This window comes from Centruroides sculpturatus, unplaced genomic scaffold (genome assembly GCF_000671375.1).
Source record: "Centruroides sculpturatus isolate CEXI.00-Female unplaced genomic scaffold, Cexi_2.0 scaffold495, whole genome shotgun sequence".
Classification (NCBI taxonomy): domain Eukaryota; kingdom Metazoa; phylum Arthropoda; class Arachnida; order Scorpiones; family Buthidae; genus Centruroides; species Centruroides sculpturatus.
This window is the reverse complement of record NW_019384782.1, coordinates 1-70938: the sequence shown is the minus strand read 5'-3', so window position 1 is coordinate 70938 and position 70938 is coordinate 1. Positions and strand designations below refer to the sequence as shown.

Below are 70938 nucleotides of genomic sequence, written 5' to 3'. Positions count from 1 at the left end.
CATCTTTGCTTTTTAAAATCTTATAAAAGTTTACAATATTTTGTATTATATTTTATTTAAAAAACGAAAATTACCTTCTAAGTTATAAGTTTGATCTAAGTTCAATTTTTAATTTTTAACTCAATTCAAAGCATTTTTGTTGTTGTTGTTGTATGCAGTTTCTATCAAACTTTAATAATTTTTTTTCTATTTGTGAAAATTTATACGTAATTCAAAGGTAATTTTTATTATATATCTTGCACAGCATTATTAATATGATTTTGGATGATACAGAACTTTAAAATTACTTTAAAAAATGAAAAATAACTATATCATTTAATTTCAAGATATTTTGTATACCTTAAAAATAATTAATTCTATCCTGGGATCCCAGAAAACAGTTCACTTTTATCCCGGAATCCCAGGACAAGCAAAAGACCGGGAAATGAGAAACCCTAGTGTCAACATAATTCAGTAAACTGATTTTGCAACTTAACCAGTTTTTCAAGATTCTGAGATTTTCAAACCAATCTTTATTGAATTTATTTCAAACAATTCATATGCATTTCAAGTCAACTTTTAGATTTTTGGCTCCTCTGATAAATATATTGTTAAAATATAATTTACATTAAGGTTGTTTTACATGTTAAAAGATGGAATAAAAACACAAAATAACTGTACTTACATTGTCATAAAATAATTGTATACATTGTATACAATTGTAAAAACTTAAATTTTTCCAGATCTCATTGTATATTACAAATGGTGGCACCAATTTGTGTATTTGAGTAGGTAGTTCTATACATAATCAAAGGCATTATAACTTTTATTTTACATTATTAATTAATCACATCATCTTACAATTGGAAATCAACATCTTCACTCTATTACATTTACATCTATCTTTCCAATCCATTTGCAGATTATATCATATCATATGTTTGCAAAATTTGCATATCTTTATTTAGGTTTAATACATTTTCTTTATTTTTTAAACTACTTTTAATATAAACATGTTCTTTGAATTTTCTTCTATATATGTCTTTTTCATTACTAATGATTTGTACTAATTTTTATCTATTGACGATTTTCCTTTTTGTATGGTTTTACCGGACTGATTGTTTATTTCTTAATCTGATAGAAACTTCGTTTTTTTTAGTCTTTTTTTTTCTAATATTCTACTTGTTTCACATATATAATAATACATGTTCAGTCATATAATAATACATACAGTTCATTACATGTACATTGTAACTTGTAAATAACACCTGATTCCTTATATTGTTTGATGAAGTGATACTATTTCTAATAAAAATATTTATAATTTTTTATGAAAATTATATTAAATTTTTTAGTCTTAATTTCAAGAATATTTATGAAAAAAATAATGTATGGGAATTTTACACAGATTAGAAGTTAAAAATAGTATTGAAGAAATAACCTATTTTTTTTTAAATTGCTTAAACCATCTTTTAGTTACAATGTATACAATTGTTTTATGATGATATAAACTGTAACCTTATTGTAAATTATATTTTAACAGTAGGAGGAGCCAGAAAAAATCTCAAAGTTGGATGCAAATGCATATGAATTGTTTGAAATATATTCAATAAAGATTGAGTTGAATGCCTAGGAGTCTTGAAAAACTGGTTAAATTGCAAAATCAGTTTACTGAATTATGTTGACAAACATCTTATAATACCAGTGATTGCTTCATATCCAGTTAAAATCTATAAAANAAAAATGTAAAATTTATTTATACAATGACTTCAGAACAAATTTTTATAAGGCTCAAAAATTTCAGTTAAGGACAAAAACCTAATATTGATTGTGAAGAATTATTGTAAAATGCAACAAGGAGGAGAACATTGCAAAACAATGGGGATCAAATCAAGTCCCAAATATAACACAGCAATATCAATTGTCACTTTTAGATTTTAAAATAGCTGTATTAATTATAATAGATGCATACTTGTCAGATGGTATTAAAATCTTTTTTTATAACACAAGTACTATTAACCTGCCTATAACCCCTTAAATTTTATATACATCTTTCTGTATACCTATATATTAAAAGCAAAGTTTGTGTTACTGTTTCACATAAACAACATAATTTTAAAAATTAATTTGATTTACAATTTTTAAATTTCAAAACAACTTTTAAACAGTTTTTAAAAAACATTCTTTTCATTTTTAATTAATTTGAATGTAAGTAAAGGCCAGAGCTTCAATTATTTTATTATTATTAATAATTTTTATTTATTTAATTTTACATACATTTTTTTATAATCCTTAATTTCAATTTTTTAAATTAATTGCAACTTTTTTTTTGTGACATGACTATAGAAATTGTTTTAGTACTGATTCACACAAAAGATAATCAAATTTAAATTTTTAGTAATTTTATTAATTTTTGTTTTGTAAATTTGCCTTAATTATAAGTGAGCTAACATTGAACTATCATGCTATCGAGTTTCAGATTGAGACCGGTAGTTGGCAAAAATATTTAAGTGTTGGCAAAACGGATTAAAATGTAAACAAAATTATATTTTAATGAAAACAATATTATATAAAATTGTTTTTAATATTTAGTATGTTTACTTATAATAATTAAATGACTTTCTCATTATAATTATGTAGGTTTTTATGATGATTCACAGATGAGCTGTAATATGTTAAATTTTTAAATGGGATTCACGTGATTCTGAGCAAAAATACTTGTTTGCACTGTTTAATGTCGTTTTCAGTTTTAAAAATTTATTTTTTAAGATGGTCTGTCTAGATATTCATGGCTCAAGGACTCAATTGAATAAATTCAAAATTGGTTAACTTGTAATGATGATATTTGTTTGGCTCATTTGCCAAACCTCATTTAGTATTAAATGTGATGGAGTTAAATCATTTAGAAGGCATGACCATTGCAAGAAGTGTGGGGGGGGGGAAAAATGCTTTTTTCATTTATCTTCCCCTCCCTGTGGTCATCTCATTGGCCACTAAAGCAGTTTCTAAAGATGGCAACCCAACATGACACAGTGGGATAGTTCTTTGAGTAAAAGTGAATTAATTAGTTGTAATTTCTTTGAGAGTAGTGATTGTAATATTAACTTTATACAAAATAAGATTACAAATTTATTTTCTAATACACAATAAAGGTATGCATATTCACTTATAAATGGAGAAATTTCATGTTTCTTTTGAAAGATTGATTCTGGATTTCCCAATCATTTTCCATTCTTCAGCTTGATGTTTATTAATTAATGAATTTACCAGGCTCATAATGTAAATTGTTAATTTTTCTAAACTAAAATAAACTTTAGAAAGTACTGTATTCAGAAGAATCAGAATTGGGAGAAATAAATTTTGGTATCATCCCATCACTAATTTTCTACAGAACAGGAGTCTGAATCTCTAGCATTAATGTTTCTCAAAATTATACTGTTTTTTTATGCTGCAATTCTCAACAAACTTTAAGGTTTTTAATACTTCTATGAAACAATTACATTTGTCTAGATCATGCTATGCAAGTGAAATAGTTTCTTTAGCATACCTTATATCTCTGTATTGTTATTTGGTTGCTTGATTACACAATTTTTCAGTATATATATTCTGATTTTGATGTGATCTAAAATAGAATTATAAATGGTCTGGTATGTTTAAATTTCCATCTAGAATACAAACTATTCTGTACATAAATCTACTTGTTTCATGGAATGATACTTGTTTTTTTCTTTGATACTAGTTTATACTGTAAGTTTGAACTTCAAAAACATTGACATGAATATTATTCTCTTATTCTGATGATTTTATTTCTGTTAAAGACTACACTTCATCATCTAAACTTTGCTAAATTTGATTTTAAAATTATATGCTAAATCAGTTGCCAAATAATAATAATGAAATGTAAAACTAAAGCAATAGTGCCTCATACTTCAAATTTAATTCATTCAAAGACACCATTTGAAGTCCAAATCAGTTTTCCCTATTAGAAATAATGGATGGTGAATTAATTCATTTCCAGGTCCTAAACAATATTCATTTCAATAAACTTAAAACAGCAACCACATGCAAATGAAGGTAAGAACAACATAATTAAATACCCTAAATAATAAATTAAAACATGAAAACATTAAATAAAATATGTAAATACTGAATAATAAAATGAAAATTGCATTTACTGGTTGCACAATTTTGACTTCAGCATCTTAATTATGGTCACCCAATTCACCTAACATGTACTAATTTTGTGCTTTGTGATAAGTTCCTTTTTTACCTCCATTGTCAATATTACAACCTCTCTTAGACTGTGTTGATTTCACACACTTCTTGGATGCAATGGTTAATAAGTAAAAGTCATATTGAACAGAAAGTTTTTGGTATTTTTGACAGCTGTCTTTACTTACCATAGATGTGTGATATAGTTATAACAGTTGTGAAATTTAACATAGTGTGAGATTAAAATAAGCTTCTAAACAAAGAATACAAACTTTTTACCTCACATTTTGTTTGAATAAAATCAAGTTGAAATGTCTTCAGATATAAAGCATATCAATATCAAGCATATTATGCTTCGAATTTTGGAAAGGATACAATACAAACAGTAAAAAATAATTTGTAATTTGTACAGAAAAATGATTTTAAACTTTGAATATGTCAAATGTGGTTTAAAAAGTTCCATTCAAAAAATTTTAACCTAAAGGATACAAAACATAAGGGGCATTCAAAACCTGTTGACAAGGAAAAATTGCAGAAAGAAATTGTTAAAAATTGATGAATAACACATAATATATATAACCAAACACACCAAAAATAAAGCATAAAAAAGCACTGAAAAGACAACAGATGCCATTTTATGCAGTGAGAGCATTTTTTCACTGCATGTTAAGTTCAACTTAGAAGCATCATTCAAACTCTAGAGCAAATTTCTGTTGAATTTGGTGTTCAAACTCTGGAACATTCAAGGTTAATCATTTGAAGTACAAAGTACCACTGTACTAAATGTTTGTAATTTTTACTTATATTTAATCTTTTCAAGTTATGTTATATATGTGGAAGATGTAAAAGTGCATTTAAAATAAAAATTTTAATTAGAATTAAATGTGTAGTTGTGAAAAAGATGTATCTGTGATGAATATTAAACAAATCAGTGAACATGTTAATTTATAAACTAAGGTGTTAAAAAATTATTATTATTATATACATTTTAATATTTTAATTATAGGATCCACAAAAATGGACAAAAATGGCCATTATGAATATTGCATCTTCTGGAAAGTTTTCTAGTGATAGAACTATTGCTGAATATGCTCGTGAAATTTGGGGAGTTGAACCTTCTTGGGAGAAATTACCAGATCCTCATGAACCAGGACAAGAAGATTCTAAAAAGTATGATAAGCTTTTTTGTAGAAAAGTTTACTTCACAATTTATTTTCATTTAAGTTATTGATGATAGATATTAATTTATAAATGAAACTTTTGCACCAAAAATAAAGACAAAAAATTACTGTTTTCATTGATATTTCTAATTCAAATATGACTTCAACTGAACAGTAAGATTGCAGAATATACACTGAAATTACAACATGAAGAAGGAATTGGCAACTCTTATTACAAAAATTGGACATCTGAAACAGCTAATGCAAATGATAAAAATTCCATAGAAATGGAACATATGCTGCTAAGCTAATCTTTAAATAGGAATAGTAACATAATACTCTACAGTGCTCTGTTACTAGACTATTGTGAGAAGCCAGGGTTGTAGAGATGGATTTCCTGGCATTGAGATGGTTAATCCTGCTCACAGCATCACTGGATGGTTTTTTTTTTAGTTTAACTGGAGAGAGATTTGCAGCTCTGGCTATCTTCTTTGTCGAGTGTGGAGGGTTGTGGGATTAGTGATAAAGCATTAGGCTATTTGATAAAATATACTCCAAGACCAAGTAAACTAACAACAAGTTTAATAACTCGAATAACTACATACAAAGAATGAATACACAGACATATAGCTAGGTACATAGATAACCATATTATCAATATTCTTAAGGACAACCTTGTCCGACAAAAATCTAAGTTCCAATCTACTTATTTCTAATAGACCAAGAGAGAGAGCTTACATAAATCTATCAAGTATAATACCTCTTATAGTGGGTCAGGTAGGTAGCGATGTCTTTGAATAAGTTGACTTGTAGGTTGATTGGCGAGAAGGCTTTCGGACAAATCGTCCCAAAGATTGGGTGCAAGCCCATTATATCCCCATTGAGTGTGGGAATTTTGTCAGGTGATTCTCTGTCACTGTTGCACTCGGTGGGCCATTGTAAGATTTTGTCATGGGATGGTTGGGTGAAGGTTTATTTCCTTTTAGTTGTTTGATTCTTGTGTCATTGTTTGTGTGTCGTAATTCACACTCATCAACACTGAGCTGATATTGTTTATCCAAAAACTTTCTCATGTCAGAGAGGGGCTTGGGGTCTTGATGACCATATACAAAAGTTGCAATCGGATACACCCTTTGTTATGAGAAAATAAATTATGGTGGGCGTTGTATGTTTACCAATCCTATGGGATGTCTTATGATTTCTTCTCATGTTATAGTTAATCAAAAAATTAAGTCTGGAATCTCACACTATTTTCACATGCCAAGCTGAGGTATCTGTAGGACATACATGTAGCTGGTGCCAGTGAGTGGCAATGAATCATTCACGTGCATTTGGCTGCGTAAGCCTCCAAAAGATTGCTCTAAGAACTGGTAAACATGTGAGCATGGTGCAAAGATGCTGTGCACAATATGAGTAATCATTAGCTAATGCAAAGATTGGGTACTGGAACATACAGATGCACAACAATATTGGCAGATTGCTTGTTCACTTGAAACATGATTCAGAACTCTGTTACAACAGCATCGGCTTTACAGTGTACTTCGCACTAAACTACAGGCAATGTTGTATCAATCTAAACAATATAACAGCTTCCATAAAGCAAAATTACATTTAATTTATTGAAAGTATACCTTCATTAACAGATTGTGTCAATTATATAGCAATTCAAATAGTCAAATAGTGAACAGAATAAAATAGTGAATTCTTTCCAATGACTACATTTGTATTATTTCACTCTAGCATCTTCAGATTAAACATAAAATAAAATGGAACTTTAGAATCAAATCAAATACTTGCTTTGAAAACATAAAAAAAGTGTTTTAAGTATTAAGTTAAATATTTGATTTGAGTCTAATGTTTATATTTTATATCACAAATCTTCTAATCCAAATACCAGTATTTTGCATAAAATTGTACTTACTAAATATTTTAAAATTAAACGTTCGTTCTAAGAATGGAATCCGATTGTCCTTTTAACCTGAAGCAGACCTCGACTGAGGCCGAACATGTTTGTTTTCACGAACAGTTAAGAAGTACTGGGCAATAAATGTTTAGTAAGTACAATTTTATATTTTATATTTAATCTGAAGATACTACAGTAGTTGTTGAAATTAATTTATTATTTTATTTTTAATTTATATAAATTGTCAGCACTATCTATTAATGAAATTTCAGTGTCCACTTTTTCATGAAAAATATTCCTACATATATTAAATTTAAAAAAACTTTCTTAATACAGATTATGTAATAATATAAATATTATTATTAAGATTTAATGTTACAAATATTTGTTAGAGGTTTAATACTAAATATTTCTATAATAGATTATAATTTTCAGTGCTATAACACATTTAAACTATTTTATTATAAACAGTATATTTTGTCATTAAAAAAACTTTATATTGTCAAAGCCAATGATGTAATTGCTCTACCAATTATATCATCACTATAGTTAAAAACTATATGTTAAACAAACTAAACATAAATTTTTAAAATTTTAGGAAATGAAGATTTAAATGTCCATAACAGCATAACAGAATTGCCTGAAGAATAAGGAAGCTTTTCTGAGATTTTAAACCTTTTGGATTGACAGAGAATTGCTTCCATTAAATACAAAATCAAATTAATCTGGAACTGAAAGGAATTTAAAAAACTTGGTGTGTTATTTTCAGTTACACTGTTATTAATTGGTCTGTTGTTAGTTTGCACTTTTTATATAGAATTTAATTCAGATGTAATCAATCGTAAATAGTCATTAATGTAAGTTAATTATTAAACTAAATTATGTTCCTACCAAAGTGGATTTTATCCACAAAAATAAAATTTTGTATTAAGATCTGTTATTGTGATAATGTATATTAATTAAATTGTTAAACATATTCAGTAATTAATAATAATTCATTAATTATTGTTCTTTAATTTGTTTAAATATTTTTGATGTAATTTTTGTCTTTCCTGAGATTTATTTTTGTTAAACAAAAATATTAAGTGCCACAATAGAATGCTTTGTTAAATGTGATTGTGAACAGATATCTATTGGTTGTTGCATAAAGAAAATATAGTTCATATGTTATAAAAATATTTATGTATTGTTTGAACTCACAAATATTAAAATTCATCCTTAATAGTTGTTTCCATTGATAAAAGAATAAAATGGAAGTGAATTAATTACTTATAAAGTCTATTTTATATATAACATTTTAAATTTTATTTAGTTAATTTTGTATTCTGCTTTTAGACATTCTCAAAATGTATCAAAAATGTTGTTTCAAAGATTTCTTATATATGATTTATAATTAACTGAATATGTGATTTTAAATTATAGAAAACATTTGATCTTAAAGTTGAAAATTTATGAATAAAATTTGATTATGCTTACATTGGCAGTAAAATTTTTTAATTATCCTTTATGTATTTCAATGAAAAACAAAAAGGATTATGAATTTTTATTAAATAAAAATATATCACTTTATATATTAACTAACAAAATGCTTTATTCAATTTTTTTTTGCCAAATTGAGCAAAAAAATTCCTAAATAAATGTTGCAAATATTTAAATAAAAGAAATGAAGATTATTTTAAATAACTAATCAAATGATTATTTAAACTGAATTTTTTTTCTTTTAGTTTATATGCTGAATTTTGGCAGTGACTAATTTGCTTAAAATATGTTATTGGGTAAATAAATCTTATTTTCTATCTATTTGAAAATAAATAAAATTAACAGTTATAGTTTCAATGCATGTACAGTAAATATATTGTACATACTTTGCTCATGACTGCTCTACAGTATATATCTACCTCTTTTGGATTGCAGACAAAAGAGGTAGATATATACAGTAGAGCATGCAACCCACTGCAAGCTCCTTTGTAGCTTGCAGTGGGTTGCATGCATTTTTTCCTACAATGTTGCAGGCTTTAAGCCTGACAAATACTAAAATACTCCATAAAGTCCTGTACACCAGATACCAAATAATATAAGATGATGATGTACAAACTAGTAATATGTAGTTTGTAGCTCATCTTTTTGTTTACTGATCAAGTTTAGCTTGTTCTTTGTCAGATTTCAGCTTAGTGTTGAATAATGGCATGAGACAGGAAATGGGAAAATTTACATTGTCAAAGCACTGAGGACTGTGAATTAGGACCTGCAGGACTGCATGTAGCCCACAGGCTGTGGGTTGCTTATGACTGCAGTGGACCATTGATTTTTCAAAGCTCAATTAACTGAAATTGATTTTAGAGTACTAATTTCAGAAATTATAAAGATTTTATTTAATGACAATTGTCACTGATCTGTAGGCCTGCTATTGAGCTATATCATTGTGAACACTAGTGTTAGATTTTATTCATTACAGTACAGAAAACCATGACTAATGAATCAACTCTCCTAATGTGTCAAATGCTTCACTATGCCTACACATTAATGAAACCTGTTGACATGGTCAGAAATGCTACATGAAGTAGATTTTTTAACTCATGATGATCAAGTGGGCCAGGAATTTAGCAGCATTAAAATGAAAAAAGTATGTAGAACAAGGCAAAATAAGTGATTTCTTTTGTAAAGAGAACTGTAATAATTAATTTTCACATATTAAATAAGATAAATTACCTTATTTAATATATGTATTATGTTGAATTCAAAATTTGATCAGTACATTGTAGTGTGTGTAGTGATGACACTAGTGCTTGTTTTTAATAAATTAGACAATTTATTTCTTACCATTTGTATATACACTATTAAATTTCTATGCCTTAACCATTTTTTACTAATGTACTAGAATTAAAATTAATATTTCTAGTTTATTTAAGGTATTATCTTTTATTTTTTTTCCTGCCAAGTTTTATTGAGTGGGAAAATTTGGATAAACAATCATTTCAGATAATCAGTACTCTATGTACAGTATTGCTTTATCAGTCTATACATTTAATAGCTTGTGTATATGTAGATTGTCTTTTATAGTAAATATAGAAGTAAATCACATTATGTTGGCAATAACTATCTTTTATGAACATACTTGTTTTTATCAGATCACTGAAATAGTAACAAAGGGGCAGATTACAGACAACATGAAATAGTCAGGTGCTATTATTCCAAATTTGGATCAAAAAAGAGAAAATTGGGAGACAGGAAAGAATATCTGGTCTTAAAGTCAAACCAGGAAAAAGCAGTGACACTATGGAAATGGATTAATAATGTCAAAGAAGAATAAGGAGGGGAATACATACATGCATATATACAGTGGGTGATCGGTTAACGAACAAATCAGATAACGAACACTTTCGCGAAAGATTTTTATGTTCGGACAATGAACACATGATCGGATAACGAACACCCCACAGAACAAACACAAGAAGAAGCGATGTAAATTAATGAATACCGATTGGTCTTCCCTTGTCTTCGGGCAACAATTCAAAACTTTTTGGAGTGTGGGAGACGTCGACATCGACGCTCAAGCCGATATATACCGATCGGATATTATTCCTCCAAACTTTGAAACTCTTCCTTGTAATTTCAGCCTTTTATTTTTCTGATAAAACAATTATTTTATGTATTCGTGAGACTGTCGGGTAGGCACTCGTTAAATTTAGTATCAAATTTCTAGTCAAAAATAGATACAAATTTTATTTAGTATCAACTAAATAAAATTTGATGATAAAAATTGCCAAGTGCCTGAAAATAAATATAATAATAATTTGTGTTTGAATTACTACTAATAACTACTAGCACGGTTTCAAAGTACCAGTATAATGAATATAATTCATCACACACAACCTTTCGAAACTCCAGTGATACATGTTTACAAAACAGCAAACATTTTTGACCCTATCGGGGTCTTCTTCAGGCTACAGTTATGAGGAATTCAAATATGTGCAAAATGGAACAAGAAACTGTACAAATGTGATTCAAACTTTAGAACAGAAATGTTGATATTAATAATAGAATATTACACTCGTGCTGAAATGACAGTTAAGCACGTGTAAAATTAATCTTGCAAAGCTTTGAATATTGGTGAAATGCATATGAATCAAAGTCAGTTATGGGAGTGTGTTCCCTCATAACAAAATTTTCATGCATGAGAGATGCTGACTGCATCCTTAGAGTTGATGCACGTGTTATGTAATCCCGCTTTGTATATTTCAACAGTCCATGTTTCTGAGCTGATCAGTACAGTGCGATAGCCTGATCAGACGGGCATTTTGTAGATCAGCCGTGATTCCCGGTTCAATGGCAACAGTTGAAAGGGCAGTGGTGTGTTTTTTATTATCAATGTCGTATTTTTGCTCGCAAAGGCATTTATGAAGGGAGCATTTGGTTGAGCCCAAGTGGGACAGCATATACCCCCGGTGTGTGTTTCAAGTCAAGTGTGTCCTTTCCGTTGCAGAGTAAGTTGTAAACAGATCTTGGCCTATTGTAAGCTATCTTAGTTTTAGTGATGGAGGAAATTTCTCTGTATATTGTGTCAAGATGGTGGTTGTACTTTCTGATTTTTCTTGTGCAGATACATTTTGTAAACACATATCACTGGAGTTTCAAAAGGTTTTGTGATGAATTATATTTCCTCCAGTATTGCTAAGAAGTTCATTTGTTATATAATGAATAGTTGTAAATATAGTAGTTTGTAAAGTCAGAAGAATTAAAGAGGCAAGTGTATTTTTAAAAAGTTGCATTTTGTATTATAGTAAATCTTAAAACAAGGCTCAAATACTTCAAGGTTGATTAAGTCATCATTAAATTTGAAAATTAATATTAACTGTGCTTTAACAGTATCAGAATAAATACATAAATTTTATCAAAATGTAGATGATGTAAATTGCATGACAATCCAAGTCATCTACTTTAATGATAAATTTTTCAAATTGTTAATTCATGTTAAATAGATCCTATTAGAGATACTGTCAGTTTCAATTAATTTGTTGTTTAAAACCAGATATATATAAATGCATTTTAGTTTATACAAATTTTTACCTGTAACATGAAATCTTAGAAAGGATTAAAATTTAGTTCTCAGTTTTTTGCAACTTGTTTCTAGCTCAAGGAGAAGCATGAAATAATTTTATAAGCAAGTAACATGCATTCATATCACATCTGTATAAAATATGTAGTAAATGTAGACACAATTCTTTTTCTATTAAAAAAAAATTCAAATTATGATTAACTTCTCTGTGTAAAAAAGGTTTTATTTTAATGCTTACAACTGTGTGCACTTGGATTTACTGAGTAAGTGTGTAATGTAAAACATAGATGAAAATACAGTATTTAAATTATCTTATTTAAGTATTTTTGCTCAGTCTATTATCTCTGAATTTAATCTTTTTATTAACTTTCATCAAAAATTTTGAATTATTTTATGATTATTTCATATAGATATTTTAATATCAACATAGAAATAAATAAGTACAAATATATTTTTCTTTACAAATTGTCATTGTTTATGAAATGTAATTCATTCATTAAAAGACATAAAATCATTAAAGATATTTTTAATTATTATTTTTTAATTGTTAAATTTCCAATTATTTTGTTTTTAGAGCAATGTGGCATTAAAAAAATTTCTGGATTTTTTAGTGAAGACAATTGTTATATTTGTCCACATAATAATATTTTTTTGTGGTACCTTTGTAAAGTTAGATTTTTTTTAAATATTGGTTGTCAAGACTCAAAGCAGCTTACAGTTTTAGTACTATTTATCCATTTTCAAATTTGATTTAAAATTATTAATTAGACTGGGCATTTCTTTAGATAAATAATGATATATCAGTGATAATAAATTATTAATTAATTTATCTCTTCAATTCCATGAAGGCTAGGATATATTATTGTAATTATAAAAACGATCTGTAATCATATCAATTGAATATAATAAAAATACATTCAAAAACTGAATAAACTAAAATATATAAATTAGTAATTTACTGCTTAAAAACATTTTTGAACTTTCCAACTCAACATAAGTTTTTGAATAAAAGAGAGTACATACATAGAGTACTTTAATGGCAATTTGTCTAGTCTTGATTCCACCTTTACAATGGGTATCATTGTAAAGGCGGAATCAAGACTATGGTTGTGTATAAAATTTCTTTTGTAGATAAATCTAATGAGACTTACATATAAATAAAGATAAATAAGTCAATAATTCTTTCATATGATTTTCTAATAGTTATATAATGAAGTCAATCATCAAAAGTATACAAGATGTACTGTACATAGTAAAGATAAATGTATTAAAAGAAAAAATTTCTACTCTTTTTTGTAGTTGGTTTTTAGTGTTTTAGTATGTTTATCTTTACATATGAATAAATACATAAATAAAATTTATTATATTTTNATGATAATTAATTATTCTGATAAAGAAATAAAATTTAAAAAATATTTAATGAACCTACTGAAAAAGCTAGACTTGAGTGATTTCATGTAAGCCATATCTCATAAAATGTTAGAATATACACTCTGTCACAAAAAAATGTATGCACCCAGAAGAAATCGAGCCACAATCACGAAAGTCGGTAAGAATGTAGACTAGTAAGACATGCAAATGATAAAAAATTCAGAACAAAAGATCGTTTTATTAAGAAGTTATGGCATGAAAAACGTTACAAATCAGTAAGTAGTAAAGCCACCTCTGGCAGCTATACAAGCCGAAACACGGCGTGGCTTCGAATCAATTAGGTCACCTATGACCCCTTGCAGAAGATCATGCCATAATCTTTGCAACTGGGCAGTTAATTCACTTGTATCACAAGACTGCTGCATTTGCCTTCCCAACACGTCCCAGACGTGCTCTATTGGCGAGAGGTCTGGTGACCTGGCAGGCCATGGAAATACATCATATCCTTGAAGACATTGTTGGGAGAGTCTCGCAGTATGTAGACGAGCGTTGTCCTGCTGATAAATGGCACCTGGGCGACTTGATAGAATAGGCAGTACAACCGGCGTTAAAATGCTGTCCACGTAACTGCAAGCCTTCATGTTGCCTTGAAGGACGACTAGAGGTGATCGTGTGTCATAACAAATCACTCCCCACACTGTCACACCTTATGTAATCGCTTTATACCGCTCGAAAACAAATGCTGGATCGGGCCGCCTCCACACGCATGCTCGGTGGTCATCAGCACTGAGACTGAATCAGGATTCATCGCTGAAGACCACACGCCTCCAGTCGGTCACACTCCAACTTGCCCGAAGTCGGCAAAAATCCAATCGACACTGCCTATGATGTGGGGTCATCATCATCATCATCATCAATATTTATTAAGGTATACATTTCGGTTTGCTCCTTTGTTTATTACATACATCACCTCAGTGCGGGGTATTTACATTTATTCAAGTGTTGTGAAAATCATGGCTTCTAAAAAAACAGAAATGTGATTTCAATTGAAACAAAGCAAGAAGTCATCAGAAGGAGTGAAAGTTGACAAAAACTTCCTTGTCAAATGGGGAGAGGTTCAGGAGTTTACCAACACTTATTATCCAAACAGAGCTGAGGCCAACAGCATCTCTACAATGACACCCTTGACTGTCATTTCTGACAGGTGTTGAAAAAGAGAGAGAAACAGACCACCCTGGATATGATTTTCAAGAAGCCAGCTGCCAAAAGACAAAGGATGGAACAAGAGGAGTTGACCCTGCAAGCCCCAGTAGCCTCTCCTGAATCTCACTCCGATTAAAAAACAATAAAAAGAGACCTGCTGCAATGTGTAAAAAGTCTGTATCTGTATGAATGTGTGAATAAAGTGTTCCTCCACCTCCTCCTCACAACATGTGATTACCCGGCTGCTCCATTTTCATTTTTTTTTTTATGATTACAGTATGGTTATTTTATGCTGTGGAACGAATTATATGTTTTAACATGTATTTCTATGGAAAAATGTGTTTCGTATAACGGATTTTCCACTTAACGGACGTGCACTTGGAACAGATTAAGTACGTTATACGAGGCACCACTGTAATTTCTATTCTTGGATAATTCTAAACTCATTAAATCAGATGTTTTCATACACTATATATAAACAACTTCTTTTTAAACAATAATAGTGCTACGTGTAAATATCCAGGACAGTATTTTGTTTTTAGGAGCTGTCCATAAATGACCTTCACACTAAAAGAGAGGGAGGAGGTTATAACAAAGTGGACAAGGGGAAGGGAAGAGGATTGTGCTTCAGTGGATGCCCATTTTATTTCATTAAATTTTATACAGTTTATGCATTTTATTATATTTATTTCAAAATTTCTTGTATGAAGATTTTTTCAAAATACGTCTCTTGAGCTAGTAGCAAGGGTACAGCAGAGTTTTTATTTTTAAACATTATTAGCAAATCAACAATATATTGAAATGTCTGACTAATATTTAAATCAACTAATATTTAAAAAGTTGGTTCACCATATGGTGGAAAAATCTCTGTAGGTTGACTTTAATCCTAAGGAATTTGGATTATTTAATTCCTAGATGTTAGGAAGTTTGTGGATTTTTCTCTGTATTTGGTTTAGTAATTTACATACAAGTATTATCATACTACTGTACTGTACTGTACATACATATACAAGTATAGGTACCAAGTAGTGAAGTCTGTTTTATGTGGTTTTCTTTTGTTTATATGCCCTTCATGACACACTTAAGATCCCCTGTGAGACAGGAATATAGACACTTACTCTGAATGCTTTATTTGGGGTCCTACCTGGACAAAGCGATTTCTGCTCTTATACATTAGTCAGGGGACAGTCTGTCTTGCACATCCCTCTCTCTCTCTCTCTGGTGTTGCCAGATCTTCCCGTAAAGTCTATGCACACAAACTAACGAGCAGTCATGTCTAATTATTGTGGGACGATTACATCAGGATTCTGACATCACCCAGCAATACTTTGAAAATTACTTCAGATGATCTTGAAGAGTTGATCTGCAGGACAACACAGCAAAGACTGAGAGATGGTGGAGATGGATGTAGATGATAATCATAACATCTAAAGGATTGTCAGCGAAATAGCTGGAGCATCTGACAAATGGATTAGCAATGGCAGACAGTAAGCAAATAATGAAAGAAGACTGGCTATGACAAACTTGAGTTAAATCGATTGAGATGGACTGATCAAGACAGACGGATCCTTCTATCTGGAACTTTATTTTTGGGTCTCTAACCCAAAGATAGAGTTCCAGATAGAAGAACCCATTGACCAATGACCTTTCTTGATCTGTCCCTTGGAACGTGTCCTCCTCCTTGATGGTCATCTGGTCAAATGTAAAGTAAACTTTAACTAAACAAATGTAAAGCAAATTTTATAAAAAATTTTATAAAGAACATGCAAAGATTAATTTTTTAAAACAATTTAAGCATGGCCAAGGAAGATGGTCTTATGAAAGGGATAACCTGTGCAAAATGCCCTGCTCTATTTCCTATTCTTCTGAACATAATGCTTTAATTTTGCAATTGAGATACAGTATTATGGAAAGCACTGTTATATCTTACTAGAAAGGTTGCAATCTTATAAGAGCAATTTGGATGTAATTCAATCTTTTCTATCTATTCCACCATTCTAGTCACAAAACTGTTGAGACACCACAGCATTGACTTCATTACTTGCTCTAAATTTCCAGGCTGATTTCTAATAACATTGTTACTGTGCTGAGAAATATTGTATTGAATCGTCTTGTACGTGGGATTGATAAATGAGTTTCTTTTAACAACTGAAAAATTTTTAGTATCTTCTGAACTTAAGTAATCTGGTTATGAATAGTAATTCTATGCTTGTTAACTCCTAAAGAGTTGATTCCAGAAATAAAAAATTTTAGAAAATTTGATATTTTTTTAACTCTTATCAATATGTTACTCGTAAGTTGATCATTTTGTTGGGTAAAAAATAGGAAATAAGTCTTAATTTGAGAGTTGCAGAATTTCAAAATTATTAACAAATTTTGAAAGTCTTGGCAAATCCAGAAGAGTTGGCAACAGTAATAGTAACTTATAACAAAATGTTAAAATAATTTGAATAAATAATACTTATAATATTGGACAAAATCTTTCTGAACAAAGGTTTGTCAAGTGTCAGAAAGAAGAAATTATTTTATATTAGTATGACCAATCATAGTAATATATTTTTATTTTATAATCATTTCAATCAATTTTATAAAAGGCTTTTCATTTAAAAGCCTTTTATAAAATCTCAATTAACATTCTTTAGATTGACTTTCATCATTCAAAGAAACCTTTAATTTTGTTTGTTGATTGTCAGTCTATGTTAATTTCATAATGGATACAGACACTCAGTTGAACGACTATAAATCATACTGTTTTATTAGATTGTTGGGATGCAATTTGAAAAAATTGTAGACCTATAAATTGCCATTATTGTCCATCCATTCGTCTGTCTTTTCTTAATCTTGAGAACAGAGTTAGATAGGTGAAAGATGAGATCAGATATGGAAACTATAGGGGCAGGTGGCCCTGATTAACTATGTAATAATTTCTGATGCAAACTGGAAGTCACATTATTTCAATTCAAAAATTTTCCCCTGAAAGATGTTAGATAGATGACTGGCACGACGCTATTGTTAAAAGAAAAGCATGATATACAGGCAAGCCACTACTAATTTGAGGTGACAAGCATATATTATAAATTAAATAAATTAAAAATATGGTTAGAAATTGCAGCTCAGCATTTTGACAATGTCTCAATAAATAATTGCTTGTTATATTTTATTTTTATTTACATTTTACTTTTTAAATAGCATATATTTTTTTATAACAAAAGTGCTGAAAGTCTGAAGCTATAGTCAAGTTTGAAAGAATTGGAATGGCTTTGGAAGAAGTTTGACTGACAATCAACAGAATTAAAGATATTTTGAGTGATGATAAGGTCTGAAGATGAAAATCAATCTTAAAAACATTAATCAAGGTGTTAAAAAGAACTTCTAAATACAGTGGTGCCTCGTATAACGTACGCCTCGAATAACGGATGCTGCGAACAACGGACTTTCTGTTTGGCCGTTACGTGACTCGAGCAATGGACTGGTTGCGAACAATGGACTTTCCATTCGGCAGTTATGTGAGGTGAACAACAGTCTTTCTGTGAACAAGTGCGAATGATGTTTCCACTCTTTTGCCATTGCCAATGACAATCTGCTATTTTTATAATATATTAGTATAATTAAAATATATTATTAGTATATCTGAAGTACAGAGCTTCCGTTGGGATTCGGCTTGCTCCCTTGTTTATTACATACATCACCTCAGTGCAGGGTATTTACATTTATTCAAGTGTTGTGCAAATCATGGCTTCTAAAAAAACAGAAAGGTGATTTCAATTGAAACAAAGCAAGAAATCATCAGAAGGAGTGAAAGTTGACAAAAACTTCCTTGTCAAATGGGGAGAGGTTCAGGAGTTTACCAACACTCATTATCCAAACAGAGCTGAGGCCAACAGGATCAATGATCTCTACAATGACACCCTTGCCCGTCATTTCCGACAGGTGTTGAAGAAGAGAGAGAAACAGACCACCTTGGACATGTTTTTCAAGAAGCCAGCTGCCAAAAAACAAAGGATGGAACAAGAGGAGTTGACCCTGCAAGCTCCGGTAGCCTCTCCTGAATCTGACTCCGATTAAAAAACAATAAAAAGAGACCTGCTGAAATGTGTAAAAAGTCTGTATCTGTATGAATGTGTAAAGAAAGTGTTCCTCCACCTCCTCCTCACAACATCTGACTACCCGGCATAATTGGTGACTGCTCCATTTTCATTTTTTTATGGTACAGTACGGTTATTTTATGCTGCGGAACGAATTATATGTTTTAACATGTATTTCTGTGGGAAAATGTGTTTTGTATAACAGACTTTTCACTTAACAGACGTTCACCTGGAACGGATTAAGTACGTTATTTGAGACACTACTGTATAAGTTTATTTTACTACAGTTATTTTAGAACAAAGGCAGTGGTGGATCCAGAAAAACTCAAATGGGGTCTAACTCAATAATTAAAAATATTTGAGTGATTATAAGATGGTACCATGTAATAACATGTGCAAGATGATTATATTGGAATGATCCAATAAACCATATTTGCTATCATAAATATTTTTAAAAACAACATTTTGAAGCTTGAATAAATTGATTTTAATTTTCTTTGTTTTCTTTTTTAGTGTAAGGACTTAAACCCCTGTAGTCATCCCATAGATCTGCTCCTGTGAGAGAGAGATGTGATATATTAGTGGTATGATATATTCACTTACATATTCTTGGAATTCTTACTATAGAACTAAATTTGTTATTAAAGATTATTTTTCCTGTAAATATATTTTATCATCATCATCTTGTAAAATATTAAATGTTATCTTATGAAAATTAGACTGCTTTTCAGAAATTTTGTTCTGAATCATGAGAAAAATTCAAACAATGCCAACTTTTATACCATTTAAAGAAATAATTACTTAAATTTATAATGGTGCAAGAACAAGCATTTAAATAGAAATTGCTTGTTCCTGCATTTGGTTGAGTATGAATAATAAATGTGTTGTAAATCATGTCAAGATCAGACTAGATTTGAATGAATAATAATTCCTTACATTCTACATATTAAAATATACCTTGCTTTAAAACATAACTCTGAAAAAGCTTTTATTATTATTTTTTTTAAATATGTTCAACATTAAAATGTAGACTAATTTTAATTATATTAAGTACATTAAGAGCTTTTATTAGAAATTAAATATTATTTATAATTCTGTAAAGATCTGGCCTTGGTTTGCTGGTTTTATCATATTTCATGTTTCTTGAGGTAACTCCACCTATAAATTGGTTTCAAATTGTCCTTGGACATTCTATTGTTTGTCAGTATTTTATTAGCTTTCTGTTTAAATATATACACGATTGTATTGCAAAATCAACAAATGTTTTTTGGATTTAAAAAAAAATTGCAAATTAGTTGCAATTAGCTTATGGTTAGCTTGCAGTTTCAACCTAACTGAATGTCTTTTAAAATATGCCATTAAACAGTTTTTACATATTTTCTCTGTAATGTTAAAAAAAATTAGAAAATAAAATTTTAAATGGATTTATATTATCATAAAAGCTTTCGTCATAGCAGAACTTTTAATGTAAAATTCATTTTGAATAAAATTTTTTCAGCTATGTTAATATATTCTGTTTACTAAGCATTTGATGGACTCAAATCATATATTTTTGCTGCTGAGAAGGAAACTGAAAAATTAAAATCCAATCCTGTGCTGTTTTTCTTGAGTATTCAAAGTTTCGAGAACAATAAAGTTTTAATCGGCATTAGATTGTTGATTGAATCTTTATTGTTCTTGAAACTTTGTATTCTTATTATATAAAAACAAAATTATTTAATCGATAAAAAATTATTTAAATGCTAAAATTTAAATAAATGTAAAAGTCTATATCAAAATAGATTTTTTTTTTCCAAAAAACATTGAACATTTTTAAAAACAAGAACTAATTTGACATATTTTGTTTCTCTTCCTCCATTAAAATTTTTCTATAAATAAAAAATATTTCTATAAAAATTTTCTATAACTTCTACAAATAAAAATTATAAAATAGAATTTCAAAATACACAAAAAGAAAAAAAAATTCATATAAAATATTTCAATTTTAAATTTTCAATGAATTTTTCTGAGTAGTTATCAGCAAAATTCATTGCTTGAGAAAAATAATAAAATTTTCTGTTAAAAAATAATCCAAACATTTAATCTTAGATATATAAATGTAAGAACAGCATTGTAGATTGTTTTAAAATTCTATGGAGAATTTTAACTGCTTGCTTGTAATAAAACCTTAGTAGTTAAGATAACAATTAGATAACACATAAATATAATACATTATGATTAATTGCTGATATATCCAACATACTTAACAGATGATACATTCTGTGTATTTAAAAATGATTTAAGCTACTTAATAAGTTACAACAATTTAATGCATGACAGCATTTAAACATTGTTTTTAATATAATTACTTTAAAAAAATTCAGTAAAAATAATTATATATCATTAATCCAAAAGTATACGTTTATATTGCAGATGTAGGTTTACTCATTAGTACATCTCTTTGATAATTAAAATGTTTCAATGATAATATAGGTTTATTTTGGATCAAATATAAATTAAAAAAAAGAATAAGCAATATAAATCTCATTCAACTTTCATTCACTAAATCATTTTATATGAAGAATTTATATAATAATGTTATGAACATTTAAGTCTATTGAAATTAGATTTTTAGAACTTTTATTAATTAATTTATCTCTTCAATTCCATGAAGGCTAGGATATATTATTGTAATTATAAAAACGATCTGTAATCATATCAATTGAATATAATAAAAATACATTCAAAAACTGAATAAACTAAAATATATAAATTAGTAATTTACTGCTTAAAAACATTTTTGAACTTTCCAACTCAACATAAGTTTTTGAATAAAAGAGAGTACATACATAGAGTACTTTAATGGCAATTTGTCTAGTCTTGATTCCACCTTTACAATGGGTATCATTGTAAAGGCGGAATCAAGACTATGGTTGTGTATAAAATTTCTTTTGTAGATAAATCTAATGAGACTTACATATAAATAAAGATAAATAAGTCAATAATTCTTTCATATGATTTTCTAATAGTTATATAATGAAGTCAATCATCAAAAGTATACAAGATGTACTGTACATAGTAAAGATAAATGTATTAAAAGAAAAAATTTCTACTCTTTTTTGTAGTTGGTTTTTAGTGTTTTAGTATGTTTATCTTTACATATGAATAAATACATAAATAAAATTTATTATATTTTATTCAAATGTATTTATTTTAAATTTATTGGTTAAGTAAAAGGCATACGTCACTTCTTCCTGAATATGCCTCTGAAAACTGATTCTTAAAATTGAAACTTACGATTTCTTATTTTTATTTTTCTAACATGTATCAAAGATGTATTACATAAAATATGAAGTTCATTAAAAGCACTTTTCTCTTTAGTTGCATTTAAGGTATCTTCAGTTCAATTGTAATCAAAAACACTTTAAATGTAATTTAAAAAATTAAAAAAAACAATTTATTAAAAACATTTTATGTGATGTATCCTTTGTGTAGTTGTTTTCTGGAAAGTTTTTGTAATAGGTCAACTCAAATTAAATGCGTTTTAAATGATTTAGTGTAGATGAAGTATAAATTTGTTGATGATGCATAATTTACATAGTTTCATCATAGTTTATTGCTTAAACAGCACTGTTTATCATTAATGACATTTGGGTTAAAAACAATTTGATTGTTTTAAATTTATTGTCTTAATATGGATGGATTTTTAATTGGAAAATTTTTCTAAACTATTTTATTTCAAACTGTTTACTCCGATTAAAAAACAATAAAAAGAGACCTGCTGAAATGTGTAAAAAGTNTAATTAAAATATATCAAATCTTAAACTAATTTCTAATACAAAAGTATTTTTGAACACTATTTTATTTTGATATAGTAATAAGCACTAAATATATAAGCAATTGTAATATGTAGAAAAAATTTAAAAGATTATTTTATTTATATTAAAATATAAATCATGTTCTTCATTTTTGATAAGTTAATTTTCATAAGGATATTTTGCAAAATACTGTTGAATACCAGATATGAAAATATGAGTAGCCAATGAGAGGGAATGGATTTTACTATAATTTAATATAATCCACTTTTTAGATTATTATACAAGTATATAATATTACATTACTCTTTGTTATTTCTATAACATTACATAAATTTAAGAGAAAATTTTTAATATGAAAATTTACACAAAAAACAATTTTTCTTAGCAAACATTTGAAACAACTAATCAAATCATATATTTTTCTCTCAACATTTTTAAAATCATTAATATAAAAAAGTGTTTATATAAATAATCGTTTTTTAACTGTACATTATTCTTAAAGAATGTTAATTACTTATACCAAAACTCAAATTGCAAATCACAGATAAGTTGAAAGTTATCTCCATTTTAGTTTGAGAAACTTATGCTTAAAAAATTGATTAGTTTTATTGATCATTTGAAAAATAATATTATTATTTTTCATTAATTTAAAAATTGTTTCAATTACTATTAAACTTGGTAGATTATTATATGCTGCTACTATAAAATTATGGATTAAAGTTTGTAGAACCTTATATATGTCGAAAGATCTCAAAATAATTACTAAAAATAAATGTCGCATATTTTGACTGAATGTAATTCTGTAAAAATCAATAACTATACAGGATAAATATTATCCTGTACACTTATTGATATCTATATATTACACCAAAACTTATTGCTTGTATTTATGAGGATTGCATAAATTTAGTTTCAAAATCTTTTAACATTAGTTTCTTAAATTTTTTATCATCACTAGTGTAAGATAATAATAAAATTCTTTAACTTTCTAGACAATTGCAAGTTCTGTTTTGTTCAGATATAATTATTTTTAATGCTGTATTAATTGTTAATTTACTAACAGGAATGTATTTATATAAATATGTTATGTTCACTTTTTCATTTAATTTACTTGCTTAAATGATTCTTTGTATTTTATATAGTTTAAACTGAACTAATTTTAATTTAATTTGTTTTATATTGATGACTTAAATGTGAAATAACTTGCAGAAACTCATATTAAAGGACTTTATTTCTGGCAAAGTCACAAATTGAAAAATAACTACACAAAAAGCATATACTGTTCTAACAATTTTACAAAGCCAAAATTTCCTAATTAGAAAATTTGACTTTGTAGCCAGCTTTGAGACTTAGTAAAACATTTTCTCAGTCATTACAAAAAAAAGCATAGTCAAATCATTTTATAGAGAAAAATCTCTCCATATGTAAATATTGATAATTTTTGCACTTGAATTCATTCTTTTTTTTTTTTTTTTTGATTTCAAAATTAAAAACAAACAAATTCATATTCAAAATATATAGTCAAATATTTAGAAATCAAAACTTTCTTGTATTAAATTTTAAAGTTAAATTAAATTAATGCATCCCAAAATATTTCATTTAACAAATATTTCCCAAAATTACATCTTTATCAAATGCAAATTAATGTTTACAAAATTTAATAATTTAAGCTTCTGCTATATTTTCTTAGACATGAAAATTGTATGGAATTTAAAAAAAATGACTTAAAACTCACAACCTTTAGCCTAGGAAAAATGGCTATTTTGACAAAGATTCATTTACACATTCATGCATACCCATGCATTCACACACATGAAAATAGATGCAACAGAATTGATCTTCACAAACTTTTCATGACAAAAAATATAAATATTGTTGATTTGCATTTTGTTTTCATAAATTAATGATCAAATATACATGAAACATAATGAACATATATACATATTTACAAAAACAAAAAAAAAAAAAAAAAAAAGCATTCTTTTTAAGTTCATTGCCCAATTAACTTGGTACATCTTCAGTTGTTGCACTGGAAAAAACTGTACCATGACAACTCTTTATTTACAAGTTCATCATAAAGCATACTTTGGTATGATGGTGACGATTTTAATTATTATGACTTTTAAAATATAGGATAAAATGCAAAATAATGAATGATTAATGTGCTTGGAATGATTCATTGTGCCTCGATACAACACTAACCTTTGTGTTGATCTTCAAATTTGTGGATAAATGTCCTTTTTATATTGCATTTTTGTTGCAAATAGAAAACTCTGCACACACTTTATACTGCACTTGTAGAAACAAAACAAATGAGATCTGTGACAGGAGAGTTAGCAAAGAAAGAGAGTGCAAATCATTGAAAATAAATAAGATATTTTTTTAAAACATGGATGTGGTTTACTATACTATCACTTCTTTATCTGAAAGCTGCCTTTGGTGAGCTTTTAAGTTGTTATCTTTTTCAAAGTCTTTTTTGTTTGTATTGTTCGGTGCAGTGTTTTTCTTTGCTTCTAAAGATTGAGCTTTGTATATTCCACTGGGAATGTTAGCTCTATCTGTGTCATAATCAATTTCAGTTAGTTCTGTAGAATCATTAGTTGCCACAGAACATAGTTTATCATTGGTATGCAAGGAATTTCTATACCGTCGAATATTTTCTTTGTTTTGGTTGTTTGATTTTCCTTCGGCATCTAACTGATCCAATTTGCTACTGATTGAACAAGGCATCGAGTGTCCCGAAGAAAGTGGTTTCTTTTGACGGCAATGATGCATATAATACCATATTCCAATTCCAAGGGTGACAATAAACAACATTAATGCAATGAAGGAAACCAACACAGATATCAAATAATTTTGTCCTAGAAATAAAAATTAGTTATTCATGTAATTCATTTGATTTACAATTAAGTTCTTTCACTAAGATAACAAAATTAATAAATTTTTATAATAAAAAATAATATTACCTTTACTTTCTGGACTGACCATAGAAGTTTCAACTTTAACTTCAATAACTCCTGAAAGAGCAGAGCTATTTGACATTTTTCGACTTATGATGTCAGCCATGTTTTTAGCAACACCACTCACTACTGCATATGTTTCTAATGAAGGATCCATTGGTGTAGACTAGAACATAAAAACAAAATATTTTTTAATATAAACTTTAAACTTAATGGATGAAAATGATGAAAAGACAAACTTACAACAGCAACTTCAATAACATCACCATCATCTTCACGAACAGCACACAGAATTAAAATGGAATATGATAATAAGATGGTCTTATGTACAGATAATTTTCTTAATTGTTTACATAGATCTTCAACAGTAATTCCCTATAAAATTTCAATTTATACTCAATTATATCAATATGATACTATTTAAAATCATAAAATGAATATTTACAATATTTACCTGTGGCATTTTTGGTTTTTCAAACAGTAATGTAATTTTGGCACAATTATTGCTTGGATTAGCAATACCAGGCATGCAACCAGTTATTGGAAGTACAGTGGTATGTGTATTGTTTTCTTTCCATCTGCATTCACCACGAGGTGGACACGGTGGTGTAAAACAGGCATTTTTTATTGTTGGAATACACATTTGGCCTTTATCACAATTGATGATCTCTTCAGTTGTATTTATATGATGCAAACAGTTTGGGATTCCACACCATACCTGTCATTCAGAATTTGATAAATTATTATTATTATTACTCAAATTTCATTTTTACGAAAATAATTATATTTAAGAATTATTAAATAATTTATATTACCTGAGTACAAAACACTTTACCATTCTGGCATTGACAAGAATTGCAATCATGTTCCCAAAAACTACCTTCTGAATAAGAGATTCCTTGAAATTCACATGACATATGTATTGCTTCAGTAATCACTATAAATTTATAATATTTATAATTAGCTTCATAATATTTAAATTCTATCAAATATAATATTTTTTTACAAAAACTTACAAGAATTACAGAGTCTACCAGAACGTCCTACTGGACATATACAAGTGAAATCGCCAATTCCATCGACACACGTACTGCCTTGTGCACAAGGTGAATTAGCACATTCATTAATGTTTATTCTACAATCAGGGCCTGTAAATCCTTGAGCACATTCACACATAAACCAATTTATGCCATCAATGCATTTTCCACCATTGTAACAAGGATTTGGACTACAATCATCCTTATCTGAAATTTAAATAATCTATATTTTAATATATAAATAATAATAATTTAAAATATATTTTTATTGTATTTCCAAAATTCTGGTATCTTTTCCATTTTCATTTATTAATAATAATAATAATAATAATAATGTGTTTCATTTATTAATTTTTTCCTAACAGGATTGTCTTTCTCCACTTAGTATGCAGGCATTACCTGCAACTCCTGAATCATTGGCTATTGTTGAAATGGGCGGTTCTGAAGGTGGCACCAGAGATACAAGTGGTCAAGGAATATTATATCTCAATATTGGATTACAAGTATGAGAATTTTTAAATTAAAATATTGTGGACGTTTTTATTACATATTTAATATTTGTGTTAAGAATTAGAAAATGATGACATTTGTCCGTGCCATATGAGCATTGTTGATTAAATTGAAAATCTGATTAATATGAAATAATTTTAATTTAAGTTTTGATGATGACTTTTTCTAATATATAAGCTGATTTGTTTGTCTTTTATAGAATGGAGTATTATTAAGAACTGTATTGGATCAAATAACAGGTGATTTATCTGATACTAGAACCCGTTATCTAGGATCAAGACCGGTAAAGCTGTTTAAAGTCCGGATGCAGGGAAGTGATTCAGTATTAGCAATGTCTAGTAGATCATGGCTGAGCTACTATTATCAAAACAGATTTCACTTAACTCCATTATCTTATGAGACATTAGAGTATGCATCTGGATTTTCATCAGAACAATGTCCTGAAGGGATTGTTGCTATTTCCTCTAACACACTGAGGTAAAAATAAAAAGAAACTTCTTAATTTAGGAAATACAATGGAAACTCAATTATCCAAACTTAATGGGACTAAGGTTTTTCAGATATATAATCTCAGATAATTCAGAAACTCATTTGTTCTTATTTTTTGTACATCAAGCAAAATGAATTTTAAGTTTCATGAACTGTAAATACTGTAATGCAATTACTGTATTTGAATTTACTGAAATTCTAACATAATTTTATGTTTATGGCCTAGTTTCACGGTGCTACAATCAACAGATGACATAGTGATTTCCAGTTATGTGGAGAATTGAGTCTCTGTGTATTATACTCTTGGTATGTATAACACTACACATTGTTTTTATTTATTTATTTGCAAACCATTTTGGATAACTGAGTTTCTAATCCTGTTTTGGACAATTGATTTTTAAGGTAATTACAGTAATATCACTCTGTTAATTATGGCTAATATATTACTTTAAATATATTTTTTATATTATATAAATATATTACGGCTAATATATTACTTTAAATTTAGATTAATTTTCTACATATTTAAAATATTTAATATTTATAATTGCTTCTTTTTTAAGATACTTCTAGGATTCAAATACAGTATTTTTTAAAGAATGTGGCTATAAAGTTTTAGGACTGATTTTCTGTAGCATCAACAAAGCAACCCCATTATGAATTATCAATTGAACTTTATCTAACTGGCCTTTCTTAACACCTAAACTAGCTTTTATCAGTATTGGTTTAGTGCAGCTCTCCATGGATGTGTTTTGTGTGACATGTTAGGATGATGTCAAAAGAACAATGGTATACAATCAAATTCTGTGTTTATTTGAGCAGAATACTAGCAGAATAATTTGATATGATCCAGAAATTATTTGGGGTGGCTTCTTTGACTCCTTCCAACATTTTTCTTTGGCATGTGCAATTTCTTAGTGGGACAGAGGAAATCAAAGATGACCCAAGGAGCAGTCATTCAGCATCAAGTAGAAACAGGGAAAACATTAAATGAGTTTGACAGTTGTTGGCTTCTGACCAATGTACCATTCAGATGCTTGCAGAGCAGTTAAACATGGAGAATGAAACTGCTGCACAGTAATGCACATAATAATCTTACAACATAGCAGTTGTGTGTCATTTTCTAGCCTCCAGAAATGTCAATGTTGCACCACTCGATATTATTTTGATTTCACCCCAGCTGACTACTTCCTCTTTCCCGAATTGGAATTGAAGAGCAGACTTCCAGGATCCCTGAACAGGCTGTAGGACCATGCAAAGTGTTGTGTGGAGCTGGGAGGAATATGTCTTGAAGAATAAATTATGAAAACTTTTTGTATATTTTAGAAGCATTCTTAGAACTTTATAGCCACACTGTGTACATCAGTTCAGTTTCAAATTGTAATAGATTTGCACTATAATTTGAAAATACAGAACAATAAAGCAACTTTTTCAAGTAATCTTTTATTAGTATTTCAGATTTATATTATTATATCTCATAATTATTTTAAATTATAGACTTTTAAAAAATATTTAATGTTGTTTTAAAAATATAACTTTTATATAGAATTTTGGCTTTGGAAAAATTGGGAGCTGTCTTTAATCAAGTTTCAACCCCCTTGGAATATACTCCTCGAAGATTTGTGATTCAACCAGAAACTGGTTATTTAATTATTATTGAAACTGATCACAATGCCTACACTGAAAAGACTAAAGTTCAGAGAAAGCAACAAATGGCTGAGGTAAAATTTAATAAAAATAAGAGTTTATTTTGATGTAAATCCTATTATTATGATAAAATACAATACATTTAGAATAGTACAATTAAAATTATTAATTTATGATTGAGCCGATTGTGAAAGTTCATTTCTCCATACATAATAATTTATATAATATTGTATATGGTGTATAGTTTTATTTTATATACTCCTCTAGGAATAAGGGTTAATATAGTTAATGGCATTTACAATTAAATTATATTTTTTCCAAATTGTTTCAACAGAAGTTGTGTTAGAAAACAGTCTGTGTATTCTTGTCCCACAGTAGAAATACAAACATCACTATAACCTTTAGTTTGACAAAAAAGAACAAACTTTTTACACTTGTATATATAATGATTCAAAGTAGCATTTCCTTGTGTACAAGAAGGATATCTATCCAAATAATTAAAATTTAACTGGGAAAAAATTTAAGGTTAATGAAATTTATTTAAACATATCTGGATAATCATTTACTTTACTGCAAAAGGCAATTGTTGTTGATAAGAAAAAACCTGACATCTGTGCAATATTTCTGTATACTAGAGGTAGAACTTAGCATTGGTTATCTTTTTGTTCTCCTCACTGACAAAAAAAAATCATTGAATTCTAATATAATTATGTTACAATAGTAATTTATGGTCTTTGGTGATGAGTCAATTAAAGCTAAGAAAAAGCTGATTCGGTTCAGTAGACTATCCAATTGTGTATACCAACTATTTTTCAGCGATCTATTCATTGACAGTCCTTTTAAAACAGAATATGCTGTGAACACAAGAGAGGATGAGTCTGAGACAATATTTGATAAAAATTTAAGAACAAGTTTAATAAAACAATTATAAGGAAAGTACAAACCTAATTCAGATCTGTTGTTAGTATCGATCTCTCAAGGCCAAAAAGGTGACAAAAAAACTCAGTTGAATCAATCTTGATGTAATTGAGCAAAAAGGTCTCCATAAAGGTAAACCACACAACCAACTCAACATGAATAGAGAGGCAGCTAATTTTTTAAAGACAGGTGACTATTTCTCATCATACATAAGCTATCAATCACTACTTTTACCTTAGGTAGAGCTTTACCCTTCACAAAGGAAACATAATTGACAAAAGAACCTGATACTGATAAATGCATACCCAGGTAAACCACTTTGTTTAAAATGCTAATATCTATTATTTATGAAAAACTTATAAATTTTTGTTAGCCATCTTCCCTGTCTGAAAATCATAATCCTGGGCTTATAGAAATTAAACCCAAAGATGAATATTGTGATAGTAGATCCAGTTTTCTGTGAAAGTTGACTGGTGTTGTTGACGACAATACTGTATTACTTGCAAACTGAAGTAGTTGGATGTCTAAATCATCAAAAGTTGTATCATGTTGTTTACATAGCAAACAAACAACAAAAGGCTAATTAAAAAAATTATACCAGACAGCCAAGGAAATGACATGATTGGTCATAAATTTTGTCACATGAAACCAGCTGATATGTAGTCAAAAGGTCTTGGAGTTTTTAATGTTTACCAAATTCCTGGTAAGATTTATCAAAGTTAAAACATGGAAATTTTGGGTAATGAGCTATAATTCTCTATTTAGATTTTAAAAAGAGACGAGTTTGGCATGGTTACCCTATCTTCAAAAAATACAGAGAGATTTATATTTTCAATTCCACTTTTTCTTAAGTATGAGACAAGATTCGTCAAACCACAGAGAACAACGGGCATTATTAACCCTAACTCCCCCTCTTAAAATGCCAAGTTTCTCGCCAAGGAACATAATTCAACAATTACTACATGATAAAAATCATCTAATTCATTAGCAAATTTCTTATTCTGAAAACATGACTTAACAGCATCAGCAGGTGCACCTACCTTAGACTTATTCCAAACATAGCAAGTCTCAAAGAAACTGATTTTTCCATCCAAAAGACATTCAGAACTACAGAGAAATGATCTGATAATGGCAGACATTCTACTTTTTAAAGTCTCTATTAAATGATGTATGCTTTGAGAAATAATCATGAAGTCAATAATTAAACAACCAATACTTGAAAGAAAAGTCAATTCTGCAGGATAATCTCTTCTGGTTTGCCCATTGAGAAGAATAAGGTTATGTTCAATTAACCACTGTAAAAACAGTATGCCATTAGTATTGATTTTTAGGTTCTTTGATCGCCTTGAATTGTAAATATTTCGTGATTAGTTGTATTCAAAAAGTATCAACTTTGTGACCAACATGTACATTAAAATCACCCATAATGACAACTTCGTCAAACATTGGTGACCAGGTTTCCAAGATATCGGAACGAATCAAGATGAATGTTTTGCTGTTTTTTAGTTCCAGCATAATCAGTATTAAGGTGGATTGAGAAGCAAAAATGTTTGAATGAGTTAGACTAACCACAAGTATATCTGGGTAAAATCCAATAGCTCAAAATAAGCTTTAGATTCATTAAAGAAAAGAATACCACCACTAGGCCTTCCTGGGTCCGTAAGTTTATCCACCAATATTATATGAAAGTTTCAATTTGCTAGCAATAACCTACTAAGAATAACCACCTCAGATGAAACCAATCAGGTTGCCACTAAATCCATACATTACAGGTCTGGACAGTTATACATGTAACTCGTAATCACCGAGCTTTTAGAACTAAATCCATTACAATTCCAGAAAGATAAGGAAGCTGATTGAAAGCCCAACCCAGATTCAAGTCCTGGAGGGATGTTGTGCTGTAGAGACCCCTCAGATAGTCTGACACATGAGAGAAGTTTAAAATAAAAAAGGAGGAGGAAGTTCAACAAGCTGAGACTCCAAGATAGAAAATGCTTATCATCTACAAATAAATCATCATCGTGTAACTAGACTTGTCTATCTTTTAAGTAAGAAACCAATTTCATATGGTTGTAAACATGAATTGGCAGACAAATCCGGTGCCAAACTAAATGTAGCCCATCTATCTGTCAACTTGTTGAAATTTTAATATGAATTTCTGNCCGCACCTCGTATGATGCAACATTGGAAAAATTAATATAAGAGATTTTGTTTCAAAATACACAAACTGGTTTTTGCTTGTGTCATAGACATCTTTTAACACGGCATTTTACAATATAGCATTGTTTTATTTTATAAAACATACTAATTAATTTTATTGTTAAAAAAATCAATTATCTCACACAAGTATTATTTATAATAATATAAAATTCATTTTATATTATATAATAAACATATTTTATTCATTTTTAACAGACTATAAAAGCTAGATGCCCTAACTGTATATTAGTTATATACAATGAGAATACTTAGAATGTTCTTCCCTGAGCCCTTGGGCCTGCAATCTAGTTTAGTCAGCAGTAAAAAATGCATTCCAAGATTGTATTGATTAGAAAGTTTTAGGATTTTTTTTATCTCTGAAATGCTTTCATTTAATGATTGAAATCGTTCCAATACATCATAATTTTCATGTGCTTTTATTGTAGAAATATTTATATGGTTATATTCCATTTAATAATTATAATATTTACTAATATTTTTCAATAGAAGTTTAGTTAATGTAATAAAAATATAATATAATTACAGTTAAGTGTAAATATGACATTTAAAAACAAGTTAATAAAAAACTTACTTTGTTTACACATAGGACCCATCCAACCAGGTGCACAAGTACAACTGAATGTTCCATTTATTTCAGAACACATTCCACCATTCCAGCATGGAGAAGTAGCACATGGATTGTCAACTAAAATATTATATAATTATTATTTTTTATATTTCATGCATATTTATGTTTTACTTATTGCACTAAAATATCTTACCTATTTCACAATTAACTCCAGAAAATCCTTCTGGACAGCGACACATGTATTCATCTGGTGCATTATTTTCACATGTGCCACCATTTTGGCACAACTCACGAGTTCCACAATAATTTAAATCTAACAAAAACCATTAGACTTTAAAAATTATTGCAAACTAAAAAAATATAAATGAAAAAGAGGGAAGAAAAAAAATTAACCTTGGTCACATAGGATTCCTCCCCAATTAATATCACATATACACTGCCATGGTGAACCATTACAATAGCCATGTTTACAACCTGGATATGGCATACATTGGTCACATAATTCTGATTTCCAACCAGGTCTACATCTAAATAAAATTCAAGTAAAATTGTAAAATTCTAGATAATGTTATATTATTCTATACTTAATCATTATTAAATGCATAAAAGATAAAATTACACATTATTTACATAAAAGAGTAGGCAAATGTAATGTGTAGATAATATTACATTCTTTCTAATTTTAAAATGTGTAGATATAATAGGAACCAATCTGTCCAGTTTCTAATGTGAAGCATTGCAGCAGTTTATCTGATTTAAAAATCTCTACATTGAATGAGATTAATTAAGAAGATATATTGCAATCTATCTTTTCAACTTATCTGATATGAAGTTATTTACTGCTATTTAGAAAAATCTGATGATTTATTTTCAAAAACAGATCTTAACATTAGGAAAGCTTTTTTATTAATTACCAACAGTAAATTCAGTAATTCTCCTTACCTAAGAAAATGTTTGACAAATGGAAAAAATTTCTAAAGGTGAAAATGATTAAAATGTATCTAAACAGGAAACGCTGGTGGACAGTAACACGACTTTATGAAAAAAAAATGTCAAATGGTGTTTTATAATAGAAGCATCATTACTATATCAGTTTACTTAATGCAACAAAAAGAAGGTAATTAGAGAACTGTTCTTATTCGGAGCACCCCACCGTGTTACTCGGATGAGGGTCCTTGTTAGACCTCACCTCATTACCGCAAAACGCCCCAGGAAACAATTTTAAAAAGGTACAAAAAGACCATTTCTCTTTTCGTTAACATCACACCTGGATTCACAAACCGGTATTCGGTAAATGAATGATTTATCCGAAAATTCCAAAAGAAAAAAAACAAAGAAAAAGAAAAATTGTGACTGCACCTGATGTGGACTTGTTCCCAGGCAAACAGGTATGCGCAAACAATACTCTATGCGAAAACTCCAACTTTTAACATGTTTTTTATGATAAGAAGTACTTGTGAACTTTAACACCGGACATGTACGCATTTACAATAAATTATACAGTCTCGCGGCGAAATTTTTTCCATAGTTTTTACCTTAACATTTCATTTAAATAAAAATATTTCTGTTTAATTAAACCAGCGAAAACAATACAAAAACGCGATATCCGGTTCTCGAACCCAGAACCTTCAGCATTTCAAAGCAAAAACGCGCGCCAGTGACAAGAAGCGCTTATACATTCGCAGTCTTTAGTTTCATAGTTTCTTTATACGGGGAAAAAAAGAAAAATAAAAAAGCTGACGTTTTTCTTTGGCTATCTTATTAAAGTAACCGCACCTCGTATGATGCAACATTGGAAAAATTAATATAAGAGATTTTGTTTCAAAATACACAAACTGGTTTTTGCTTGTGTCATAGACATCTTTTAACACGGCTGATTGCCTTTGGATTACTTTCTCACACTACCTGTAAACAACATTTCGGAAACNCATAAAGAACCTTCAAAACCCTCTTTACACATACAAGAAAAATCATTGCCAATATTTATGCAAGTTGCTCCATTTTGACATGGATTGGAATGACAACTTGGATTCTGAGCTAAAGAAAAGAAAAAAAAAACAAATATATATAACATTCAGTAATTTTGAGGCCACATCAAACAGAGAATGTATTTGGAACTTACAGATATGGCAAGTATGACCTTCCCAACCCATTGTACAGCGGCAGGCAAATGAATGCCCTAGATCAATACAAGTTCCTCCATTTTGACAGGTACTAATATCACAATGACTATTTCCTATAAAGTAATGTAATTTAAATTACAGTTTCAATATGGCACATGTGAAATTTTAAAATTAATTCATCAATTAAAATATGGCAATAAAAACATATAATGATGAAATAAAAGAAAGGATGGTTTGAAATTTTTCACTAATACATATTAACACATCAATAGCAAAACAGTCTTTGTTGCAATACTTGTTTGATGTGCAGGAGAAGCTACTTATGATTATCATGAATTTTTTCCTGCGTTACTCACAAGTGATGCTGAGAAGGCTGAGACAAACCCTTCATTAAACTAATTAGATCTATATAGGTTAATCATATTACAAGCAAAGAAAGCAATAATAATAAATGCATAATAAATGCATAATAAGCATAATAAATGCTACATGTTATAAATATAATCATGTGAATGTAATGACTAGATAATTGAAGAAAGAAAAAACTTATAAAGTTATTTTTAATAAGTACAGACTTAATTATATGAAAACAATAACATGAATATGATAATTTGAATTATTAAAAAATAGTTGTTTAATTAGGTTATCATAAGTGATTATTTATGACAAATATATTTATAATTAGGTTATCTTTTTACACAGTTCAAATTTGACTTAATTATCTATGAAATTTTTATTAACAGACGTGTTAAGTTTTTAATGTGGTGCCACTCAATTATTCAAGTTTTTATCAATCAGTTGACTCCTATTTTTCTTAATAATATTTATTTCATTTAACAACTACAATCAACACTCATTTAAAATAAAATATTATAAAATTTTACTAATTATTTTTAATGAAAATTATTGATATTCCAAAAAATTTGATCAAAATTTATTATTATAATTAGAATTTCTGTAAAATTCTAATTTGAAACTTAACTATTAATTTTTTAGATAGTTTTTTACATTACACTATCACATTTGATTTAATTTAGTTTTGCACAATGTATAAACATATTTTTTAGTCAGGTCAAGGTTGATAATTTGTATGGAACTTGCATGATATTGTCATCTGTATATTTTTTAATGATTAACTCCAACTGGTGCAAAACAATTTTGATTACTTCATTAAAATATTTGTTTAAATTAATCAATCAATTACGTTTTGAAGTATTAATCAATCAATTACGTTTTTAAGCAAAATTCAATATATGACAGACAAAATTAATTATACAGATATTCATTCTCTTTAAAATTCTCCAAAAAATAAATGGGAGAAATAATTATCTACTTTTTTTGTTTAATTATAGGACTTAAAATTTATAACAGATTCAACAATATGAAAGAAAATGAACTTAAAATTAGATATAATGTTTAAGCACTATCCAAATATTCTGTGAATTTTATTAACAAGTTAAATTATGCACTTAAATAAAACAATTTTATAATTTTGTTATCTTTTCAGGTAACAGAAATGTAAGAATTAATTTGAAAAATACATAATAATCTTGTCAATGTTAAAAAATTTGACAATTTTATAAAAATATACTTTAAAAATAAATCAATGAATTAAATTTAAGTTAGGCTTTGTAATGCATTACACTTTTACTATTTCTAGGTACACATGAGGGGGTTTATTGGCCTCGAGCAACTTGTCAAAAGTTCTGACAGTTCTTTGAATGCACAAGCTTTAACATTACAAAAAAAAAAAAAAAAACAAATGAAACTCTGAACTTAAAAGTTCTGAATATCCTTAGTTAATCCTAATCATTTTATTAAATGATAATATAAACTTTAAAAATAAAATAAAAAAGTAATTTTTCTTTTTTATCGAAAATTAATTCAACAATTTAATAAAAAGTTTGTGATCAAATATGGTTATCAAAACAGGAAATCATAAAATTCAATGAAGTGAAAAGAAACTTTTTTATGACAAATTTTGCTAATTAAGCTGTATTAAATTAGTCTTGTTATTATTATTTAATATTATATATACTCTGTCATATTTTATTAACAAATTAGATTGTTTACATGTTGCAAATGCATGAATAACAACTCTACATCTATATTGAACTTTTTATATATAACAATTATGCCATATACCAACTGTGTATTTTATTGATGTTTTTTTTATCAAGTTTTGTAAAGTTTTATTTAATAAGTAAGCTTATCACTCTTAAAGCATTAGATAAATAGTTCTATTTTATTTAGAACAAAACTTCAGATTAAGATTATATTTAATTTCATATATAAAACTTATTATTATTTATAGCAAACATAGTTACAGTATTTAGAAAAATTCTTACTTAAATTGCAAGTCTTTCCTTTCCAACCATGTCTACATTTGCAAATGAAATCTGCAACTGCATCCAAGCAAGTACCATTATTGCGACAAGGATTAGGATTACATTCATTTTTATCTACATATAAAAAATTTAGTATTCAATTTTAATATATATAATAAAATTATATATTTTTTAAAAATACTTTTAAGTGAAATTCTGTAAGAAAACTCTTAATTACTTATGTCGCAGACAGAACCTTCCCAACCTTCTCGGCACAGACATTGGAAATTATTGATACGATCCAGACATGTTCCTCCATTTTTACAAGGATTAGAACCACAGTCATTAATATCTAAAGAAGAACATTTTTTTTTTTTTTATTAATAAACACAATAGGAGTTATTATTATTTATTAACATTAAAATCTAGAATAATAATAAATTCCATAGTTTAAATTGGTTGATATCTGCTTTGAGTGATTTAGGTTATCCAATAGAAACTCTATTATCGAAACAATAACATGCCATGTATAATCTTGTAATCAATTATCTTTGGTATGTCTTTATAACCTGGAGGCATCATGCTCCTTTAACATGCTATTATAGAATGACTTTTCAAGGTTATAGCTTCAACATCCGGAATGGGTGTGTCCAAGACACCTGCAAACCTGCAACTATAAGTTGACAGCAGTGATGGAAAAGTGTCGTTTTTTTACTAATGTATTTATTGACCCAAAAATAAACTTATTTTTTTAAAGAAAGTAAAATCACATAAGGTAACAATACACTAATGTCATTTATTCAATGACATTTTGATCTTTTATTTACAAACAAAAAACATTTTTCTAACAGAAAGACAAATATATGTTGATTTTCTTCTAGAAACAAGACATGACATTAATAGTAGTAACCTTGTTACAGAATGTAGCCATATTTTTAAGCAAATAATGGAAAAGTTAAAATATATTATATTATTATTTTTAAAATATACTGTAATTTACAATTTTTTTATTATAAATATATTTAATTACACATAAATATAATTTGTAACTATGAAATAACTTATAAGTAAAATATAATGTCTTGATTTAAGAACCTTATATTAATAAATAAAATATTAATCACAAAAATTATTATAAAAAAAAAATACAGATCAATTATAAAAAGTATTTCTTGCTACAGTTTTTTTGCTTTTATTTTCAAATTTTGATGACAGCATTCCTTTTCAATACAAAAATATAATTTTCTACTTTACAAAATAACTGTAGTTCATAATATGGGTAGACAAGTGGAAACAGTAGCCAAGCCTGAAGAAAAGAAACTGCTATCCCTCACCATTCATCACCTTAGGAAGACAGACACCAAATATTGCTTGGGGGAAATTCCACAGCAACCACCCCATCTCCACCCAAGTATAGGTCAGACAACAGGTCAACTGACTGCACACAAGTTGCTGCTTCTTGGTCAATTGCTCTCTTTGATAATGTGGGTACTTTTTCCCAGAAGTTAAGAAGAACAGTAAATATGACTTCTGTTTAGCTACCATTTCCTTAACTTATTCACAATTTAACACTAATAATTTGCTAATTTTTATTATTAACAAAATAAAAGCAAATAAAAATTCCATAAAAAATAAAGGTTCATTTTCTTCTAATTTAGCAGAACAAATTTAATTAAAGTATAAAAATAAATATCCAGGAAAATTGAATATGAAACTCACTTTCATGACAATATCTTCCAGTATATCCTGGATCACATACACAAGTGAATCTTCCAGACATTTCACTGATACATTTTCCATGTTCCCCACAAACATTGGATGCTGCCAGACGAGTTTTACCATTCTTTTCAGGTATTGGCACTAAACAACTATCTGAAGCTAAAAAAAATATCAAAATATTTTGGTCATTTGTCATTAATATAACAGACAATTATAATTATTTTTATGTAAGCCATCCAATTTTCTTTCTGTCTAAAACAACATTGAAAGTCTAACAAAACCATTAGCGGTACAGAAAATGTTAGGCATAAGAGGATAGAATATAACACAGAGGCACAGTTGTCAAGCTAACAGCAATAATCTTTGATAATTATAGAGCAAGCTGAGTTGCAAGGGTAGTCTGGAGACCTTGCTTCTGGCCACGGCAGTAACCACAATGTCTGGACGAAGCACCAAAGAAGCAATGGGAAAAAAAATGTTAACATGAATAGAAGTTACATGGAGAAAGTATTTCAGTAGAATGGAATAGCCATAGGGCCCTATTTCATACTGTTGTTATAACAATGATTACTATCCAGACATTGTTGATTATTGACAATGAAAGAATAAATTATGATGATAAATCTGTTTTTATTTATTTTAATTAAATATTTGTAAAATAGCAAAATTAAAGTAACAAAAATTTCAAAAAATATCACTATAATTACATACTTTCACAATTTACAGAATGACATTTTGGTCTGGGCACTGAACAATTCTTTCCTTGGAAATCTTCAGGACAATGGCAATAGTAATCCCACTGCATGTTAAAACAAGATGCTCCATTCTCACAAGGATTTGGATTACACAAATCATTATCAATCTAGAAATAATTTAATAAATCCATTAATGATGCTGGAAACTTTGTAAAAAAGTGCAATATTAGTAAAAAAATCAGAACGTAAAGTATATTGAAATTATCTTTGAATATAAAATAAAAAATTTACCTCACATCGTAATCCTTTATAACCAACAGGACAAATACAATGAAAACTTGCTATATTATCAACACATTCACCACCATTAAGACATGGATCACTAGCACATTCATTAATATTGGTTTGACAGTCTCGACCTGTGAACCCAGGCAGGCATGCGCAGTGATAATCATTTACAAGATCAATACATGTTGCACCATTTTGGCACTGTCCGACACAGTCGTTAATATTTTGATCACAGTTTTTTCCAGTCCAGCCAGACTGGCAAGTACAAACATAATCTCCTACAATATTTTGACAGGAGTGTGCATTTTTACAAGGTTCAGCTTTACATTCATCAGCATCTATATAATAAATATAAATGTTTAATAATTGACATATCATTTATATTATATAATTATACTTATTCATACCAAGCTGGCATCTTGCACCTTCCCAACCACTTCTGCAAAGGCAATGATAACCATTCACCAAATCACCACATGTTCCTCCATTAGCACATGGATTGGATTCACATTCATTAATATCTAGAAGGCAAATTAGAATTTAAAATTTTATTTTAAAAATCTATTAAATTTTATTCAATCAAACATTGTAAACAACATTCAGTGCTCTCCACATTAAAAATTTTTAGTCCACCTACAATGTTAACAGGTTGCTACTACAGATTTCTTTATAAACTCAGTTAATGATAACGAAATAATGTTCATATGAGAATATTAAAAAGCACACATGTCCATAATCCTGTTATCTTAAATAATAAATAATATTTTTAATTAGTTGAAAAAATATTTAGCTGGTCAGCTGACCAGCTAAAATCAGCTTGTGGAGAAGACTAAATGTGAATTATTATTATCAAATTTAATTAAGTATTACAATGAAAATTATAATATAAAATTATCATATTTTTATGTTAGCAAATTTATTATGTCAACACTTAATAATCAAGCTTTTAATTTACCTTGATCATTACAGTTGTATAGTGAAATTGTATATTTCCTCTCATAAAATTCCTACACCCCATTTTAAAATCGAAAACAGCATTTATACAGCAGTGCATTTTTTTTCATACAATGGCACAATCACTTTCATAAAATTATGTACACTATATTCATATTTAATTTTTATTTATAGTTTATAATGCAATAATTAATTTTTCTTAGTATTTTCTTGAGATTCTTGCTGAATGATTTACCACATTAATTTTAAGTTTGTACTATCATTCTTTACAATCAGAATTGAAGCAACTATCAAGGTTACTGGGAAATTTCCCAGGAGTCCTTGGCAATCTCATATCAAGATATATAAAAAGAGTATATTTTTCTTTTTTTTCCTATGTATTATATTTTACAATATTGCATTGTTTTATTTTATAAAACATACTAATTAATTTTATTGTTAAAAAAATCAATTATCTCACACAAGTATTATTTATAATAATATAAAATTCATTTTATATTATATAATAAACATATTTTATTCATTTTTAACAGACTATAAAAGCTAGATGCCCTAACTGTATATTAGTTATATACAATGAGAATACTTAGAATGTTCTTCCCTGAGCCCTTGGGCCTGCAATCTAGTTTAGTCAGCAGTAAAAAATGCATTCCAAGATTGTATTGATTAGAAAGTTTTAGGATTTTTTTTATCTCTGAAATGCTTTCATTTAATGATTGAAATCGTTCCAATACATCATAATTTTCATGTGCTTTTATTGTAGAAATATTTATATGGTTATATTCCATTTAATAATTATAATATTTACTAATATTTTTCAATAGAAGTTTAGTTAATGTAATAAAAATATAATATAATTACAGTTAAGTGTAAATATGACATTTAAAAACAAGTTAATAAAAAACTTACTTTGTTTACACATAGGACCCATCCAACCAGGTGCACAAGTACAACTGAATGTTCCATTTATTTCAGAACACATTCCACCATTCCAGCATGGAGAAGTAGCACATGGATTGTCAACTAAAATATTATATAATTATTATTTTTTATATTTCATGCATATTTATGTTTTACTTATTGCACTAAAATATCTTACCTATTTCACAATTAACTCCAGAAAATCCTTCTGGACAGCGACACATGTATTCATCTGGTGCATTATTTTCACATGTGCCACCATTTTGGCACAACTCACGAGTTCCACAATAATTTAAATCTAACAAAAACCATTAGACTTTAAAAATTATTGCAAACTAAAAAAATATAAATGAAAAAGAGGGAAGAAAAAAAATTAACCTTGGTCACATAGGATTCCTCCCCAATTAATATCACATATACACTGCCATGGTGAACCATTACAATAGCCATGTTTACAACCTGGATATGGCATACATTGGTCACATAATTCTGATTTCCAACCAGGTCTACATCTAAATAAAATTCAAGTAAAATTGTAAAATTCTAGATAATGTTATATTATTCTATACTTAATCATTATTAAATGCATAAAAGATAAAATTACACATTATTTACATAAAAGAGTAGGCAAATGTAATGTGTAGATAATATTACATTCTTTCTAATTTTAAAATGTGTAGATATAATAGGAACCAATCTGTCCAGTTTCTAATGTGAAGCATTGCAGCAGTTTATCTGATTTAAAAATCTCTACATTGAATGAGATTAATTAAGAAGATATATTGCAATCTATCTTTTCAACTTATCTGATATGAAGTTATTTACTGCTATTTAGAAAAATCTGATGATTTATTTTCAAAAACAGATCTTAACATTAGGAAAGCTTTTTTATTAATTACCAACAGTAAATTCAGTAATTCTCCTTACCTAAGAAAATGTTTGACAAATGGAAAAAATTTCTAAAGGTGAAAATGATTAAAATGTATCTAAACAGGAAATGCTGGTGGACAGTAACACGACTTTATGAAAAAAAAATGTCAAATGGTGTTTTATAATAGAAGCATCATTACTATATCAGTTTACTTAATGCAACAAAAAGAAGGTAATTAGAGAACTGTTCTTATTCGGAGCACCCCACCGTGTTACTCGGATGAGGGTCCTTGTTAGACCTCACCTCATTACCGCAAAACGCCCCAGGAAACAATTTTAAAAAGGTACAAAAAGACCATTTCTCTTTTCGTTAACATCACACCTGGATTCACAAACCGGTATTCGGTAAATGAATGATTTATCCGAAAATTCCAAAAGAAAAAAAACAAAGAAAAAGAAAAATTGTGACTGCACCTGATGTGGACTTGTTCCCAGGCAAACAGGTATGCGCAAACAATACTCTATGCGAAAACTCCAACTTTTAACATGTTTTTTATGATAAGAAGTACTTGTGAACTTTAACACCGGACATGTACGCATTTACAATAAATTATACAGTCTCGCGGCGAAATTTTTTCCATAGTTTTTACCTTAACATTTCATTTAAATAAAAATATTTCTGTTTAATTAAACCAGCGAAAACAATACAAAAACGCGATATCCGGTTCTCGAACCCAGAACCTTCAGCATTTCAAAGCAAAAACGCGCGCCAGTGACAAGAAGCGCTTATACATTCGCAGTCTTTAGTTTCATAGTTTCTTTATACGGGGAAAAAAAAGAAAAATAAAAAAGCTGACGTTTTTCTTTGGCTATCTTATTAAAGTAACCGCACCTCGTATGATGCAACATTGGAAAAATTAATATAAGAGATTTTGTTTCAAAATACACAAACTGGTTTTTGCTTGTGTCATAGACATCTTTTAACACGGCTGATTGCCTTTGGATTACTTTCTCACACTACCTGTAAACAACATTTCGGAAACCGATGACGACTTTCGTAAAGGTCAGGTTACGTAATTAAATAATTACATCAAATATAATTGCCGTTTTTAAATTTTTCGTAATTTTAATAAAATTATAATTGATCCTAATTCGGATAATGATTATCGTAAAAAAAAAAACAGACACTCACTGACATTCTCCCGGCTTCTCGCAATATCCGTGAACGGGATGACAACCCGGTTTACAAATTGCTGTAGGAAGAATAATTTGCAATTTATGATTTTAATCCACTTTTATCTTTTAATTATGTTTAATTCGAATGTCGTCGCCGTCGCCAAAACAACCGACTTACCTTTCTCGCAATTGACACCGGTCCATCCCGGAAGACATACTTTTTCCCCTTGACTGTTGCACGTGTTATGGCCAAAGATGTTGTCCAAAGGTCGACAGAACTTCATGCAGGTGACGTTGTAATAATTGGCATCGCACATCACCCTCAACCTGTAACTGATTTTAGCCACGGTTCCTTGATGTAATAGTGTGTGCCATTCCGAACCAGGTACTATTATACCGGAGTAGACGTGTCTTTCGATAACATCGTTCGTAACTGAAACCAAAAAGGAAAGTTAAAGGGAGAAGGAGGAGGGAAAAAAAGTGTAAAGGGCAGCGAAATATCACACTTAAAAACGAAATATACGAAGATTAATTTTAGAAATCGCGATGACAAAACTGCGTTGGCTCTCACTGGATGAATACGGTCGCGAGGTCACGTGGCAGCGCTTGCCTAGCGATGTTGTGACAGCTGGTCAAAAAGAAGCTAAAAATACATTCGGATGGGGAATGGAAAGAATCGAGGCTTTACTTTAAGCACGTATCGGAGCGTCGTATATCTAATGCTGCGAGTGTTGACAGAATATGTCCGGTTACATATCTTGCAATCGTGCGAACACAAAAGTAGTTTCGTAACTGTTGATTAAAAAAGAGGAAGGGGGAAAAGCAGACAAATAATAACGCTTTGTTGTTAAACTCGCCACCCGTTTTTCCCACTCGGTAGAGATAAAGTAACCTATTTTCAGTTAATAGAGTCCGGCACTGCTACTCTTATTAGCGAAGTTGCGGCCGAAGTTTTCATCTGTAAAAACGTGAACGTCGGACGTTCAGCGCCACCTTCATATAAGCCTAGAAGTTTGACAATGGCGTTTGATACGTCGAGCATGATTCGACTGACGTTCCAAACGTCATTGTCAAACTTCTAGGCTTACAGGAAGGCGGCGCTGAACGTCCGACGTACACGTTTTCGCGACGAAAACGTCGGCCGCAACCTCGCTAATAACTTCCGATTTAAATACCTTTCTGCGCTTTGGCGCTTGCGCAACGCGACCCGAATCTTTGGAGTTTAATATTGCCGAAAAACTTATAAAAATGTATTTTAAAAAATTCTGGCACATTCTTAAAATACATTGGGTAGAAACCACGGTAACTTCGTAAATTCCGGGAGAAACCGTAATTTCCCCTCTTTCCCATAATTTCTCGTTTGTTCCCCGCGGAGGATGTTTCGGTGTGTGGTCTTTTTTGAATTGCTACCGAATATTTCACCATTAAAAAAGTAGTTATTCTAACAGATACCAGATGGCGCACGAAAGAAACAAACAAAATGGCGGTCGCTTAATGAAATTAATGAAAATGTTAATTAAGAACGCATTCGTCATTAATCGTTGTTTTAATTTCCGGGCGGTTATGTTTCGAAATTATAAAATATTCAGTAAATGCAACTCACGTGAATTTGTCCGATTATTGTAATCCATCGCATCCAAAATGAGGGTGAACGACCTCTAGAAAACAGAAAATTTCCATTAGGGAAAATAAAATTTTTCAATATTATTATTAAATTTTAATATTCATAATAGAAAATATTTCCACACGTTTATATTAATAATTAAATATTTGTTTTCGTTAAATTAAATTGCGCGTTTTACATCAGATACGACGCGATAAATATTTTTGAACGTGTTGCGGTAGCGATTTTCAACGGGGAAAAAGTTGCATTCGAGAACGTAAATGCCTGCTTTTTTAACGCTTAATTTAATTTAATACATACATATCTGGATAATTTTGGTTCTTTTTTCGTCTTTAAACTCGAATAGTTTGACCATTATATAAGAAACAAATGGCGCAGCGTTGTCTCATTCCATTGGTTTTGCATTCCAATAACATGAGAGAACTAAAGAAAGAACAAGAAAGCATAACCCCAAAGAAAGCCCCGACCAAGTGACCAAGGATAGCGCGGAGTGACAAATATAGAAACATAGGATGCGGGTTCCCACAAGTATCGAATGTCACTTCACTTCCTGACTGGACAACTTGCGTGACAACGGGACAGCTGGGTGGACAGTTAGCAAATGACGCTCGCATACCGTTCATCGTCAATATCATCGAAAACTGATCCTGTAAAAGGATCATATCTTAAGCTTTGACAACATCAAATAAGAATTTTAAAAAAGGGGGGTAAAAAATCCGCGTCATCTCATTCGAAATGATGTCAGCGCCCTCAAACGGCGGAAGTTGACCGGTTTTGTTAAACGTGCTTGGTCCTCAAAGGTGTACGTACATTCACCCCGTCGGGTCACAATTTAATATTAAAAACCACTCTTCGTTTTCAATACCCGACTTACAAACGTACACGACTAAAAATAGAAAATGCGAAAAAAAAATGAATGAAAAGAAGCATTTCCTTGTTGAAGCTGGAATTTTTTAAACAACAACAAGAAAAAAAAAATAAATAATAACCTATAGTATGTGAAAGACCACACAACAGTGAACCTGCGGTGTATGGACTGCTGTGACCTACAGAAGGGTGCCATTCCTTATAGGACCCCAACACCTGTAGACACGTCTCAGGGGCCTCACCTCACCTGTCGGACTGGTCGCGAACCTGACTAGTTTTTCCCACGGTCTAGCTAAAGCCAAGCAGTTCGGTTGGCGTAACTGTATCGCCACACAGTAGAAAGAATTTCAGATTTAAGACGGGATGGAATTCTACCCCCGCCATGCAAATACGTTGATCTAATTGTAAATAAGCGAATAAAAATGAGTGGGTGGGTGAAATGGAAGGCGCCGGGATCGGTTCTTCGTCTGTGAGAATAGTAAATTCGTTCTAAAGGATCCTTTGTCTGACAGAAAAGAATTTTAGAACCTGGCTTCGTTTCCGTGACATAAATCTAAAGATTACATTCACATCGCAGCGAGGTTTTGAAAGAAGATGTGTTCTGTCAGGTTATAAAAAAGAATATCTGTTTTAATATAGGGCAGATAATAAACTACGGTTTATTTATTGTCTTATTCTCGTGAAGATATCTTTAATATTTTTGAATTGTATCACGCTATATTATGTTTGTTTTAACATTTAAATTTCTTTATGCTGACAACTTTGTGTTATATTGAATTTAAATCGATGCAGAGCTCAGCATGGTTCCTCAGCGGGCACATTTATTATGGTAATTAAAAGCAGTAAAGTTTGGCGCAAAACAAAAAAATTAATTATATATATAGGCTATATATAAGTTTATATCAAAATTTACTATTGAACTTTGCTTTTATTGAAGTACGAATTATATTGATAATTCTTCCTTATACAAGAAATGTTTAACATAATAGAAAATGAATATTTAAATGAATAGAATCCATTTTTATATTCATTTTCTATGTTAAAACGGTACTAATAAATAAAGTATTAACTTTGCAGTAATTATTATTCATTGAAACAACTATAAATTTGTTATTAAACGTTGTCGTCTCGTAAATAATCTGCAATGAAAGAGTAATAATAGTATCCTCATACCCAATCAGTGATATATTAAGCTAGGGATGGTAAAGATCATCGAAAATTTATTTGCTTTTGCTTCGGGGAATTGTCGAAAGGACTAAAGAGTATAAACAGAAGTCGTACGCGACAGGTGTTTTGACAGAGTGGATAGGAGCGATGCATCGACACATCTGTTGCGGTTTTTAATTGTCTCAATTTTTATCATAGAATTGTTCTTAAAGGAATTACTTTCTCGTATTTTTCTCTGACTGGGGTGAAAAAATGGAGGGAAAAATAATATGATGCTTCTGAAAGACGACATTTATGTGAATTCTTTCCTTCATCGAATGGTAATGATTGACGAGGGTGAGTTTTGTAGCGATGACATCAAATAGTGAGATCCAGATCGTAAACCTGTCAGGTCGAATCGTGTTTTTTTTTCGTTCCCCCCTCTCCTCTCTGTACTGAGAATGTTTACTTTTTACAACGATCCATTTGGTGATGGTAAAATCATCTCTTACCGAATTAAAAATTGAACAAAGTTATGTTTTCTGGAAATTTTATATCGTCACATGTTTTCGAAAAGATGAGAATTATTTAAAAATTTAATATCAAATATCCGCCTAAATCTGAAATGAAAATGATCTCAAACGATGCAAGTAATGTTAATAAATATGAAAAAATACAAATGTTAAAGTTTAAAATACTTGGCGAAATAATTTTAAGCCTCTTAACAGAAGCACGTTCGGTGAAAATTTTAGATAAAAATCTAGGGTCCGGAATTCTTGGGACGGACCTTCACATCACATCAATATAGATACCATACATACTCTATATCTAACTAGAGATATCCTGGCTAATTAACGCTAGCTGTCTCGTCCATCACTAAATGAAGCACCAACATTTTTTTCAGAGTAATTGGTTCAATTAGAAGATCAACGGAAAAGCTCTTTGAAGTTCTTGTCTCGAACAACTTAAATAATCCCAAAAATAAACTTCAAGCTAACAATACAAGGGCAATGGTTTATTCTGTAACCACCCTTAATAAATACTTAAATTATGATCTGTCCTTCCTTTGCCTTTTTCCTAACATAAATCCTTCTTGCTTAGAGGCACCAGTACCAGTTCCGAAGAATCTAGTGACATCTGTATGCAGACATTGTTTACCATTTTGTATTCCAACACCGAGGCATGCATGATAATCAACTGACCTATTTTAAGAAGGCTGAGGTTAAAAGCCAATGATTCTCACCAAGAATTAACGATGGGAAAAATACTATAGAAATGTTAATAGTCAATTACCATACAAATATATAGACCAAGATTAAATTTTATTTAACTTAACCATGTCCTTTTTAGAGTTCATAATGCCTCGATCGAGTATAGAAGTATGTGTTCACGTATAAATAATTTTTATGCAATAAAAACTTTCAAAAAACTAATTTTAAAGTATTTTTTGCATCGTCGAGCAAAGCCATCCAAGTGAAATATATATTAAAAAATGTACGACAATAATGTGGTTGCATGATTGAATATTTATATCACATGGTTGCTTTTCACGTGTCGAAAGAGCATTCGATAGTGACTGGAAGAATAATTTTTTTAATGCTTTGGTCAATGTTATCTAAAGAGAGGTGTTATGATTAAACACATCCCTGCAGGAGTTCATAAAAAATATAATAATTAAATAATTTTTTTGCAGTGGAATCAGAAGGAAGAGATTAAACTCCCGCTGTGGGTAAACCACTTTATAAAAATCATAGACGCCTGTGTTCAATAGGAATCTATATAAAAAGCACTCTTGCAATGAAGAAAAACTTCAACAAACCAACAAAAATGGGAATCTTCTAATTTTTTATTATTATTATTAAAAGAACCACCTGTCGAGATAATCGGATTTGTCTCTTTTCATTTGATTGTCTTGCTATTAACTGTATATGGTGACTTGGTCCATCCACTTGTATCCAACCACTCGAGACAAGTGCAGGGGAAAAAATGCAGGAAAGAGAAAAAACGTGGAGGTTTTTTTATTCATCATATCAAATAAATCTTTTAAAGGCGATAAATTTTGTGACATTTATCGTCACAATAACGTAATATAAAATATATATATATATTTTTTTAAATGTATAACTTAACACGAACAGGTTGATATTGAATTTGCTAACAGCGGGAATAAAATGTAGGGTTTACGAACATATGTAAGTTTAAATTGTATAGCTAGACTGGAATAAGAGAAATAAAAAATAATGCAAACTCGATTCACATGGATCGAATCTCTGGGGAAAGTACGGTTTTTAGTAACAATCGACAAGCTTCAATGACTCAGCTGCTGGTTATAGTTACACCGAGACAAGTTCAAAAAAGCCACAATGTGTGCTGCTTTCCCAGGGATAACAAATGATCATATCGGTCCCTTAGGAGAGTCGTTGACAAGAAAGGCGGAATAGCAGAAACATTATATTAATTTTCGTTTCCGCCGATAAGTCGCGATACACGCAATTTTGGTTTACGTCATATAGAAAGTGAATTTATTTACTTTAAAAGTTCATAAACACAGCTGCTACTTCTACCGAATGCTCGGATTGCAATTGTATCGATGTTTGAAGGCTAAAGGTTGGACAACAATGAAGAAACGATACGCAGTCGTAAGGAGGCAATGTTTGATGCAAACCAGACTTAAAAGATGACCTCTTAGAAATCCTCGGGGTCAACCAAAACGTGCGCTTCGTGCGGTTGGTATATGGACTTGGCTGAGATAAAAAAGATTGTTTTTCTATTTGATGCTTTGTTGATTTGGTAGATCGTATTACGTACGCCCATGCATCTCTATCCAGATGTGATTCGAACTCGAATAAAGTCTCTTACATTCGATTACTTACTAACAGAAATGCCAACTAATGAATATTTATATTATTAATCTGTCTGCGATAATATATTTGGCACCGAAGACATGCTAATTTATTAGATATTGTTTTATGGAAGTTGTAAATTTCCAAGTTTATTGCTCGCGTAGACCGACTTAGGATTACAAATCGATGAGATGACAATTTCTAATCTCTATAAACGACTAATGTATTGACATTTGAGGAATTTTTGTAACAAAATAGCTATAAATTACTCGGAACGAAAATAGCAATTTCACCTTTCATTCATCAGAAACTGACAACTTGGCCATTTCTAATTTAATTCACTCTAAATGTATGTTCAACTAATTCTAGGAGCCATTAATTTCAAATGATACTTCAAGGCAGAATGCAGTATATTTATAGTTTCAGCTAATTCTTACCAAGCCACCAATTACAAATAATAGACTAAAATGACGCCCTCATTATAATTACTATTAATTACAATAATCCATACTAACTATACATATTTAGTATCAAAATAAAGGATATTAACAATTTGGCCGGAGTTTTATACGATACCGCTCTTCAGAAAGAAAAGAAACTTTTTTTATTATTATATTTTATAATAAAATGATTGAATATTGGTAAGAATACTTCAAATCTGACTGTAAAACTCTCCCCGGAGGCTACTCTTTTTAACTAGGATTAAAAACTCCATTGAATTGGAATTGAAGAGAGAAACTCTATCAAATCCCGCGAGAATAGAAACTTCAAGTCCAAATGTAGATAGACTGAGGAAGGCAACAGAACTTGTCAATGGCTCATTAAATGTAAACATTAAAACCGATGGGGGAAGGGAATAACTGCCAGCCATCTGTGCTATTATAGGAAAGGGAAAGAGAATGCGCAAGTGTTAAGTAGAAGCCCAATAGGGCAGCATCCCCTTTTGTCCCTTACTCCCAACTCCATTAAAGTAGTCGGCCAATTTTCTATAGTAGATATCCAAAGTGTAAAGTTACCCAGTTGGGAAAACGTCAGTCTGTAAATTACCAGATCACGGGAGAATGCTGATGTTTGGTCGACGGCACCAATCTCATAATTTCTCAAGGACGAGATCTTCAAAATGTCACGTCACGTTTCTGTCACGCTAGGAATGTAGTTTGGCAGCATGTTACTTTTTCGGTTCCTGGATTCGTTAAGAGAGCGAAATTATCTCATCTATAATGGCTGCTAGAAATCGGGTAGAAAATTCCTGAAGAAAATTAAAATTTATTGACCTACTTAATAAAGTTTTCTAGATCAGATCCCCTTCCTGTTCATATAGAGGGAGGGTGCCAAGGTCTTGTCAGTCTATAGCCAGGGTAATTTCTCACACTTAAACAGGGTCAGTCCATGACCAGGTTTTATTACTTTCAAGGCCCCACCCTGGTTCTACCTGCCTACCTCCTGTGAAGCTAGAGGCTATCTTTACTTCCATTGCTTCTCACTTTTTAAATAAAAAAAAATCCATCCTGTTCTAAATTTCAAAACGTTTCTTTCTGTGACAGATTTTATTTAAGAATAAAAATTTACAGCGTAGCTCTGGAATAAAACGTAAAATGTAAGCGTTGGTAGACGAAAGAAAAAATGAAAAAATGAGCAGGATACTCAATATACTGGATGTCTCACCCACTCAGAAATTTGATTTTGGGAAGTGTCAGATGGTTTCAGTATATACCACACTTGCTATCATTCAATTAAACGCGATGAAACTTATTCACTTTTTTGAACCCAGCCGATCGGATTAAAGTAGCCACAAATAGCATTAACGATAAACGGATCACTATTATGGGATTGGTAATGAACTGTGATGTCTTGCATAAAGTACTCGAACTTTTTGATGGTTTGCCAGCCTCTGGCGATTTACCGAGCGGGATATATTTTCAACAAAACGTGTTCCTTTCTCTCGACGAGATGATAGACCAGCATAGGTTCTATCGGACCTCTTCCTTTCTTTTCGGACGCATCTTTGCGTGTCGTAATGGAGAGCAAAAAGTGGTCCTTAATTCGAAAATGAAGTAGCGATTTGACAACAAGCTCATTTTGACAATACAGAATTATTGGGGGATGAAAATGTGCCCGGGGCTGTCACTTGCCTACACGCAATTCGGGGACAAACACCTTAAGCTTAAGTGTAGCAATCATCCAACCGTAGAATAGCAATTAGTAGCTGATGACGACTTAGACAAGAAGTGTCAAGGTTTTTAATTACTGTAATATCCTTTCGATCTGTTAATCTTCTACAGGTCGTAACGACCAGGTGTGGATCTGACATGCACCACTGGTATTAAAGCTTCGAGGCGTGCGACCGTGTCTCAAGACTCTTTCTCTTCCTCATCTTTTTCACTAAACATGTGTAATTCTTTTTTTCCTCCTCCCTTTTTTCATACCAACGCAAACACGAATTCAAGCACTGTAGAATTACCAAGATAATCCATCAAAATGTATCATCAAGCACGTTCTTATTCGATTACTCTAAAATATCACATTGCATTACTTCCTTTAAAATAAACTAAGAAAATAGGACTTGAGATACCGGGTTACGTAACAACTGTATCAAGTGCATGCAATCAGGATTAACTATTGTATATGTAAGTTAAACTTTCACCTAGAAACATGATTTTAATGCATTAACATTCGTGACAAGCAAAGAGTTATAATTAGTTTTGATATATGTACAACTTAAAAGAAACTTAATAGATTATTTTGTGCGTGAGTAAATTCATTATACGTATTGAATTTATTGTTTTTAAATAATTTACGAAATTGTAAAAGCCAAAAATATTAACAGATGTGCTCCAATTCAAGTTAAGAAAAAAGAATACAAGCTTTTTATGAACAATTTTTATACTTTCAGTAAATAGGTCAACTTTAAACGATAGCATTTCCAATAATTAAAGCAGTATAAAGCTTTCCAAGCATAAATATAAGCAATCGGCGTGTTGCATCTTCGTTTATCATCTACTGCAGTCCAGAAGCCGAGACTACTGGATAGCAAAGATGATGTGAGGTGGTGCTGGACACCTCCCTGGGGTAGCCAAACCTTGTGAGAAACCAAGCCTGGTCTGGAGGGAAGAAAGCAATTAGGGGTGTAGTCGAGGCAGTCTTTTGGTGTCCACTACTGTTATTAGAAACAGTGACGTCACAGGTTGGATAACCAGTTTGAGAGCGCCGTCCAAGGCCAGCTAGTAGAAGAGGGTTGACGAACTAGTAGCGGTGCTCCCTGCCAAGGAGGAGAGCACCCGTGTGCCAGAATGTTAATCATAGTTAGTACGCAGTTTCGCCATTACCTCCAATTATGTTGAGACTGTCAAGGTTAGATGGCATCATTTATACGGATAAGTATTGGGTCTCGGCATACACCACAAAGTTTTGGTCGTCTTTAAAACCTCCCAGGACTTTTCTGACCTTATGGTTACGTGCAGCAGAAGCCCCAAGGATCTGGAGGAATACGGGTGCATGGACTCCCAACAAGTAGCACCATGACTGATTACATAATATATAACAAGTACTTTTCCTCAATGGACCTAAGTTTTCTCCATCCTTCTCACTATTTTTCAAAACTAAAAACCGGCTAGAAGGGAGAGAGATACTAGACGAATTAACTTAATTGCAATGCACTTAACGATTGCGATTAAGTGCAGGCCGCCATTAAAGTATTTACAAAGGGTTTCAATTTTTAGTACCGCGCGAAACAGCTTTCCGAGGCAATGTCTGTCGATCACGTGATTCGTATAGTCCAACCGGAATTATAATAGTAAACACGCGATCTATTTTCGATAGCGAATGCTTCAACTGTGATTCATCTCGACCATTTATAACAAGAGTCGGGTATATAAGAAAACAAACATTCTAAAGATTACAGTCGTATAACCCACTTCTGCAAAAATTATTAGGTGCAGGAAGGACTAGATTCGCTCGAGATTTACGTAATGATATTGCCAGGAGACTGGCATGCAAATTGCAAGACAAGTAGCCAATGACGAGAGAGGATGTCCACGTGGCTAAAAAAGAAACAGGAATTGTTCGTTGTCAATCGTCTACTTCTGTGACAGCTCCATTGACAAGCTGTCCGGTCACAAGGGTCACCTCTCGAGCTAATTTTAGTAACGCTCTCCTCTCCCGTCTCTCGAGAAGTCAGTATCTACCCTCCTAATCCACAGCGACTCTTGGGTAACAGACTACGCTGCATAACCGTTTCTGGACCTCTTAACAAACTTTGCAGCCGTCCAACATCAAAATTTAGCTCGGTTTTTTTAAAGGCGAGGAGAGTTTTAATGCACCTCATAAACTAGGTAAAAAAAAAAAAATAGAAGGCAATAAAATCGAGTTTATGTCGCATGCGGCTTCGAGAACGATGAAAATAATTAGTCAATGGAACTTACTAATAGGCTCCATAATTATGTCACTAACAAGTCTCGTTGAACGCACTCAATATACAGTAATAAACTTATTTAAGGAGCTCCATTCTGCATTTAGAACTATGAGAACGAACGCCGCGAAGTTTTAAGTTCCATCCGCAAACTTTTTTTTAAAAACAAAAGTGATAGAACGAAGAAACGGAGCCTGGAGAAAATTATCTCCCACCTTATATAGGAAACTACATATTCGGAGCGGTTCAGTAACCAGCTTCTAGATATCATATCTCCAGCTGGGGCGCTTGTATTTAATGTCAGTTTCGATGATACTAAAACGCCGTTTTCGGATTTGAAGTGTTGCTATTTTTCTACCATTTTAAAAGATTTTCATCGCCATATTTTTAAAAATCGGCCGCGATTTCGGTTAGAAGTAACGGTCGCCCGTCACTTTTTAACTTATTGTCAAAGGATAGAAAATCATCGACTTACCGTCCATCTGAAGGTGAAAGGCAGTCTAAGAATGACTTCTTTATCGGGAGCAGTATGAACCGAAAACGAATTACCAGAAATGACAGCAGTTGACTTATTACCAAAAGTACAATCACCTTCGGCCATGGCCTGAGACCTGTATTCCTTAAGGCATACCCTAAAGTAAGTATTACACTGTCTGATACACTGACCATCTTTATCTCGGGTACGTCCACAACAAGAACCATCCATTAATTTACCCCGAATATTCTGGATGCCAAGTATCTGAAGTTCAAAAAATCCCGACGCATCCAAGAAAGTGAAGAGACATACGACCAAGGCCAATTTAAGCATGGTTCACGATAGAGGTGATGATAATATGGGCGAATGTCATGTCGGTAGAGAGCAGAACTTCTCGATTCGGACAACGCTTACACCTGCCATGGAGCAGAAGAGCAGCACATGGCGCGACACACGGCACTAGGACTGACTGCGGGAACGTCGCCGATTACCAGACTCTCTCCCGTCCACGCATGCGTCGTCGGCAGTCGGAACTTTGAACGAATAGCCGGCTCGGTTCTGGTATTTTAATTAATATTGGGCGAAAAACCAGTTGAGTCCACGCGGCTCCTTCATATCTTTGGACTATCCACTCGATACGTTGGCGCTACACAATGCAAAATGCCCTTCGACTCTCTATCTCTCGCTTTAATACGATAAATCTTCTCTCGGATGCTTAGATTGGTGGCGTATTTATGCGTTTCGCCAATTAGTTTCGTTCATTAATCTAGGGGGAGACGGCTTCGTCGATACAGACAAACGCTCCAAAAAAACTCTTGTAAACTATTAATTGTCACTTCTTTTCCGTTCGTAATCCGTTAACATCCTACGATAATTAGAATTTGTTACGGCTCTATTCGAATTACCATCTCCTTTTTTTTATTTATGAATCACACACAAAATGTCTTATTTCATCAACGGTTACGTTTCTACATCTAAATGTTACTGTAGGGCACGAAGGTAATGAAGATGTTTTCTTGTATGTGGAAGTGGAATGACTAAGTTTTTCGTTGTCGATTATACGAAAAATTATGTAAATATAATCAGCGTTCATGCAAAACCAAGCAATTCTTTGGCTATTTTTAAATAATCGACGATTCATTTGCTAATTTTCCAAGAGTTTAAACGGATTTTCTTGGTAGTTTTAGCCACTTCCTTTGTAAAAGTGGGGCTGTGCCCATTGGTAATTTCAAATTGTTTAATTCAATTAGCGAATACAGAATAAAAGAATACGGATTGAACGAGGATATTTTTAGATAAAGATTTTCAATTTTTATTTATTTGTTTTATCAAATTTCTCGCTCTTCTAATCCGGAATGATTTAGATTAAAACGGAATTCCTGTACTACGATCTTTCTAACGCGCACACGTGTTTCGCCACACGCTCTACACATTCAGTGGACTTAAAAGAGGATTTGGATGAAAATCGAGGATGGGAGGACAGAGAAGCCACGTGGTCTCCCGTGACCCCTCTTGACAGGGAGCACGTGGTATGACGTGACGTCACAGCTTCCTGCTCTTACGAATTTATGTTCGTATCTTGTTTAAGGAAGCTAATTTGTCAAAAGATATAATAGCCCAAGTTTCTTGGCTCTAATTAGGCGTCTAATTAAAATAATTTAATTTTTGCTGTTTTGCATGCCCATTATATATATAAGAAAACATTCGAATTCATTAGAATTCTTTAGACATGCGAATTATTTTCTTAATTAAAATTTTTGATGATTAAACGCATTGCATGATAATTGTATCTTCAAGAGAAAAGATAAAGAAAGAAAAAAGAAAAAAATCAGAATAAATGAATTTGAATTATCAAGAAAATTACCCTCTTTGAATTTTAATTTTTCGATTTTGATTAATTTAAAATGTATTGATACATTTTTTTTTTACCTCAGTTTTAGGATTTTGAGCCACTAAAAATATAAATATAAATCTTTTTGTCTGGCAAAAGCTTATTTTTTGTTTGTTAAACGTTTAATTTAATTCTTATTCTTGATTTTAAAAGGATTAACTCGTGTAAGGTGACTCAGAAGTAAAAAATGAAGCGATTTTATTATAATTTGTAAATGATTTTCGTTTAAAAAGCGGGTTGAATCCGGACGTACTAAGTAAAATCCACCCAATTTCATGGGCTCTCAAACCACTGACGTACTATATAGTTAGCAATGACCTTTGTACCCGTGTTGGGGAACAACGTTGTTGTAATTAAATTGGGGAAACAAAACAAAAGTACAATTTTCTGCCCCTTTTAAAGGTGTTTTACCAGCTGTTAGTCGATCACCTGCCATTAGCGGTCAGCTGGCTTCTCTAGAGGAAAATAAGCACTACAGATCGTTAACGAGCTATCTATCTACACAACTTAAGTAAAAAGAAGGTTAATGTACGTATTGTTTGTTACGAATTTCATGTAAAACAATTGCCTCGACTTTCCGTTCAGATTCGACTTCCAGATCGACATCGTCGTGAGAATTTCTCTATTTAGATTCATTGCAACTTTTAATTTTCGTTTATTTAATAGAAATCTTTCCTGTTTACACAACAGAATTTAAATTAATCATGAGAGAGAGAGAAAAAAATTCTTTTTCCCATTAAATCTTCGTGCGCTATTATTCTATTTATATGCTATATCGAGAAGCCATCCCTACCTTCGAATTAGCCTGGGGAATTGCTAAAAAGTAGGGCAATTTGAAGATAATGCTAACAAAAGTGGTGTTACTAGGCCTATAAATAAAGAGGCAACGCACTTCACTATTTAATATACAAGATATTAAGGCTTCCGAGCTCATTGTTTCCTGGCAATTAATAATAGTTCTTAAAAAAAGAGTCGTTTGCTGACTTCCCTAACCTTATTTAAAAACTATACCCTATTAAAATTTCATTGAATTACTGTTTAACTTGGAAAAAATGGAAGTGGAGGCAACGTACGACGTTATTATAAATTACTTCTTTTCCTATATGTAACTAAATTGTATCAATTATATAAACGAAAATTTATTTTTATCATTATATCAATTATTGATAGGACTTTTCTATGAGACTTCTTATCAGAACTTGCCTTATAATGTGTAAAAACTTTCCGAGTTCGATGTTTTTTTATAATACGATGCAAATTTCTATATTTAGAAACGCGAAAGTGACCCATAAATATTCATTTAAATCAAAGAAAATCTCAGACCTGTTTCGTATTTGTGCCCTTCGGTTTCTTAGCATTATCAGGAAGTGTAAGCAGCGAAGCGAGAAGAGCTCTCGGACTGTCTTTAGAGAAGACGAGGACGTTTTCTGATTCCGAAAACAAGATTAAATCATCCGAGAAAAAATTTGATCATATCAAGTATCGCATGACTAAACCACAAGAACTTGTTAAAACTTGGGGGATATACTACACATGGCCTGAAGGCTAGGCGGTGAAGCCTTAAAAACGTCTGTTTTCCCTCACCTGTATGGAGTGTACACCTGCGCAACACCCTCGTACGGGGACCACAGCAAAATATGAAGATTAGCAGATGGTGTGACCATTACAGAGTCGAGTTTCATAATCAAATTTCCTTATAAGGAGCTAACGTAATAGAAATTTATATCGGCATGATGTCATTGTTACAATAAATTATAGTGACATCACATATAAACGTTGTAGCTTCCTATAATATAACACAGTCGTTAACTAGTTTCATTTTGCGTCTACTCGACGTCTCGGAAATCTGTATCGTACCCAACCGCAATCGATAACAAAGTTTGTAGCCACGGGTTACTATGTAAAGTGAACCCTGGAGATCGGTTTCCCCTTTTGACTTTTTTGCTCTGCAGGGAAGCACTAGAGTGCCTGTCATCCAACACGTGGATATCCAACTCCCCAGAACGGAATTGTACAGGTGAACGTACAGCATGGTGACCCAATAAAAGTGCTCTGTTACATAATTAATAAAAATCTTCTATCACTTATGCTTTTACGTAAAACTATATTTTACAAAGAAGGGCGCTGGTTAATTAAAAAAAAAAAAAAAAACAAATATTAGAATCGAACCGTTAGTTGCCATCCGACATAAATCAAGGGTCAAAAGGGGGTAGAGAGTCTTTTAAATTCGGGGGTCAAATTTTTACGCCCTCGAAAATTCAGTGAGTCATAGGACATATATAACTCAGTCAAAAATCATTGTGTTTTAATATTATCGCACCTTCCTCAATAGGTGTGTACCACAAGGGTGGGGATGCACACTACTTCACTATAACCAATAATATTAAATTTCGTCTACAATTACAAACTCCCAAATGCATGAAGAATAAATCACGAATTCAGCTTTGTTTGGGTGGGTTTGATGTCGTCGAGCAAAATGACACACGAAAACAATATGTCACTCATTTATCATAAGCTGGATAACGTCACGTGTGTAGCAATTACAGTCACGAAGAGTAGCTTGTTTAGAAAGATAAGTATTAATGATCGGTAACAGTAATGATATTTGACACGATCAGCTGCACTTCCATAAGCAGATGATGAGTCTGACTAGTTGTTGTTTAATCACGGATGATGCCAAATCACGTGATTCTCTTCGGGGGGAGTGTTTTTAAATCGGGGCATTTACGCTTGTTTAAGCGCACTTATCTTTCTCTCTTTCTTTTATTTAGAAAAATATAGCAATAATTAACAACAATATCTCGACTTAGTTCTGATATCATCATCTTATCTTTCTTTCATAAATATTCAGATATAACCTTTTTTTTATGTATGGGAAAAAAGCTTTTACTTGTTTTTAAACGTGTCGAGAGAAAGAGATGTTTTAAATGATGCACTAATGTTTAAAAAATTGTTAACCGTCTTTAGAAAAACACTAAAATTCGTCACGTGAGAAGACTGTCTGTGAACAGTTTTCTTCTCACGTGAATGATAAAAGGGCAATGAAACAAAGGTTAAAAGATGACACACCTTATTAAGAAGTTATAGCCCCGGATGATCGAATGAACAACCAATCTCACCTTTAATTGCTTCGAAAATAAATTATTTGCTTAACTTGTCAAACTAGAATGCCTTTTTTTCCCCCCAGTTTAATGTTAGATCTTTTTTTTTTCGTCATTGTTAATAAACCTGAAACGAAAACAGGTTGAATATTTTTAAACAACGAGTAGTGAAGGTTATTATTGTTTGCTTTCTTCATTACTTTAATATTATAGTTGTGCTTAGTGTCCTTAAAAAAGCAATCTGTTTAGGTAAATAAGTACACGCCCTAGGTCTAGAAAACACATAAAAATTTCTTGAATTGTGCGACTAGATTTCTCCCGCTAAACTGACTTGTAGAGTCTGATATATTACACATAACCATCTATTAATGGTATCGGGGAAGAACAGCATGTGTTTCTTTTTTGAGGTTAAAATGGAGTAGGGAATGAGCACGTGGCAGTTGCCTTTCTATTGTCATTTTTGCCATCTAAAAACAGAGGGCTCGTTTTTAGATGTTAAGTGGAACGAATATAAAAGCAGGGTCCGTCTTGATGGCCAGAAAGATTTTTCCCCCATTTTTTTTTTTATCAGTTATTGTACGAATAGATTCGAGCTGTATGTTAATTTCGCATTTTCTCATCAACCTATTTCTATTATTTTTTCACAAACGTAATCAATCAATTGTTATATATCAGTGGAGCACATTAAACTTATTCTGACCCAAATTTGGATTAAACTTGTTGCCACCATGTAATAAATACGTCATTCGTGACATCTTTTTTGATGGAGTAAGGTCAAGAATCTTACATCCTCCCTGAGGAAACCGTGTTTATTTGTTGGTTTTTTAAAACTGGAGTGTAAAGCTGTTTCATACGTCTCAGATTTAATCTACATTAAATTCACACGATTGATCATCATCATCTTCGCTGTAGGGTCTATTGACACGCTATACTTTCCACCAGTTTAGTTAATGCTGTAGTCAGGTGATTAAAAGAAAGAAAATGTCAAGAATATAAATGGCAATTTTATTCAACTATGTTAATCAAGTGGGAGAAATGCTTGATATTTTGTTCGATCACGTACGCTAGCATACTTACTAACTTGCAAAAGGGGTTAGAAGTTTGCAAACTCCTCACTAGACTATACGCTTTAGAATGAATTTTTTACCTAATTATTCTTTAAAATATTTGTTATACCGGGTATAAATAATTTATAAAAACTAGATTAATTCTACTTTCGAACACCTTTTATCTATATCTTCTCGAAGATCCAGTTTTTCTATCCCTTTTAAAGAAGCCACGTCACGTAAACTTTTACGATAAATTCATTCACAAGAATTTAGTAATTAGCGTATTCTTTCTGATGAATGAATACTTAAGTATAGCTATAGATAAGTTACATAAATAATTAAAATGGTATGAGATTTTTACACGAATCGGCGACGACATTGATTGAAAGGCCGGATAATACATTCTAAGAATCTGGCTTTTTTGAATGTATAATGGCTGTAAAGGTATCAAACTCGATCCGAGACAACTACGACTAGGAATTACGGTATTCAGGAAGACGAACAGATCGAGAAAAAGCGGTCGGAATTTTAACCTTAACCTGAAACATCATATCGCTCGCATCGCAGACCGAACAGTTAGATAAAAAGTTCATATCATCTTCAACCTCGGGTCACACAAGCCACGAAATGCGTGCCGCCTTTGACTTTGACACTGACCCGTACCGGTTCCTTCAAACAGGGATGTCTGCACGCCTAAATCCCGAATCCCTTTGTGGGAGACAAGGGTGCCCTGCAGGATAAGTAAACCTGGGGACTAACTCGACCCATTCCCACGTGCCCGTTACCTGACATGCACGTGTTTATCGACTTACGTCCTTCCGTATTTCTAACGAAAACGTATTAAAGAGTTGTGATATAAATAAAACAGATAAGGTCGTGAGATACATAATGCGAGGGATAGTGTCCATAGAGGTTCCTTTGTTGTGTAACAGCGACATCAGGTCACCAAGTTAGGAGCCAGAAGGACTGGGCGCCTGATTCGTGTAATCTTAGTGCACCTCGTTACACTTTCGCATCAAAACTATATTTAGTCGGACACTTTTTTTTTTATTTATACATACCGAGTGAAATAATCCTTTGACTCGGCTGTCTTCATTCATTTAGCAGGAGTCATTGAAACTCCTTCCGGTAATATCATTAGAATGTGGTCTAATAAAAGAGGCTGTGTAAGTTTTTATAGCTTTAATTACAACATGCTTTGTATATTTAGATAGTCACGAGACTTTATATTTTTATCGATAATGCAATTCGTAATATTAAACAGGATTTCGTATCATAGACAGGCAGGGCTTATGTAGGTCTACCTCTACTTTTTGTCGTCGTCAGACCGAGATCTATCGAATCGTATTAACTCGTAAATAAAATAACAAATTAGAACTTATATATTATAATAATCCGAATAAGAAACTCGAAATATTTTCAAATTTATTTTATATTTAAATTTAGTTAATGTTAGAGTTTTTTTTTTTTTAAAGTTTTTCGAAATGTTGGGTGACTCATAAATTAGTAACCCAATAGAAGACAATAAGCTTTTCATGAAGCTTTTTTTCATATACTTCTCTGACTAAAAATATTAAACAGTAACAGATAAAAACTTATCTGTTTTCCCCTTTATAAGAGAATTCAATCGCCAGTTCATAACGATAATTTTGTAGATTAAGTTTCGCTTTAAAAACTGTATTTGGCATCGAAATAATTTCGAATTTCTTTTTAGATTAACCTCAGGGCAGTCAAGAAGGGGGAGCTAGGGATTTTTCCCCGCCTTAGAGCTCCATAGTGGTTCCTATCTTTATACATTAATGTTATTTTTACTAACAAAAATAAGATCTTTGAGACTGTTATTTATTAACTAAATTAATAAAGAAACATTTTATGTATTTCATTGGTTCAAAAGGGCCCGCTTTACCCCGTACCAAGCTTCGACGTCCCTGATTAACCTCATTTAGAAATGTTTTAAGAAATTAAACACTTCAAGATTTCTGAATGATAATTTTTTTCTTCATTATCAAAAATTATCGAATCGTAAGTAATTATTTATATAATTAAAATTTAAGTCAATAATTTTGTAATAGGGTTATGATGTGTTTAACATAAATGCGTATGAAAAACAGAGTAATTCGTGTACTAATTAATAAGAACAACGAAATATAATTATCTACGATTGTTTATTGAAGTTTTGACGAAGGGTTCCTAATCAAAAATTCTCCGATATAATTACGAGCATAGGAGCATTAATTAAAGAGATTGAGGGGCATATAACTCCTTAGCCAAAAATTCAAAATAAATATTAAATTTTTAAGTTTGTTGAACTATGAAAAATGAACGTAAAGTAGTCCTGTCTATTGAGCAATTTATAGAAATAATTTCACATCATTTAATAAATAATTTTCCTTTTTAATCAGTTTAGAGTATGAGAAAAAACTTTAAGTAGCTTCAGTTTCAAACAGTTTCAAACAGAAATGAAATAATTACATCTGGTTGTTGTTAATTCTTCAATTCAGAGGTAACCCTAATTAACTTACAGTGTATTTTGTAACCCTAATTTTAAGTGTCTATAAAATGAGACTGATAATAACATCAACAATGACTTGTTAAATTAAACATATCCAAACCGTGTAGAGGTAATATGAATGTGTAAAAAGATTCGATTTAAAAATTACACCGTAAGACAATAGGCACATAACACATAAACGTAAGAAAACAATACATTTATTTATAGTCATAAACTTGCACACGTGTCACATTTTCCGCCTTTGAAGTATTATGTTAATAATTACGTTCAATTGTGTTAAAAAGATATTAATTTCATTATCTACAATGTCTTCCAGCAATTTTTTTTAAACTAAATGTGACAAATTACATGTTATTATATAAATTTTTATCATTATAGAAGTCGTTCTGGATATAATTATTTCTTTATTTTATTAATTATTTATGAGCCTTTTTAAACCGAAGCATTTACGATTTTAGATGAAAAAAATATTTAATATATTAAAAATGAGCGATAACTGTAGATTAAGATATAAAAGAGTTTTTTTTAACTTTCATGAAATATATATCTACAGGATACTAAAAAAACATTCAGTATGGTATGTACTGTACAGTACTATCTACCGTATACGGTATAAGGGATAGTACACACCATACTGAGTAAACATAAATAGAAAACTCAACCGTTTTTGTGATAAATAATGCGATAAAGACTAGGAATTTTCGAGGAAATTTGCGATTCTGTAAGAAGCCAAGAGTGCGTGGAAATGAGAGGAAGAAATACAGAACACCTGTAAATATCGAGGTAAAGATTTGGTAAGATTATTCTCTCTTTTTTACGTGATACGTGATACTAAACAACACCATACAAAATTGTTAATGTCTCAGAAACGATTGAATTTTTGAACTTTGTTTACTGGGATTTTATTCAGTATGGTGCGTAGCCTACTATCTACCATATAAATGCAAGTCGTCTTTCGTAAATAACAACAATACGAAATAGGAATTTAAAAAAATTCTGTGATTCTACATATCATACATCCCTAGGTAATATATTATAGAACATTTTGTCATATTATTTATCTTAGTTGAAACAGTTATCAAAGTCATGATGGTAGATATTACACTACATATTTTTATGAATAATAAAAAATGTTCTGGTTTGGTTTGATGGAGTACATTGATGGCACCGCAACACATGGGCAATCTGCCAAGAGTTATGTGTCCAAGGTAGACTTTCTATGGAAAATCAGTCCCTATTTAGGTGTTAGACACGTAAAAAAGCCTAGAAAACGTGGCCAGCTCATTGGTGAGGCGTGAACCCGCGATCAGTGTTCAGTGATTTTAAGTAATCAAAAAATATACGAATTTACTATTGGTCTTGAGATCTTCATATGAAAACGAGCAATTATTTATTGTGCAATCTTCACAAAGCTGGGCTGCAATTTTTAATCATTATTTTTAATTAATTTAATTTAAAATATATGCTCTCCACCTCCCTGTACATCATACTTCTCCGTTAGCAGTGGAGTATTGCTAGTCATCTATCTAACTCCTTTCAGAGGAAATTTTTGAATTAAAATAACGTGACTTCTGGTTTGCATTGGAAGTTCGTATATAATTAATCAGAGCTTCCTGCCCCTAAGCTTTCCATATCTGATCTTGAATTTTATTTATCTAACTCCATTCTCGAGATTAAGAACAGACAACGGACAGACGGACGACAGTGGGAATTTATAGGTCTACAGTTTTTTCAAATTGCAGCCCAATGAATCAATTTAACGACAATAGATTCAATAAATAACGTACATTGATTTCTATAAAGTTACACTTCATAACAAAGCTAAAATGAACTACAGTATTTAACAATGAATCTTTGTAATCATTCTGTGGATTTAAATGATACAGTAATTCTTTTTATAGTAAGAGACATCTATTTCTAAAATCTTACGTATATTAACAATACATTTAAAAATTAAAATCCAATTTTAATTATTGATTTTTCTGCTGGTTGCACAATATTAATTTCAATTAAATCTAATGAGATACAAGGCCTATTCAATGCAATATTGTATTAAATAAGCTCCTTTTTTTGTTAATGTTTCTGTCTAATTTGATTGTCAAGCAACCACGTTTATAATTGTTCGACAGCCAATGTAAATAAATAGCAGACTTAAAGATTTAAGACTTAAAGAGCAGACTTAAAGACTTTGATATTAAAAATTATTGAAAGACTTTCAATTTTGCAATTTTTTAAAATATAAAATTAAGGACACATTTAAGCAATTCCCGAAAATTAAACGAGATTCTAGAGATAATCATCTATATTCGATTAAGTTCATGAAAAATTTTTAAACGTGCCCAAAAACTTAAACAGGACCACAGAATAAAGCAATATTTAACAGAAAACCATTGTTTGCAAAAATATACGAATTGAGGAAGATTGCTATAAAATTTATATCTTTATATATAGCCTATATATTTTCATTAGTTATAAGATTTACATAACAAATACAAGTATTTACAATACCGGAAATTAGAACAGAAAGTAAGGCTTGGGGACCGAAGAAAGAAATGAGGACACATTTGAATGCCAAACAATGTAAAATTGGTAAACTTAATTTTTAAGCATGTTGTCTAGTGTATCGACGACCAAACGCTCCAATTTTAAATTTAATATTNATAGCCTCTTACGTAATTTTTATAAACATCTTCCTATACTTATTTAAGAGCAAAAATGTGCAAAATTAATATTTTTAAATAAATTTTTTTCTTTGCAAAGTTATATCGACCCCCTCAAACTTTCATCGATCCCGTTGGGAAACCCTGCAATACATTATAAACAGTGTACAATGATAGTTCTTTTATAGTTTTAACTTCTTAAACTGGCTGTCATCGTCTAATTGTATCAGCTATCTTCAGAATCATAATAATTCTCTCTCACAAATATTGTATCAAATAACTGTATTAATAATTTCAAAAATATTCCAATTATTAGAGGTAAACTTTAAAGAATTCGATCATCAAAGGCGCTGTAATTCTTTTAATTTATAAAGACGAAGCGGCGCGATGTTTATGCAAAAGCGAAAATTTGCATAGGCTCAAGACCGATAAAAATTAATAAAGGATCTGATCTGAATAATAGGCTTTAGAACCATTAAATTCTTAGAAAGGGTTTAACCATAACTCGTGGCTTTTATTTAGAAATAAATCGCATATATTTATGGATTTTATGCTATTTAAAGTATAATTTATGGACGCATTTCTATCTAAAATAATAAAATATATCTGTTGAATATGAATAAGTTCATAAAGTTCACCGATTCGGCTCTTCGTAAATTCTATAAACTTAACAATTTAATAACCGAATCTTGAAAGTTTGGATAAAATGTTATATCTTATACTAAATTGAACGTATTTATCAGTAAATATAAGTATTTTTATGCAAAAATGAATTGAATTTGAAATTAAAATGACTTCTACATTCGGACCTATAGAATTTCTCGACAGGTGGTAACTAAATTTAAAAAAAAGGCACAGATTCAAGCGTACAATACGGGGATGCCCATATGTAGCGGAAAATCTGGATATCTATTTATCACCCAGCTGAAGTGGAAGTGTTTGCGGTGTAATTAGCAAAACCCACGGGGATAAACCCCGTAACCACTCGAAAGCCGCTCTAAAAATTATATATTTGAAAAAAGTCTTCGAAGAGTATTAATCTGGCAGATGGCTTTCTCCTTCTCGAATCCCCCCCGACACATGTAATGAGTCAGCGCCGAGATGTAACCATAACGACAGAAGGGCCTAAGAGACCGTACGATTCGGTAAGGGCTGATATATCACGTGATCGATGCCGAGATAAACGTTTAAACGGGCATCGATCACAGCTGCTTGTTTTTATTAATTATCATTTGCTTTCGTTAACCGGAAACGAGTAACGCTGTCCGATTATGCCTCGGCGTTTCGATATTTAAATCCACTCTATGAATAACTTTATCGAATCTAATGATCTAGCTGACGGTTTGTGTTTAATTTGCGAACGTAAACAAAATTCCGAACTAAAAATTCTCTCTAAGTGTTCGGAGAAATCTGATCGGAGGATATCTTTACACCCGAGAAGCAAGGGATGATTACTATTTTTATCTGTTTACAAAAAGTACCAAAAAATAAACATATAGCTTTCCGGATCGTATTGCCCCCTTCTATACAGATCTGGGTTCCGAAACATTCACGTGCGAGTTTGTGCGGCCTTTGACCTTACGACACGTGCAACGACCCCCGAACTATCGACTGTCACGTGACTGCCATACATATACAAAATATAATACACGACTATGTGTACGATAACGTGTAAATTTGTCTGCAAAAACACAGCAGTCAGAAGATATTTTATTGTCCTGTAAAAAGCGACAACACGCGATTTAACATTCAAATGCTTCGAGTACTTTATTTATACGTTAACCGAATATGCATTGTAATATATAATTAAAATACAACATAGATATTTATTGTACTCGTAAATGACTCACCGTATTAAAAATATCTTTAAAAAAACAAATATTTTAATAATTTTTACAACTAAAAGCACGTTTCTCTTCTAAAATGTAGTTCGCTCACTCACTTTACCATTGTTTATAGTTAAAATATGGGTGCAAACAAATTAAAACATCAACACCCACTCGAATTGCACACCCATAAGAAAATATGCCATTTCTCACGGAGGGTGTCACTCGGAATGAGCGCGTCATTTGCAGTGTGTCAAGCTGACACTGTTATCCCATAAATAATACTTAATGGAACAGAATGTTCTACCAAAATTCGAACATTTGTCCAGTTTTTTTTTTTTGAGTGGAGCCCGAACCTAGTCAAGCAGAACCCTGTGCGACCGCCGAATACCACTACGAGCCACCAGAGATTAAAGCAACAATAAAGGACCGCTAATCCAAGCAAATTTCTGACATTGATGAGTTGCTGTCATATATTATGCATTTCTCTGAGGTGCCATATATCTTGTGGTTGTCGGTCGGTCTCGTATTCAAGTGGTACAAGTACGGGAGTTCGCTTGATTAAAAGCCACTTTTTTGTGCTCGATTGTTTATTATTCTCACTTAATATCGATCTCTTCCCCCATATACATTTCTACTGGGAATAAATATTAACCCCCATTATAGAAAGTTTATTTTATAACACTTATGAATGCATCTCTTCTTCGTATAGTGAGAGGGGGAGAGAGAACGAGAGAGAGGAATAACTTAACAATTATTAATTGTCGATTAGTTTCGTCGAGATAAGATAATTCCATCTAGATAGGTAGGTTACCGTGTTCTAAAGTTGCAGATGGTAAATGATTGGACTTACGCAGTTAATCGGTTTGAAATAGGACGCAATTAACCGCACTCGCTGCTCTTTTGACTGGTTCAACCACCACTCCATCATATCTGTCAGTCGCAAGAGATTCTCACTCCCACCGTGAAATCAGCGATCTTCTCGTTCATAACCAATGCTGATAATTGACCAACATCTGTACTTTTCTCAAAATTAGGACCCTCTTTACATTTAGGCATTTTTAAACCTGTTAAGGTTCTGTTACTTTGAGCGTTAATCACTGTTCTCCGTTACGCTTACTAAAGCGCAAAGAAACACATGTTGCAAGGAAAACGAGTGATTGTAGGAATGAAAATTAAAATTTTCTTTAATATATTACTCTCAATACTTTTTATTTTTAACATTTATACAACTCTTATTAGCCCATTCTTTGTCTGACGATCTGTCATCGCGTTTCTTGGTATCATGTTTTTGTAGTTTATCTGTCGTCGAGAGCTTTGAAAACAGGAATAAACTATTTAATCCGAGCTGATTGAGACGAATATAAATGATTTTCAATCTGTTTGCACTGGTAACATAGAGTGTTAAATGTAAATATTTCTTTATTCTGTCTTAACTTTTATTAACACTATCTCTACTTTCATGCTATATATCTTATTACCATAAGAAAAAATAACGTTGAATATATAATATATTAAGATGAATGTCATAATATACACGACTATACTTAGTAATTATGATTAATTTACTATGATATATCAATAAAAAGTATCACTACACATACATTTTATCGTCACAATAGCGATAAAAAGAAGAAGAATATAGCTTATACGATTGCAATTTATCAAAATAGGCGCTCATTAATTCTTAAAAAGTTCAAAATGGAGGGAATAGATATCTTATTGTAATCACGATGACTTTTTTTTCGCTTAATTGATTCTGTCTAAACTCGAAAATGTTATTTCAGGAGGATATTGTTTATTTATCTTTCGAACTGAATAGCGAGCGAAAACATGTGTATAAGCTAATCAACTAACGCTTATCGATTAAAATGCTTGATATTTAATTTTAGATAAACAATTTTTCTTATTCCACCTATCACTTTTCTTCAGGATTATTGATGATGTTTATCCCAGGAAAAGAGCGATAAATTTACATAGCAGGCTTTGTGCAGGACTTCAAATAATAATAATGATAATTTAATCAGCTTAAAAAATGGAGAATTTAATTAATTTTAATTTTCTATTTTAAGGTTTATTATAGTTCATGAAAAGATGCTCATTATAATATTAGATAAAATAACTTTGAACACATACACTGCCTCATTAATTCATAGACTCTTGGAGGACAACCAGGAGGACATTCCATACGATAACCAGATTCTAGCATGTGATACACATCAGTCAAATCAACACCAGGATATGGAGACATTCCATAAGTAGCTATTTCCCATAATAAAATTCCAAAAGCTGAAACAAAAAAACAAAATAAAAAAAAATATTATAATCTTGAAAAACTTACCTGGAAT

The 70938-nt window shown here is 30.8% G+C and overlaps 2 protein-coding genes across 2 annotated transcripts; one reads left to right on the top strand and one right to left on the bottom strand.

Moving 5' to 3' along the window:
• Positions 1–23262: 23262 nt before the first annotated feature.
• Positions 23263–56321, bottom strand: LOC111629202 (protein jagged-1-like). The gene is made up of 22 exons (XM_023373083.1): positions 55552–56321; positions 45792–45846; positions 44367–44621; positions 44205–44265; positions 42521–42654; positions 42321–42440; positions 42131–42244; positions 40675–40788; positions 40271–40605; positions 39996–40146; positions 39285–39443; positions 37804–37917; positions 37587–37700; positions 35238–35351; positions 35063–35152; positions 33309–33335; positions 26743–26970; positions 26542–26663; positions 26181–26444; positions 25970–26101; positions 25733–25892; positions 23263–25627 (listed from the first exon to the last, which is right to left on the bottom strand). The coding sequence occupies exons 1-22, from the start codon at positions 55882–55884 to the stop codon at positions 25170–25172; spliced, it is 3654 nt and encodes a 1217-aa protein (XP_023228851.1). The 5' UTR covers positions 55885–56321; the 3' UTR covers positions 23263–25169.
• On the top strand, positions 27110–32441 carry LOC111629201 (splicing factor 3B subunit 3-like). Its single transcript, XM_023373082.1, has 3 exons — positions 27110–27266; positions 27473–27750; positions 29309–32441. The coding sequence occupies exons 1-3, from the start codon at positions 27150–27152 to the stop codon at positions 29514–29516; spliced, it is 603 nt and encodes a 200-aa protein (XP_023228850.1). The 5' UTR covers positions 27110–27149; the 3' UTR covers positions 29517–32441.
• Positions 56322–70938: the final 14617 nt, after the last annotated feature.

Excerpts from the sequence above, each read along its gene's own strand:
- LOC111629201 (XM_023373082.1), top strand. The coding sequence starts at position 27,150 with ATGCAGGCATTACCTGCAACTCCTGAATCATTGGCTATTGTTGAAATG. Across the intron at positions 27,267-27,472 it reads ATCTCAATATTGGATTACAA|AATGGAGTATTATTAAGAAC; the intron begins GTATGAGAATTT and ends TGTCTTTTATAG. Across the intron at positions 27,751-29,308 it reads ATTTCCTCTAACACACTGAG|AATTTTGGCTTTGGAAAAAT; the intron begins GTAAAAATAAAA and ends ACTTTTATATAG.
- LOC111629202 (XM_023373083.1), bottom strand. The coding sequence starts at position 55,884 with ATGCTTAAATTGGCCTTGGTCGTATGTCTCTTCACTTTCTTGGATGCG. Across the intron at positions 39,444-39,995 it reads TCATTCTGTAAATTGTGAAA|CTTCAGATAGTTGTTTAGTG; the intron begins GTATGTAATTAT and ends TATTTTTTTTAG. Across the intron at positions 37,918-39,284 it reads TGGAAGATATTGTCATGAAA|ATATTAATGACTGTGGTTCT; the intron begins GTGAGTTTCATA and ends GTTCTTCTTTAG.